Below are 71,287 nucleotides of genomic sequence, written 5' to 3'. Positions count from 1 at the left end.
ATCCATTCCTGGTCCCATCTCAGATGATCCATGGCAGGAGGGATGTTAGCTCCTGATTTATTATTATTGGCTGTGTGTAACATGATGCAACTGCTACACAATAGAAAATGTGGCTGACTGAATGATTCCTAGTTGAATATCCATTCAGTTTTGTCCTCTTCTCCTCATTCATCTCTGGTACACAGGCCATAATTTCCTTTAGCATATTTCAATTCCAGACTAGCAACTGATTTGCTAAAAGGTGTTAATCTTTGGGATTTTAATGACCTTTCTGGGCTCACTAATATGTAATAAAAACTCAATATCCAGATTATATCAGTTTATTGGAATTTGTTAGAGAATACACGTGTTATTTTCTCCTTGTCCGGAGGAGTGTGTAGCATTTCCAAAATTAACAAGGATCCTCCACCCGAGGGTTGAGACTCCACAATGTCTGATGGCAACTTGTTCCTTTGTTCAAACCACCCTAGGAGTAAAGCAACTTTTTCTTGTGTTTAAACAAAGCTTCCTGTGTTCGTTTGCCCATTGCTCCATGTGCATTCACTGGATAACACTGAGTTCTGACTTTGTCTTCTTTCCTCTCCCCATCAGGTATTTATCCACTAAGCTCAGTATTCCTGCAGTTATGCAATTTCCTAAGCTCTTCACCATTCATTTAAAAATAGGACTTCAGCTTTCTCAGCCTGAGGGCCATTTAACAGTTTTGCTCTAAAGGCACAGGAACCAGGAGGAATGTGGCATTTGGATTAGAAATGATATCCAGCCCTGTGCTCTCTGCTGCAGAACACTCTGACAGCTCTCCTCTGTGTGGGGATATGCACACCTATGGCACCCCGTTGTTATCACACCAGAATATTAAGCAAATAGCTTTTGTTCTACTTGAACATGTGTGCCAAATCCTCAGCATGAGGGAATGTCACCTGGTGCATTTTCTTTTGTAGCTCATGCTGAGGCAATAGTCTCACCCCTCCTTTTTGTCTTCCCCATGTTTTCTGCCCCATTATAACTCAGTTAGGGACAGAGCAAATGTTGCCTTCCCTGGCTGGTTAGTGCAGTGGCAACTCTTTAAAAAAAAAAGTAAAAAAATATTAGTCCTAATTAAGGAGTTGTCCTCATGATTTGTGGTTTTGTATACTGGAAAGCAGGCCAAGGCTGTCTGATTTCATTTCTGTAAAAGAATGTAACTCCAGTTCCTTGCCAGTTTATACCATTCCCCATGCCGGGCAGTAGATAATTTCTCATGGTCCCAAAGCTTTCAACAATACTCTATTATGTTTCATGACTCATAAATGGGCTGGTGCCCATAGAAAGCCATGTGTCTCGGTGCAGGCAGTACAGCTCCCCGCAGTATGTTTGAACTGATTTCATAGCCTCCAGACCTAGCATGGTTTATTATTTTTATGACTTGCTCACTGTTCTCATTGTTGCTAAGACCATATTGCATCAGTAGCAGGAATAAAACTCAAGGCCCTGATGGGTTTTTATGCAAAATGAAAAGCACAGTAAGCGGAGCTTCAAATGGATGCAGAAGAAAACAAGACCAAACAACAGGCTGAACTAAAGTTGAGATCTAACAGCTCCTTGAGATAAGCAGCTCATATAAACTGCAGACAGCTGATAGATAAGATGATATTATCTGGACTGACAGAGCTGTGGTGATTATTCTTCGCTTACCTATGCGCTCAGGGCTCTGCTGATGAATGTTGCCCACCTTCTCTCCGTTAAATCAGAATAAACTCGAGGATTAGAGAGATATGATAAATAGTATTGAGTCTGCTCCTGCAACAGAGCTGAATCAAAGCAGCCAACTGTGACTTGCATAATTACTTGCTGCTTTCAGCCTGCTGAGCACTGTGCAAACATACGTGAAGCCGCAGTCCAGACCTCTACACCTGAGTAAAGGTTGGGAGGTCACGGTGGTGTGTTTATGGCCTGATCCTGCTTTTATTAATGTCCATGGAAAAACTGCTGGTTGGCTTCTGTCCTCAGGATTTTTTAATCCTATTGTGATTTCCTGGGGTTTTAATTCAATTGGCTTGATCTCAGCAGCCTTGTGATATGGGGAGGGCTGTTCCAGAGAGGCTGGTGTGGAGTGGGAGCCAAAAGGGGATCAGTTTAGGAGGGTTGAATGGAGTGGTTTTGTCTGCTGTTGTAAAGCTGTTTTGTAATACTCAGATAACTTATTGAAACTGCTGCCAGGTACTGTTGCAAGCATATGGCTGTGGAAATAGCTGCTTGAGTAATAAGAACAATAGAATTTGAAAAAATATGATTTATTTTATTACTTTTTTTTTTTAAATTTAGCTTGAGTAACAAAAGCAAACAAGCCAGTATTGCTTTATTTGTCGACTCAGATTTGCTTTCAGATTCTTATATTCCAGGCTAAGACAATGTTTAGGTTGTAATAATACAGGCTGAGGACTTATTAATTTTTTTAAAATAAAATAATCCCTTTTCTTCACATATGTGTTCTATTTCTAATGGAACTATTTATTCAGTCTTCGATACTTGAATTTTAAAAATATTTCTCTCAGATTTAGCCTCCAAAGAGCATGCATATAATATTTTAAAATGCACCTTTTTGTAGTTGCTCTGTGTTACATAATTTCCCATTTGCTATTTCGTTCTTTTTTTGATTTAGTCAGTTACAGAGTCTTTAATGTACATATTTATTTGAGAGCGCTGAACATATTTGGTCTAGTGAAAGAAAAGTATGTTCTATAAACAGATCTGGTCCTTCAGCAGAGCTTCATCTGTTTAGTAATTTTTTTGGAAGGAGTTGCAGGAGTAACATTGGAAATGGGCTTGAAACTATCACTGGGCATTTGTACAGAAAACAGGGATTCAAGTCAGGAAGCTTTAAGAAGTGAAGCATGTGTGGATCTGTTGTGATGCCTAATGATTCATTTAGAGTGCTGTGGTTAATGATTCTAATGACTATATGTGGTAATTCTGCTACCATCTTCACCTCCCCCTTCCTCACCCCTTTTCCCCCGAAACGGGCAAGAAAATAAAAATTCCAGCAGTAGACTTGGCTGGCAGCAGGTACATGTATTTACCACCCTGGGCAAGATGCAGAATTGAGGTGGGAGTCCAGGTTTCCCACAGCCTGGCCCATGCTTGTGGATCCCATGGATTTCCCACAAGCTGCAACAGGGAAAATTCCCTGCTGTGGACTGAGCTCAATGACTGCAAAGGGAGGATGCAGTGCCCAGCTGTAATTAAAACTGCCTTCCTATTAGACCGTGTAGCTGGAGCCAAAGGACCTGGATTCGTTCTCTGATGCTGAGGGAGGCAGGAGCAGTAATTAATTAGCTAGATGAGCTTTTCCATTGCGCAGAGCCTGGTCCCATGATCCAAGACAGATTTCATTGCAAGGCAAAGGGAAGATTTATTTATTAAAGCTCAAGGCAAAGGTACAGATAGATAGGTAAAAGTTTTGGAAACAACCCAAAATCCTTGTAGTGTGTAGCAGCCTGGGGAACTGTTTACCCAATTTTCATGAAGAATGCCCTCCTTCCATCCCACCTCTGACCAACTCCAGACTAGCCCCCTGCCTAGACATGCTCCTTGGGGATTTTTCTCTCAATTCAAATGCAAATGTTATGCTGATCATTCGCTCCAGAGTTTGGCAGCCAACTTACTCCAGAGCAGTTACATGAATGTTTTTTCCCCAGCAGCAGAGGCAATTTAGTTTTGCCCCCACATTTGGCCACTTGCTCTTGGCACTCTCCCACGCAATTCATTGCCCCTCAGTTGTGCTGAGGCAGCTCTTTGTGGAGACATGAAATCATCCAAAATTAAAAAAACCACCAACCTGACTGCTGCTCAGAAGTTTCTCTGACCCACTTTATCGCAGAGCTCCGCAACCAGTTGCATCAGCACATGAAAACAGGAGATGAATTGAGGTGTAGGGAAGGGAACAGGAGACTTGGTCAGGCAAGAAAATAGGAGCTTCTTAAACTTTTTTTTTTTTTTTTTTTTTGGGAAAAGAGGCTGTATCTCTTCAGGTTGTGGTTGTACAGTACCAGATCTGTGCATCCAGAGGCAGCAACTTGATGTAGGTCAGGGCTGGGAGCACAGTTGCCTTCCTGCAGAATCCGCACCAGATTAAGAAACGACTGGATGTGGCACTCAGAGCTCTGGTCTGGTTGACAAGGTGGTGATCAGTCACAGGTTGGACTCAGTCTTGGAGTACTTTTCCAACCTAAATTATTCAGTGATTCTCTGTTTTGCCATTTTATTTCAGCTTTATGCTGTAGCTGGAGGATGGAGAGTACTTGATCCAGCATGAAGTTAGAGTGGTGCAGGCAGGTGGTATTTGATCTGGCACAAAGCCTGCTGGTAGAGAGTTGATATGTTGAAATGTTTTGAACCAATTTGAACTGACAGAGCTTATACCTGTGCTGCATTTTGCCCAATGCAGCTGCGACATTTATAGTCAGGATACAAACCAGACTTAGTGTTTTGCCAAATCATGGCATGGATGTGTTGCTGCTCTTCCCTCATCACAGCTCGTGGTCTTTGCAGGAAGCTCTTGAACTCCTGAGTGGGATTTCCTTCCTGCCTTCATGGTCCCCACAAATCCTTAGCCCTGTTTGCATTTAGGGCTATTCTCTGCCTCCTGTGTCATCAAAAATGCAGTTCAGAGCATGGGGGCTTCTGTACACCCTTCATGGCTTCTCGCAGGGACTGTACAGGACCCTTAGATTTGCCATCACAACAACAAGAAGACTGGCAAACAAGATGCTTTCTTGGACACAAGCTTTTGGGACAAATCTGCCTTTTCACGCTGTCAGGATTTGGGATTCCTGAGGTCCCAGAGGAAATGGAAAAAGCAGGCTACCTTCCCAAAGGTTGAGGAAGGTGAAAGATGAGTCTATTGTTTGCATCACTGAGGTGAATTTCAGAGGCAGGAGGCAAATGGGAAATGGGAGTAATGTAGAGTTAATGCTCTTGACCAGTAATGTGTGTATTCATTTATCCAAAACACAGGCTTTTCTTCTTTGAAAATTGTTCCAGAAAGTCTGGTTGCTTCTGATGTGTCACTCTATGCTGTAGTTCCTGGCCTAGCTTCTAGCTAGCAGATGTGGACAAAAGCTGCCTCTTGGCAGGAAAGAAAAACTTGGTTTTGATGTCCATCAGGACCAGAGCCTCTCCCGTGAGGCTGCTGCTGAGGAGATGCAGAGCTGAGGGGGGGCAGACAGTAGCTGTTAGAGAGCAATTACTGTCAGGGATCAGATTTGATAATGTAATTAGTTAATGCCTAAATAAAATTAGTTAGAGCCTAGTGAAAATAAGATACTGTGTCTGAGGAGTGATATAAGCTGATGCCTTTGGATATGCATGGAAAATGGATTTCTTCCTGAAGGCCATGGAAACTGAACTGCTGGCTGAGTACAAGGTATGGAGTTATTGAATAAATGTCAAAATCTGTGAAAATACAGGCCTAGATACTGAAGTTGTGTGGGGTGCACAAGTGGGAGGATTGTTTTCAAGCACAAGGACTGTAAGTCTGAGCACATAATGAGGAGATACATGCAAAAGGTTAATTAGGTGCATTTTCCTGAGAGGTACCTGGTATATATCCATAGTCCCAGCACTTGAATAGGCAAGTCTGATGTGTGAGTTGTGAGCATTAGGCCTGGCAAAGTGTTTTTAATGATGATATTTGAACGTGCAAGTTAACACACAATTACTTTTGTTTCCCTTTTCCTCTACCTTGTTTTTATGATTAGCTAAAGGTAGCTAGAGGATGCTTTGTTCCACTGTAACTCCCTTTACCTCATTCAAACAAACTTAATGTGCTTTCCTGGACAGCAACCAAGTTTCTATTTGTGCCAGCACCCCAAGCTTGTGCTGACTTGTACCATTGTGGCAATAACTGCTAATGAGTGCAAATGTGTTCCTGGAAAACCCTGTATGCTGGAGAGCCATCTCTGACTGGAATGATGCTCCTGGCTATGAAATAGCTGAACACCTGTTCCTTGTTCAGTGCAAAAAAACCCCCCACAAAGCAAACAAAGAACCAAAAGACCTTCAGGAGCTCTGCTCTCGTTTTAATTTCTGGGTGTCCCCTATCTGCAAGGCCTGCTGTTCAAAATCAGTTTTTTACGCCAGTTGCTCAGAAATTGCCACATTCCTTTATCATCTTGGAAACAAACCCTGCTCTTCTGTTCTCACGTGCAAAGGGCTGCTGCACTCGATGGTGCAGCAGATGGAATCGAGGGTTGACCATCAAGAAACAATTCCTGCAAAACCCAGAAGGAGGTGGGAGGAGAAGTGATATTTGGAAGGCTTTTTGGCTTGCTGACATGAGGGTTTTTATGTTCTAATGCCAACCTGCAATCATGTGAGTCCTGCCTAGTCAAAGCTAAGAACTGGGCTATATTTATTGCTCAAATATATTTGTTATTTGCTTGCAGTAGGCTTTTTCTACAAAGTTTTTCATCACAGCTGTCACCAATGGTGCTGCACTGGTAGATGTATTCGTGCAGAAAAGTTGTGGATGCCCCATCACTGGAAGTGTTCAAGGCCAGGTTAGACAGGACTTGGAGCAACCTGGTCTAGTGAAAGGTGTCCCTGCCCATGGCAGGGGGTGGGATGGTCTTTAAGGTCCCTTCCAACCCAAACCACTTTGTGATTCTGTGGGAGCCTATTCAGCTTTATGGGAGCAGATCTGGGGAGGAAGAGAATCAGTATAGAGGAAAAAAAAATCCCTCAATAGCTTTATCATGATCTTAAAAAAAACAAACAAAGAACCCCCCAAGTCCTCCCCCCTAAAAACAAACAGCCTTCTCCCCCCAACCAATAACTGCAAAGTCTCCATCCAAGTGAAAAAACCCACCTAACTTTAGATGCAGGCTTTCTGTTAGTATAAACTGGTCTTACTCTGAGCAGCTGAAGAGTTGGCCGGTGAACACACAAACTCACAGTTGGTTCTTCCTTTCTGCATTTATTTTGCCATCTGTGTGGTGATTTTTTTTTTTTAAAGCAGCACGAGTCACATCACCTTCAGCTTTGAAGATTTTACTGATAACCAAAATGGACTTTCATCTCTTAGACGAAGATTAAAGGCTCTCCTGAGCACTAGAAGTGTTTGTCAGCTATGGTCCATCTCAGGGTTCCCTAACTCCTCCAGGGCTGGGAACAAACAGTTCTCGACTGTTTCCAAAATCTATCTGTACCAGGCACTTCATCACGTTGACTTGATGATACATGTGTTCACAGAAATATATAGAACCATTTTAATAGCTTCAAGCTGTTCTAGGTTGACCTACCCTGGTAGGTACTGGCAAAATCTGAGCCTATTACTTCATTAGATGTTGTTCAAGAGACCTGGATGGGTCAGAGGACTGAAAATGGAAAATAGTTGGTTTCAAATTCCCTGGTGTGAATTTGAGTACCAGGCAGTTTGAATGTTGCAGATTATGAGATGAGTTTATGGCATTTCAGTTCAATTTCTAGGGAGTTGAAGAATCATATCAAGCTGCCTTTACCTTTTTCAGCTGTGTGAGGTGGGAAATGGGATTTTCCTTCTCCTGTTCTGTCTTTGCCAGAAACAGTTGATTAGAGTGGTATTAAACAATAACAAAAAAAAGGATAAAGAAAAACAGGGAACAGCTGTTTACAGTGATTAGTAATGGGGTGGAAGGGAGGCAATGGTTCAGGATGTTTTTCCAGCCTGGAAAAGTTGCACAGTTTGTTTTGTTGCAGCTCACTCCATTATCAGAAAAATGTGCTCCCAAACGTGGCAGAGAGAGCAGAGACTGACAGTGGGGTGAGGCCGGGACTGCCTCTTTGGTCACCTTCTGCTGAGAAAAGGACCTGCTGTGGTCGTTTGGTGACAGTGGAGAGGGGGCCGGTGACCCAGGTGACACCTCTCCATGCCTTGGTTCACAGTAGTAACTCGGGGGAGTGTGGATTATGGGGCCCCTGGTTTTTAGTGAGGGGGATCTTCCACTGCTCTGCTGTCCTGCAAGGTCTGAAGTGATGCTTTCAGCCTGGACTTCCACAGTCTGGCAGACAAAATCCCTGTACAAACTTTGCAAATAGACCATACTTTCTGCATGAAACTAGCTCGATGCAGCTACCTCTGAAGGAGATTTTTGAGAGTGGCACTTGAGCACAAATAGTCAATATTTGTACATTACAGCATTAAGCTGTTCTCAGTAGAAGAAGAATTATCTAATAGTTAACACACTACAGCTTGGAAGTGGGAAGTCTAATACTTTTTGCCTGCTGTTACCTTAGTTACTCTTTCTGTACATGGAGGATAAAATGAGAACTCCCTACAACAGACCTGTGGAGCTGTTGCAAGTGTTAATAAATGTTTGCAGAGCTCTTTAAAGTTCTCTGATTAAAGAAATCATGAACATGTGAAGTGTTAAAATCTTTTTGTAGACTTGGCTGCAGTGAAAATGACTGGAATAGAAGAAGCTGGGTCCTGATTTTGAGAAACTATTGAAAGCAGAATTGTAAAGAGAATGGTTATATGTTAAACTGTAACCATGAGAGATGTATATTTAAAGAAAGGCAGATCCTGTGATATTAACATAATATTCCACTTTTTTTTCCTTTCTGCCAAGCCAAATCACCCTATTTCTTGGTAGGAATTCTGAGAAATATACTCTTATCTTCTACTGAAGATATGCTTTAATTATTACTACCCATTACAGTATATCAGAAGTACAGACGTAGATGTCTCCCATAGAAGCTATTCAAGAGACAGGGGGAAGAAAAGTTCTCAAACAGCTCATATAATCTCAGAATTAGACCCAGTACACCCTTTGCCTGCCCTGTTTGTGTCCTTTTTTTAAAATTTTATTTGAAAAATTCCAAGCTAGGAAGTGACTTACCTCACTGTGAATGTCTAGTGCCCAACGAGCCCCATCCTTGGCTCTTTGATGGTGCTGTGTTAAAAATGTTTCATAATAATAAAGCTTCCAGTGTTAATGGTAAGGCAAGAAGACTTGACATTTTTGGACTATAATTGGCTTTCATCCACCTTTGCAGTAGCCAGTGGTAACAGGGACTCCATGCCAAGCTGTAGCATCAGTTACACCCAGACAGCCTTCAGACTGTCAGGGACAGTAGACTGGATGATGTAGCTCTAATATCACCAAACTGGAAAAAACCAAAGCCAGGCAGTTGATTTTTATAATACCATGTATATTCTTTTTTTTTTTTTTTTTTTTTTTTTTTTAGGGACTAGATTTAGTAAATCCTTAACAGTCTGTTTAGAAAAACCCAAGCCAAGTCACAAACTCAGGAGGATGGGTGTGGGCAGAGATTTTAGCAGAACAGAGTGGCCTGTCTGAGTCGGCCAAGCAGACTCCTGCCATTACCTCTTAGAGTGGAGCTACCTCCGTCAGGGAAAAATGAAGAGCATTTCTGTCACCCATGACTTGGTGCAGAAATCAAAGAGAGGAAGCTCACTTAGCATTACATGCAAGAAACCCCAAAGTCTGGCATGTTCCAAGAAGCTCAACTCTACTCTGTCCTGACTGCTGGGAATGGAAGCAAACATCTTGGGTGGTTTGCATGTCATGCCAGAGCTACCAACTGAAAACAGGGCTACTCCCTGCTACGTGGGGAGGCAAATCATCAGGGGGGAAAAAAAATCTGAAATCAATGTAATTTGGAAGGTATTTTTAGCTAGAATGATGGTGATTTGAATGCTGTTGTCAAACTGGAGGGGACCTTAGGAAGACAGATCCCAAACATGTAAGGAGGGACATATGGCTAAATTCAGAGGAGCCTTGGGCAGCTCAGCCTTAACTCATTCTGGCAGAAATACATCCTGGAAAAAGGTGGTCTTACCCCTACTCCTACACTGTGATACAGGATGTCCTTTCAAATCATAACAGTGTTATAGAAGAGCATTCTAGGGCTTTCCACAGTGAAGCACTGCCTTGGGAATCTCACCTTACTGCAGCAGTCTCCTGGTAATTGTCTTGAATTGGTTCATTTCTGAAAGACAACAGCATCTAATTTCATTGATTTGAAAGCCTGAGTTTCATTCTTCTTTTCTTAAACCATTGTGAACGTTCTTAAATATATGGAGAGGGGCTTGTAAATTGTGGTTCTCATCAGCTCCTTACTGACATCAGCTAATCTGGAGGCTTAGTTGAAAAATGTGGCACAAGACTGAACTGAGTAATGAGATTCTAGATTGGTTTATTTAAACAAATGTGTTTATTTAACTAAAAAGTTTATAAGGTATATAAGCATAAATGTTGATTATATATCAAATGTCTTTAAATGCAAACACATAATCTCCAGGAAATAACCAAGATATACCATAAGGGAGGATCAGAAAGAATAAATCCAAGATTTATTGTGGGATTATCATCTGAGGAGAGTAGAGAAATTCCCCATGATATTAAAATGAAAGAAGAAAAGAATGCTGTAACACACCTTGGTGGAATACATATGCAGTGACAGACAGATAAGTCAGTGATTCCTTAGATACCTGTGAATAGTTTCCGTAATGAACAACTTTAGCCAGTAAAGCAACTTTCGAGCTTGGATGAAGGGTGAAATTTTGAAACCCCGAGTCTGTGGGGGTGTGATTCACCTGACCAAATAGAGAGATCTCCATCTGTGCTCACTGTCTAGACTGCTGTTACAGTCAGCAAAGAGAAAACAGGCATTTCTAGGGCATGATTTGCCTTTTCCTAAAATAGTTGTCTGGGATATGTCAGGCAACTGCTTGGAGCCAGAAGTCCAAAGATGACTTAGCAGTATGGAAATCTGTGAGCCAGAAAATTGTGTTCTGTGATTCAGAACTCACTTCTGAAAGCTGATTTTTTTTCAATACGTACTTTGAGAGCCATAAAACATAAGGTTTCAGAACCACAACCTGACCTGAACCACAATCCCTGGCTGAGGACTTCTCAGAGGGAAGTGATCCCTGCAGGTTTGGCTGCTTCCAGTACATGGTCTGTGATGGGACCCAAGTTGCAACTGGCCCTTCTCATACCGTTTTGAAAAACCTCCTCCTGGAGATGAATTTGCTCTTCAGTGACCTCTTTGCAGCTCATTTTTAATCATTCTTTCCCACAGAAAATGTTATCCCAGCAATAATGGACGAGTCTGTCAGAATCAGCCAGAGGAGGGCACTTTTGAGCTTTGGGAGACCTCTGGACCAGTGGGGCCGAAGGTGCTGCTTGTCCCATTAATTTTATTTGCTGGACATTTCCTTAGAATCCTCCAGCAGTTGGCTTGGTTCAGTGTCTGTCCCCTGGCATGGGTTATGGTGGGCTCCTTTTCCTTCCACACCTTCCATCCTGTGCATCTCCAGTTGTGATGTCTGTTAGGAGGTGGCAAGGAGTCAATGCTTTGTCTATGTGGGATGATGGAATGATTAAGGTTGGAAAAGACCTCCAAGATCATTAAGTCCAACCCATGACCCATCACCACCTTGTCAAGCAGACCAGAGCACTGAGTGCCATCTCCAGTCATTCCTTGAACACCTCTGGGGATGGTGACTCCTGATGTCCAACCTGAACCTCCCCTGGCACAGCTTGTGGCCATGTCCTCTAGTCCTGTCCCTTGTTCCCCAGGAGCAGAGCCTGAACCCCACCTGGCTCCACCCTCCTGCCAGGGAGTTGCAGGGAGTGAGAAGGTCCCTGCTTTTCTCCAGGCTGAGCCCCCTCAGCTCCCTCAGCTGCTCCTCACAGGACTGACTCTCTGGACCCTTTTCCAGCTCTGTTCCCTTCCCTGGACATGCTCCAGCATGTCCCTTCCCTGGACATACTCCAGCCCCTCAATGTCTCTCTTGCATTGCAGGGCCCAGAACTGGACACATGACTTGAGGTACCTCAGCAGTGCCCAGCAGAGAGGGACAATCACTGCCCTGGTCCTGCTGGCCACACTATTTTGTTACAGACCACAGTGTCATTGGCACAGTGATGGACCTGTGCTGCAGACTTTGGCTGTGGATGAACGTGCTGGTTCCTCACTCCCAGACTCTGGATACTGGGAGCTTGTCCTGAAGGAGATGATGGGCCAGCTGATGTCCTGGGACACTTCTGTGCTGGTGGGCTAAAGAGGACACAAGCTTGAGGGCTGCCACAGCACTGCCTGTTTCAGTGGTAGCACTCTGGTGTCAAGCTTATGGCCTGGGCCAGTTTTTGCTCTGTTAGATGATGTCCACGTGTGTGTGGAGGTAGCACAGGCAGTATTGCCAAGAGGGACTCTTGTGGTGAGAAGGAACATCTCTCTCTGTGGACATGGATGCTGGTCGGTCACTCAGCCCAGTGCAAGAAAGCAGATCCTGGCCTTTATAGATTAGGAATATAGGGGTTGCCTTGATATCCATCCATCTGTATGGGTTTGGAAGTGTGGAACCTGTCATACCTAGTGCCTGGCTTCCTTTGGGATGCTCTTCCCTGGAAAAGGTGGGGCCTCTAGATTGCACAGCAGCGAAGTTGGAGATGTGCTTAGCAGCCGTTCCTGCAGAGAAGTATTTTCAGGGAAAGTATTTAAAACATTAGCAGCGGGGGACGGGTGGAAATCGCAGGGAAAGTGAAATCCGTACGTATTGTACATATGTTTGCTCTAAAGAACGGGTGACCCCTGCTGAGCTTCTTGGCACCGAACGCCAGGCCAGTGAGGACATCACCAGATGGGTTCATTACCAAGGCATTTTCGTTATCACCCCTCGGGGCCAGCCCCTCATCGTCCTCCTGGTCGGAGCATGGGAAGGAACACTGTGTTCCGAGCCCACGGAGGTATGAGAACACAGGGGGAAGTGCTTGTTTCTGGGACAAAAAATGCCATGGTTACTGATCAGGCCATACAAGTTCATGTGAGAAGCTGAAGGCCAGTTTGCTGGTCCTAAATCCCCCCTCTCTCAGCCTTAAATATGTAAGAACACGCCAGTTCAAATGCACCATTAAGAACCACTAAGTGCCAGTGGTAATCTGGTTTATCTCAGATGAGGCTCCCCTGGCATGACCCTATCAGTGCATTAATTCCAGTGGAGCTCACTGGAACTTGTACAAAGACAACACGGGCAGACAGAACACAAGCAAACCAAGTAAATCTTGGTTAATCCAACATGAAGGAATTCCCTACTGAAAACAGACTAATGCCTTGAATTTGGTCTGACTTATCTTACAATGTTAGTTCTCTGAAAGCAATGAAATGGTAATTTTCGACACAGACTCCTTTAAAAGCTATATTTGCAGGAACAAAGACATCAAGTTAAACTGATAGTGCTTTAGTTCTTTCCCAGAGAATTCCTATGCTTTATGCAGGCTGTTATCTTTCCCAATAGTTGTTAGTTGTGAACAAATACATCAGTGTAAGGTTTTGCTTCCCTCGATCAGGCTTTAACAGCTGTATTGGTGCAAGGCTGGTTTCTTCAGCTAGTGTTGTTCTCACTTTTTTTCCTCCAAGTGAGCATGCAACCCTGGATTTGTGGAGTAATTGCACTAAAATTGGAGTGGAGGAAGGTCCATAAGTGGGTTCTAGATCTGGTAATGATTTTGAGCCAGGATTTAGTGAAGTGGGTGACCCCCTTCTGCCTGACACAACTTTATATGCTGTGGAGAACTTGTGTGTTAGACTTGGAAGTGTGCAGGGTGGAATTTCTATCACCTCTTTCCCTATTATCATTGTTTACACATAAAGCCACCTGTCTTCTTGGTACCTTGCCCTGGTGAAAAGAAATTTATTTCCATGTTCCCAAGAGAAGGAAACTGTTAAGAAAAAAAAAAGGAAAGCATTTTAACCTTTATGAAGAAAAAGCAAATATGTATTGCATCAGACCTGGAATGGTCAGTATGGACTGAATGTTCCTAAATCTTTATGGTAATTTGCTCCAGTAATTTCCATCATAATTAAGAAGCTGATAGCAGAGTTATTGCTCTGACTCAGGCTTGCAAGATCAGCTTCCACAGCACATGTAGCTGCAGGCTGCCCATAGCCTGCATTTAAATGTTACTAGTTTAGAAGTGGTTACTAGAAATACGTCTGCTAAATGCAAACTTTGGAGCAATACAGATATACAAAGCTGATAATAAACCCCAGCTGTGGGGAAATGAGGAAGTTTTATGCACACCTTGTCTCTGTATCCACCTTTGCCCCCAGGAATACATCAGAGTAATCTTGAGGGATTTTTTTTTTTTTTGGATGCTGTGTCCTGGCTGTTTCCCTCCTGTTGGCTCTGCCTTTCCTGTGGTGTGAATGTGAGAAAGTACATCAGCATCCAGCTTGGTGAAGGCAGATGTAGCAAAGATCATCTCTTTGTTGTGATTATTCTCTGTCCAAACCACTGTTGCTTATCTCCTGCCCATGTTGACTTCCATGAGGACTGTTGGATACTTGGTGGTTCTAAAAACCAAGTTGTGCTCCTGAGGTGCCAAAATAGGGACGCAGATTTTACATGTTTTCCCTTTGAATGTCACGGAGCTGTTATTAGACAGATGGTTGATAAAAACAGATTTCAGCACTGGAATTGTTCATGAGTTGTCCCCTCGCAAATTTGCTAGTTATTGTTTTTGCTCCAACATAAGATGACTGAGGGTTTTTTAAATTTTATTTTTTTTAAAAGTGGGAATATGGGGAAACACTGAATAATGGGGAAACTGGTTCAATTGTCAGCTCCTATCCTGACTCAAGGATTGAGTTTACTGGTAAGGAGGATGGCAATTGTCCTGTGAAACACACTGCAGTGAATATTCATGAATAGCAGGATAACAGGGAGCAATGACATGTCTGGAACTTGGATAGTGCTCAGTCAATACGTGCAGTGTTGGATCTTCTGATCTTCCTTCTCTGCAAGACACTGCTTTGATTCCTCCTCCTCGGGACAGGTGTTTGCCAGATTTGTTCTGTGATGTGCCCCGTGGGGAGCAGTGGATCTCCCTGCCTTTGTGTGACTCTTTCTTTTCCAGAGTGGTCACCAGGGAGAGTGTGAAGGAGCAGTGTTGTGGTGATGCCTCCCAAAGTAACAGGATGTGTTCCACCAATCTTGCCAGCATGGAAGGGCCTGGATTTCTGCTAAGTCATTTTATATTATCTTTGAAATTCGTTCCTCTTTTCAATCAATTCATATTGAAAAGGGACAGAAAATGACCTGAGAAAAGGTCAGTCCTCTGCCCCTAATACTCAAGGTCTACACCCAGTCGCTTTTTTTAGTAGTAGCCAGATGCCATGAACAGGCATGTACCCCTGGTTGTGAGCTGGGTCACATTTAGAAAAGAAACTTTCATACAACAGCATGGTATGTTTTGGATGTATCTGTGAGTGAAATGGCTTGGATGGGTCCTCTTCTTTGGGCAGCTACAGCAGTTTGTTCTCTTTGCCCCTGCCAGCCTGTGCTGTGAACATGGAAGCTTTAGGAATGCTTTTTGAACCCTATCCCTGATGTCAGCTGTATATTTACCCTAAAAGGTAACGAAATCTATTCCTACATCCACAGTGAACGAAGCACGTAATGGCATTTCCTGCCCTGGACACAGCAGATGTTGATGCAAATTTTACTCCTGCACTTCAGGATTTGCAGTCCCAGCACGTGCTGACTGTGGGAGTGCTCCCTGCAGCACATTCATCCCTCCTGGCACAGAGAATCTCAAATATCTTTTTTGGATGGCTGGGGAAGAGCACAGAAGTGTAATCACTTGCTCTGAGAGCAAATGCAAGATATTATAAAAAGCTTTTGCAGTATGACTCAGGAACAAGAATTACTGCATGTTGTCTAGTAGGAATTCTAAAGCTCCTATAACTGAGTTTTTTTTTTCCATTTTATGACTTACCAAAAGCTAAGGTTGACCTATTAGCTTGCATAATGACTAAGGAAACAGCCACAGAATTATGCAGCAACACAGTTTAATATTAGTCTTGCCCAAGCAAAGTTGACAATACAGTCTGAGCTGATGGTGACAATATAATACAAAGAAATAACCTGAGGATTCTTGCTTTCACAACTCTAGGTTGGATTCTGGGGACATGAAAGAACGATAAATGTCAACTTTCCTTTGGGAACAGAAATTTGGAGGTGAAAATAAAATATTTTAATAATTGAGGAAGTCTTTCATGCGAGGATATCAGATAATTCACAACAAGGCTTGTGCTACTGATAAATTTTTCAGATTTGCTTAGCTTATCTGAAAATTCAGAAGAAAGGTCTTGATTTTGAATTAAGTAGGCAGGATAAAAAAACCCCAAAACTAAATTCCAGAATTATAATCACTTCAGGTCAAATAAAAAATGTTTAACTCAGATGCTGTACTTTGTTCAAACTTTGAAATATTTCAGAAACATAGTGAAGTTAATATTAAAAAATTACCAATATGACTGATTTAGAAAACCTAAATATTTTAATTTTTTTTTATTTTTTCTTTTCTTTTTTTTTTTTTCCCTTCCTCTTTGGGATGTTTGTTTTTCGATGGAAACAATTTGCTAGAGTTAATACACATCCAGCCAGCCTGCCACTTGCTGGTTTTTTTTCCCTTCACCCGAAGGGTTTTGCCCTGTTCTATCTCCAGACAGTGGCAGAGATCCACACCCCTGTGGGCAGGTGCTGGGCAGCTCTCAGAAGAGCACTTGGCTGCCCTGGTACCAAGGGCTGGACAATCTCACTTGATTCAGACACGTAAATGAAGAGCATGGAGGGCAGTTGAGATTTAGAGGACTGACCCCAGAAATGACCAGTTTGAGCAGGGCTGTGGCCACTGCTGGGGAGCAACAGGAGATCTGGCTCCCAGGAGCTGCTGAAGGAACAAAAAGTTCCTTCTGTCCCTGGCGTGGATTGAGATATGGCCGGGTGGTGAGCTGCTGACCCAGTACAGGATGTCTGTGGGATGGGAGGGAGATCTTTTGGAAAAGAACTTTGAGAACTTCTGCAGGAAAAGGTTCTGCAAACAACTGTGTTTAATCTTGGTTTCTGCTCAGATGTGGGTGCTCGTGGTTTGCAAAGTTTGTTCAAGAAGGGGTCAGCAGTGTAACTCCATCGTGAGGGACACTGGAGATGTCTTACTCCTTTACAGAAAAAAGGTTTGGACAGGGTAAGATGTCTCTGTGCTGCCAGTGGAGTGAACTCTGAGCACTGGCTGGCCTCAGTCTGCGGTGGGTTCAATTACAATAAATTTGTGTGTTTTATGCTCCCAGTAATTACCTAATTAGGGGCACTTTGAAAGCAGATAGTGCTTCATCTTTTTGTTGAAAAGTTGTCCAAAATGTGGAAACTAAGAGAAGAGAGAAAAGAAGAAATTCTTTCGAGCCCACATCATTAATAATGTTTGGACTGAGCAAACAGACCTTGGTTCAATAGGCTCTGGGAGGATTATATCACTTCTGGGAGGATTAGAGAAGTACAACTAAGAAATTCTGGGCATACAAAGTTTTGAAGTTATTTTTTTTTACCTTATCTTGCCACAACAGTGTATAAAACGTCTGTTGAAAACGTATGAAGGTATTAGGACCCCTCTGCCTAAAATTATTGTTGCAAAAAGAAGGCTTGCAGTGTTATGGGCTGCCCCATCTGCAAGGTCCCAACCTGGAGACGCTATTTCTGTATTACTCACTGCCATGGTCTTACTTTTAATTTTAAAGCTCTTTTCCATGTGTGTGTATCTCCAAAGAGTTCATCCCTGGGGGAGGTTCCAACTGGCCCCAAACCTGGGAGTGTTAGTGGCTGAAGCATCACTCTCCTGAACTGGGTCACATGTGCCAACACTGAATGTGATTTATTAAAAAAATAACATTAAGGTAGCACTGCAGGATGAGAAATAATTACACAGTATAAAAGGAAGTGTGGGATTAGGGTTGGGTAAGAAATTATAGTAGTCATTGTTGAAAATCTTGGGGCAAGAAATGTTCTGAGAATGATCTGAAAGACAGTGAGGTTTTTCAAAGGAATCATTAAGATACGTTTAGGCTATACCTGTAAGAACTGACTGGACTATATTTATATATAAATATGGACTATATATAAATATGGACTGTATGGACAAGATGCATATTTTGTGACGTAGATGCAAATTTTCTGGCTTTGACTAGAGTGGTGGGGGAAGGAGCTCTGATCTCTGAACTGATCTACCTTGTATTTTCCCCTCTAAAGGCTGGTATGGCAGACTTGTGGTCAGACCTGTGTCAACAGGCTTCCTTGGTAAGGATTATAGTTGTAGATAAAGCCACTTCTGGCACAAAAAAAAGCAAGGGGAAAGGACCAAGGAACAGGAGAGAAGGTGGAAGCAATGAGGAGATGGGACTGGGTGGCACAAGGGTTATAGGAAACCAAGAAGAGGAATGAGGGAGGGGTTTTTAAATGTTCTCTTTTATTTAAAAAGACCCCAAACAAACAAAAAAGGCTTCTAGCTGGGATAACTGTGTCTGCAGGCTCCAGGGACCTGCAGTCTAATAGGTGACTCCAGAAGAACACATATTCCTTGCTTTACTTGGAATGGAGGGGAGACAGATGATGAGAGAGAAAAATCCATACAGTGTGATAGGAAAAAGAAAGCAACCCTCAGCATGAAGAGCTGTGCTGGGAAAAATGTGAACAGCTCGTAAGGATGTTGCTGTTATTTGTTCCAGTACTTAATATTCTAGAGAAAGAGGGCTGTTCTCTGAATTTCTTCGTATGACCTTATTGTGTATTTGGATATATTTGCTGATGACCTACAGTTTTGGATGGGTATTGGCTGGAAAATTTTTCCCTACCAAGATTGTTTTCCCATTTCATAATAGGAGGTTTAACCCTTCTAAGAAAGGACAACCGGGGCCTTATTTCTGTGATATTGCCAATAATAACAATTACTGTTTTCTTGTCCAAATACTCTTTCAACAGAAATGACATTTTGTACAGAATATGTTTCTTTCCAGAAATATTTAAATTCTTTTCTGAATGCTCTGGAAGTTTTGATACTGATTTAATGGTTGTGGTATCAGGCCCTTGAGGGGGGGAAAAGCAACATGTTCTTCTTTGGTCTTCTGTTCATCTTCTTGCTCTTGCTATCTTCATTTCAGTGAATCTTTCCTGTACAAGGATGAAATTGCTGTTCTGTCCTCAGAATGTCTGGTGGCCCTCCCTCATTTTGGCACGTGAGCATAACTACAGTTACTTTATTTGTCACATATATACAGTTAGTTGAAGCAATTTCCTCTATGCTGGTGGCAAATAGAGATGAGGATTCGTCTTTTAACAGAAATAGGTGATGAAATGGTAGATGCCAGCCCACTGTTCATATCATAAACAATTCTGCCTAATGTTTGCATTTCTGCTTGTGTATACCTGTACTGGTGAGATGAACCTGCACCACACGTCCACGTTCTCATTTTTTGGTCACGAGCATCACCTTTCCCTCATGGTATCGGAAGATGGAGTTGAAAAGATTATGTATTTGAAACAGTGAATCAGTGGGCTGTTTACTGTTTAAATTCCATAATCAGGATGGCCTGGTGGGGCTTCAGTTCTATGCTGTGGTTGAAATGACCCAACACATCCTCCCCTCTGGGCAGATATGTGAAGTGTGTGTCTGACATGTTTATATGGCACAAGGTCTGTTGCTGTCCAGTACAGAGCAGCTGAGATATTAACAATAGTTCTATAAATAAGGCCAAAAGAGATAGCAATAAATAAGTTTTCCTATTTGGTCACTAGCAGTGGTATGTCTTGCAGGCAGCCAGATGCTGGCTAAACAAACAGATCTTGGAATATTGCACTCTGGACCTGGTGTGCTATGAAGGGAGCATCTGGGATCATCCTTGGAGAGGCCCTGGCCTTTCCCAGGAATTCCTCCTCCTGTGCATCACAGCAAATTCCAAGTGCTGCAGTAAGACAGAGTCATGCCTCAGATCTTTCCAGATCCTATAGGAAACAGCTAGTACCATGGACCACATCCATATGTTGTCAGAGCTGGCTAAACCCTCTTGTAATCAAAACTGCGAACTGAATAACTGAAACCTTGCATCAGATTTGGAAAACAAACTGTTCTGTTTCATACCCAATCCCCATCCCCCAGTATGGGTTACAGGGATAACACTTCAGCTGGCAGCACTGGCCATGAGGTTTAACAGAATGCAGCTTATTCTTCCATGATTCTCAGCCCTGGAGTGCTGACAGCAAGAGACTAGAAGTGGGCCAAGGAAATTGATGCTGGATGTGAGTCAGGTACAAAGCTGAATTCAGCTTGGATTTAATATTATTGAAATACCACAGGTGGTTTCGGTTAGGATTTGGCCTCATATGGCAAGACTGAAGTCAGGTCAGCTGTTCAGTGAGATCCAACCTTGAATTCTCATGAGCATGGTGAGTTGAGTGAGATTTCAGCCACACCTGAAGCACAAAATTGTCTCTTTCCTGTTTGTGTATGATCTTGGGACCAGAAATCACAGAGGCTGGTGTGAAGTGTACACAGACATAAGAGTGGGCTTGTGTGCACACATTTTAGTTTTCTTTAGCTTAAATGGGATTTGTACCAACGAGCTGTGACATGGGGCTGACTCTAGGTCCTGTGCTTGGGGGTTAACCCTTTGCCTTGTTAATCCAAGAGTCTTTATTTTGTCAACTTCCAGTTGGTTGCAAAGGAACCTTAAGGTGTATTTTTGGAAAAGCTGTGAGAGCGTTTGAGGCTGAGTGAGAAACCGCAGCAGCTCATCAGGTTGTAAGTTGTGTCCATGAATAAATTGAGACTGAGCCACGTGGGATCCCTCCACAGCCCACCCACTGCAGATGGGTGTGGAGATGCCTTCCCTGCAGTTAGCTCTGGTTTATCCCGTGCTTTTTTGGACCCTGGAATGCTTGTGGCTGTTCTGACAGACATTGAAAAAGACCCACCAATGTAACGAGAGGGAGTTTCCAAGCTGTTCAGGATCCAGATTGCTACATGTTGGTCAGAATTGGCTTTGGTTTGGTTAGAAGTGCTCTGGGTAAGTGCCAGAGAATGGATCAAGGTGGAATTGTAACCATGATTAGGTATGAGCAGGATATGGTCATACCCCTATATTTCCGATGTTATACCACAAAGCAAGGATGACTTTTGTACTTTCTCAGACAAGGTGTATAAAAGGAGGAAAACATGTCTGTGTTGGGTTAAACTAATCAGCCAGAAGCCCAGAGAAACCTGTTGGGGTGAGATACAGACTAGAGGGGACATCACCAAACTTTGACACCATAAGGCTCCAGAGAGTGGGTCATGTCAGGCTTCTTTCTCTCTTGTTTGTCATGAAGTAATATTCCTCCTTTCTCCCCTCTTTTATCATATAGAAAGTGCACTGGCAGGCAGTTCCTCTGGTATTCTTCACTTATACTTTTAAGCTGTTAAAGAGACAGTAAGGGTTGGAAATTGATAGCCTTTTGTACAGACATCTATATTAGAGTGGCCCTACTTTTCATTTCCTAGCCCAAATTTGGAATCCTCCCTCAAATCACACAGAGATAAAATAAAATACAACCAACAAAGGTCTCCAGCGAGAAAGTTGGAAGTACCAAGTCTTACGGGTGGGTACACTGGACTATACAGGGAGGAAATGAAACATTTCCTTGTTTATTTGGACCCCAGATGAATCTGTACTGGCTGCAGGGGCCAAGGGGTAGCACCAATCACACCGTTGGTTTTCTAGGCTCAGCATTAGTGGGAACAGACCTGAGTCTAAGCTTCATCTCTCTTGTCATTTGCCAATTCAGTCACTGGTGATATGATCCAGTATGGTTATTAATTATCTGGTTTACTGGCTCATTTACATTTTTACCCAGGATTTACTAATTGTATTCTATTACTCTTGATTAGTTTGACAGTGAAAAAAGTGACAGTTTTTTTCAGGGAGAAGCTTGCTGTTTTATTAATTCCAATCAATGAGCAGGACAGAGGGCTGTTTTTTTCTTTTGAGTTTCAGCAGTGCCAGTCAGAAAAGTATAGAGATTTTCAGCTATTTGACTCTATTTCTCAAAAGAAGACTTTTCTCCTTCACACTAGGTTGATTTTAAATATTCAGCCTGCCCTTTTCCCCCTCCTCTCCATGCACAGAGGATTTGGAGGAGTCTGAATCTCAGCATCTGGTTTTTGGTATCCTTAGCCAGTAAAATGGTCAAATATGGCTTCCAAAATACACAAACTGTGCAAGAGCTGGATTTTACCAAAGGGCTGTTTTTTGCAGAGTCATTTTTTGCTTATAACTGTGTACCAGCAAAGCCTGAGGGACCTGTAAGAAGGATTTGTGGAGCCAGAGAGTTGGTTTTGCTTTTTTATTTTTTTTTTAATCCTTTTGAATTTCACCTCTATTTCTGAGGTCGAGTCACAAATAAAAATGAGTTTCTACTAAACAAAAAAAAAAAAAAAAAAAAAAAAAAAAAAAAGAAGTGCAAATCCTTATCCCCCAGCTCTGAGTTTACCCAGGTATGCAGCAATATCGTTTTATCACTGAAGCATCCATTGTATTAGAAAGCCTTGTTTACACGAGCTTAAGCCTCCGGCTGATGGATAGAGCTGTTTCAATTTCCCTCAGTCATTCCCACTATGGATTGTATATTCAAGGGAAAATCCTCTCTGCAATACTGGACATGCCACGCTCCGAGCCGACTGACGTTTATTAACTAACACAAAGTTGCGAACGATGTACCAACACAGCGAAACAAAAGAGCCCAGTGTTGAGCCTAAATCAAGGTCCTAAATCATAAGCCGTGGTGTGACAAACTGCACGATGTTTGCCAGTACTTTTAAAATGGGGCTTTCTTGCCAGGCTGAGAATTCATAGAGCCCAGCCAAAGAAAACAATGGGAGGGAGCCAGGGTTCTCCCGAGCCTTGGCATGAAATCCACAATAGTAGCTTTGGCTGAGGTCCACGGACTCGAGCACATGCTCCATAAGGTCACTTCAGAACACCATAATTACTTGGTATTTACTTGCAGACAAAAATAATAATAATAATAAAAAAAAAAACAAGTGCCACCAACACAGTTCAGGGTTCCTGTTACAACTCCAGATCTTAGTGTCTCGGAGTGCCCTGTCACTGTGCTGTGTGATGGAGTGGGGAAGTGTGATCTGAACGACTAAACAGCAGCAATGATGATAAACAGCACGGCACACTTGGGGAGGGAGAGTGGACTTTATGTCCCAGCTTGTTCTCGAACTCGTGAGCAATGTTTGTCGCTGCCCTTCAGTGGCTGTTTACTGACCTTTGGGGTTGAATTTGGGGGTCACTGCTGAGTTCACCTGAGGCAAATTGTTTGCTTTTTCAAATATCCTCTTCTCTGCATCCTCTCCTCTGCATCCTGCAGTACTGTTGGAGAAGTCAGGACCTGAGCAGATCATTAGGACTGGAAAACAGCTCCAAGTCTAAAGTTTGGCTCTGAACAACTCAGAGCTGGGCAAGGGAACTGAAAAGCCAAGCTTATTCTGAATTTCAGAGCCTGGATTGGATGGTGCAAAACACTCTCTGATGCAGTATTTTTGGTCTTGATGCTCACAGTTTGGGATATTTGCTAGTCTCTTATCCCTAGAAATGATCCCTCCAGCACAGCAAAAGGAATGGGGCTGAAGATCCTTGAGCTGTCTCTGCTCTTAAGCCTGAAGGATCCAGGACTCAACCTCAACTCACTGACACTCAGCCTTTAGTATTTACGTTTAAAAAAAGAAACCACATTTGGTTATTCAACATTCTTCTTTTACATTTTTATTGCCATTTTGCAGAACTCCTCCAAAGACCAGAGGAAACCTTTCTGGTTGACATATTTAATATTTTAGCACTTCATAGTGTCTTTAGACAAAAGCGTCCAACATGTATATGTGTTTTGGCAGCTCTCCTTGTGGCCTCTGTTCTGTCTTTTGCCTTGAAAAGCAAAAGAATGAAGGAAAAAAACCCCACACAACCTTAAACTGGGTCAGGATTTTCCCCTTTATTTTTGTTGGTACTCCATTTGGGATTTATGCATTAATAGAGGAGAAGTAGGGTAAAAACATATGCCCCAAGCATATGTCCTTGAAAAACAATGTCACATCTTAATTTTCTTGGGTTGGCGATGCGTGCATTCCACACTCCCTGTGATGTAGAACTAATGAAGATAGAAGTGCAAGAATACCTATAATCAACTCCAGCCCATACCAAGCATAGCCCACAACAAAGCAAACCCGCCTAAAATCTCATGATGTTGAAAGAAAAACTCAGGCCATGCAGCCATGGCACTCCAGTATTTCTAGCTGGTGATTTTTTTTTTTTTAGGTTCTGCATCCATGGAAAAACAAAAGCAAGCAAAAGTGCTCCTTGGCATGACTTTGTGTCAAATACTTGTAAGCAGCAATATTCGGAGAGCAGCTCAAATACGCAAAAGCACAATTGTTAGGAAAGATTAAAGGTGTGAATTGAAGATTTTCTTCTGGGATCTGAGGATCTGTTTCCCTGTGTTTTAATCCCCTTGTGCATGGCAGGAGCTTTGTGCTTATAAACTGTGTGTTGCTGATACCATGGCGATGATTAGTAATCCCGAAAAGACCTTTGGGCCAGGACACTCCATGAGCCCCGGGTGAGGGGACTCCCTCAGTGCCCTGTTTCCCCCATGCCAGCACTCTGCCTTCTGCCTGTTTCCACCTGTTTTCCTTTGGTTTAGGGCATAAATTTCTCCTGGGAGAAGAGTGTTTTTACAGAATTGTGTGCACATGGTGATTTGCACAATGAGACCCTGGTATCTGCGGGGGATTCCTGTGGTAGTGCCTATAGCAGCAGGGGTAGAAATAATAGTAATAATCATAACCTAAACCAACAGCTGGTGGGAGAAGAAGCAGAAATGTAGTGTGACTTTCCAGGTGTCACATAACAGCTCAATGTCAGAGCCCTGAAAATAAAACCCCTGTGTATCCTGTCTGCCAGCCCAGTGCTCTGGGCTGGAGAGGACAGAACTGGCTGGTGACGTCTCCTGATCTGGGTTGATTTACAGTCTGTGCAGAGTCAGGGAGAAAGAAATTAATAATACAGACAGTTCTTTGTAACAGTGGATTCCCATTTTTCATGTGTTATTTTAAATCCTAACCTTAAAATCCTGTTAACCTTCAACCCTGTTAAACCTAACCCTGTAAATCCTGTTATCTTCTACCCCACACCACTGTAGCTTAGCCAGTGTCTTAACTGCCTTGTGTTTAAGAAAGTGGTCAGTCAGTGGGGCATTACCCAGGATCTGGGAATATTTTTAGTTTTCAAGTCACTATCGTTTCCAGAGATCCCCTGGAAGTCACTTCTGTGTCTTTAGGCGTTCACATGTAAAGCAGGAATCTCAACTGACAAGTGCTAGATAAATGCACAGAAATTTGGGGGTGCCCCAAATTTCTCAGCTTGTGGGTTTTTTTAATCAGGATTTTTTAACCTTAGTGATTTGTAAATGCCATCCACTGCCAGGAATCTGCGATTTGCTCTATGTTACTTTGCCATCAAATGGTTCAGTCTTCACTAGGAAATTATTTGTCCTTGTGTGTAGTGATCCACACCCTCTTCCCAGGAAAATGCTTTGATAGAGCAATGCTGCAAGACTATCAGTCTGTCCTCTAGAGACTTTAATCCTTCAAAGTAGAAGCAAAATGCTCACCTTGCTTCAGGTGCTCTCACTGTGGTTTGTGATCTTCTGGGCTCCTGCTTCCTTTCTCCCACGTACATTTGGTGAGCTCCTGCAGAGATGGACATTTCATCTTTTTGTTGTTCCACTGTCTTGTTTTGAAGAGAATCACTCTGGGGAATGTCACAGCATTGTGTTGTTATAATTTTGCAAGTGTTAAAGGCAACATTTGATGTTGGCTTTGGCAGGGCCAGGATCATACAATTGATATTGTCCCAAACTGGAGGAGAACTTCCACAGTCTCCATTTATTTACCTACCAGTGACACTGTGACTGAACCCACATTTACCCAGGGAAAAGCATGGAAGTGGTTAATCTGAGATGGCCGTGCAGGCATCTCTCTGCCTGTCAGTTTTGCACCCCTCCAGATGTGACACCTGGTAGGGAAGCCACTGGTGGGAACTGATGGAAGGATACAGAGGAAGCAGACGAGGAACAGCATGAAATTGTCTTTTGCTTCCCTGTGAGTGTGAGGGAAGAAACCAGCAGGTGTTTTCAAGGGGTGAATGGCTTGAATTGAACAGCAGAAACCCAATTCTCATCTCTCAGGATAGTCTTCCTAAGCCTCTTGTGAACCTCAGTCCTTGGCTCTGGGCAGCAGCTCAGTCTGGTCGTTGGGTCGATTCCGATATCTGCACATCTGTAGATAATGAGCAATAACAATTACATGTTCTTTCTGAAAGACAAAGCAGCACATTGAACACTGCTGGCAGTGAGCAAAGCCCAGGAGGACCAAGCTTAGGGCTGCTGATTTGAACTGTCCCCTCTGTTAAAGGGGCATCATTGTCACAGTGGACTTGTCTGAAACCCAGTGCTTCCAGCCTTCGTGTTTCCTTTTACTTCCACCTCTCTGTGCTACTTACTCAGCCAAAGCAAGGGCTGACTAATACTGGAAGCATTTGCCTTTCCATCTCCTCCTTCCCTCTTCTGGCTTGCTTTCTTTAAAAAATCCACTCAGTAGCTTTGACATACAGACCCACACAATGGACATGGGGAAGCTGAGGCACAGGGAAAGGTGCAGAGCTGAAAGGTGGCACAGTATCAGTGTGGGAGTGAGCAGCAGAAGCAGGCAGAAAGCCAATCTCTCCTGATTCCCCATCCTGTGCTCAAGTGTTAGAGATGGCTGTAGTTTCATTTTTGTCAAAGTGAGTAAATTCTTGCATGGGTTGTCCCTGGCATATTCCATGTTCATTTCCAGTTTGTGAAGAGCCCCAGATCACCTTCTGCAGTGTGGTGGACCTCAGAGCCTGTCTTACCTTTGGCACATTTGTTACCCCTGTGCTTGCCCATCCCAGGACCTGTTTGTATTGTGCATACAAACCCACCAGTGGGGAGCAAGACTGTTCTGGTGCAGTGAGTTCATATATGGAACTGTGCCAAAGCTTAATGAGCAGTCAGAAAGGTGAAGGAACATTCAACATGCTTATTTGTCACTGCTGCTGCTCCCGGGGGCGTCCTTTAACCCTCTGAGTTCAACACTGTATTATGCAAGTTTTGTTTTTGTGCTCAGTGGAGTGTGTAATTGTCCCTTTGGTGACTTGAAGAACTCTGAATGTTCAAAGACCATTTGGGGAGCAGGGGGGTAGAGGGGAAAACCCAAGCAGATAAGTGACCTATTTAAGCGAGGTTTACATTGATTTCACTTTCTGTTTGGTTTGCAGAACTGCTTCTAGTGTGGGCATCTCTTCCTTCTGCACTAAACACAGAAGGGGATCTTAGTTCTTGGTTGTTAGTGATCCCTGTGTTACCTGGTGGAGCCTTCAAGACATTAAGCCTGATACACTTGGAGTTAGAATCCAGCTGAAATAATCAAAGAAATGAAAAAAATAATTTGATTTTTAACCTCAAGTTGGACTAAAAATTCCCAGTTCCTCATTCAGTATTCTGGAATATGAAGTGAAATATTCAGAAGACAGTTTGCTTGGGACTATCTAAAAGGATAAAATGAAAATGAAAGAAATGTTTATATATATATGTGTGTGTGTATGTCACCGTGTACCCTGTCCTGCAATCCAGCAGCAGAGAACAGACACATCTCCTCAGAGGAATGTCAATGTGGGATGTTAATTCTGCAGTTCCTGGGTAACTTTGGATGGTTCTGCAGGCGCTTGGGTGGCAGTGGTGTGAGCCATGTGGGCAAAAAAAATGCAGGGGAGAGACAGGCCAGCTCTGTGTGACTGGACACTTAGAAATGTGGGCCCTGCAAAAGTGACAGGTTTGGAGAAGACAGAGGGATGTGCTGGCTTGGAGATTTGGCCCTGGACCAGGAACATTGCTGAAGGCAGGGTGGAAGCTCCCTGTTAGAGACAAATGCAGCTGTGGTTAAGGTGGTTCTTGAGGGCAGTCTTTGTTCACGCAGTCTAAAAAGAAACATGTAAACCTACACCTGCAAGAAGCGCATTCGTGTGGGTCTGAGCCAAACCCTGTGGAAGTCGGGAGGAATCTTTCCACTGACTTCAATGGGCTCTGAGTCCAGGTCCCTGGTGATTGGCTTGAAGTGACACATAGACTATTTTTGTCTGACAATTTTTTCCTTTCTGTATTTTCCAAAAACACCAGAAAGAGAAGAACAAGTAAGAACTTCATCTGTTTTGCTAAAGTAGGACTGAAGGTTGCATTATTCCCCACATCCCAGGGCTGGCTGTGGAGATTGTGGGATGCAGCACTGCAAAATTGAGAGGTCCTTTTTTTTTTTTTTTAAATAAAATAAGTAATCTAAGTTATTTACATTCTTGTTCTACAGATTGAACCAATGGAATGGTTCAATGGGATGGAAAGATCTCTGGAAACATTAACAAATGTGGTGTTTGCTTGCTTTGTCGCATTGCTGATCGCAGCAGGCGTATGAGATATTTTCTTTCTAAATTTGTAGAAATAAGTAACAAATTCTGCAATGATCTTTGAAAAGGGATGCTTGCCAGACGGAGTCTAACAAAATGTTTGGAAGTATAGGGCTCACTGTGCCTTTCAGTTCTGTTTCCTCGACGTTGCCTTTCTCTTGACTTTTCTACTTCACCCGTGTGTGGTGCGAGCTCTCCAGCAGCCATCAGTAATATGGATCAGTGGAGGCCTTCAACTTTATGATTAAAGCATTAAACATCAAATTCTTCTCTACTGCCTCACTGCAGAAGTTTCAAAGGAGTTTGGTTGCTCTTTTGTGGATTGATGTATGGGGGGGGTTGACAGTTGAATAGCTGCAGTTGGGTTGGTATGCAAACTTTCCTGTTGCTGTGAAAGGAATGTGTAAGAAAGCACTGACTGATGCATCTCTAGAGACATCGTGCAAGAGCTTAATTTAGTCCTCTTTTTAATAGAAACTTGGATCTCAAGCCCTGCTCTTGTGTAATGACAGGCAAAAGGAAAAACTAACAGGCTTGCTTGCTTTTGAAACCTGTCAGTTGGCCTTAAAGAGGGGCTTTGCTAAAAGAACCATGTATAAGAGTGAAAAGATGGCCAAAGTGCTGATGAAAAACATTGTAAATGCAGTCAGAGCAATGTGATAGATGAGTAGCTTGGGACTGGCAGCCTTTCCAAGCAGTGTGTGAGGCTGTGTTTTCCTATGGGAATGTCTTTCCCAGAGCCGTGATGATTGGAATAACCAGTGAGAGACAGTGGCTCCCCTTGAACCTGGAGGGAGGCCTGTGACCCCTCTCTCTCTTTCCCTTCTTTTAAACCTGCTTCACTTGATGTGCATCCACCTGCATGCAGATGTGGTGCATTCATCCCTGTGTATGGATTCTGGGAGCAGGGTACAGCACTGACAACCCTCCCATGCAATGGCAGGTCCCAAACTTTCTTGCACGTCCTACTTCCAGTAAAAGACTGGCTTTTAGAGCCTGTAGCTGCTCCTTTATAATTTTTGCTAAATCATGGTCTTCCAGCACACAGTTTACACTTTCACAATGCTTTGCAACTCCATCAGCAAGAACTAGTCTCTATATTTAATGTATTTTGCCCTTTGATTAAAGCTTCTGCTGACAACATGCTTGGCTGGCGATGCACCAGCTCACAAAGTCGGGTATATGATGGCAAAAGAGCTGTGTTGTGCTCTGAAAGAGCTGTTATTACTGCTTGCATTTTCAATCACTGAGCTGGACCTCGGCTTGCAGCTTCACAGATTCCAAGCCCGTAATTACTGGCTGCTGCCTCTGCTGTGAAACACTTTATTAAGCCTTTAGAGTCATTAAAGATTTTCAGGAAATTTATGGGAGCTCAGGTCATGTTTCCTATTTGTTTATGTAGCCCAGGATCTGCCAAAAATGTGGCCTGTAGAGTTTCTGTAGCGAAGCTTGTGTTCACCCAAATCGGCTTAAGGGACTGATGGGAACTGCCTGTTCCATCTTCCCTGTCCTTGTGTGAGCTGTCGTGGGCAGTGGGATGCAGCCCTGCATCACAGAGCACACAATGATTCCAGCAAAATTAAGTGAAGTTGCTGGACTTGGAGCTGGTTTCTTGCTGGAGACAGTGGCCTCTAAAGCTGTCAGAGCCTGGGTACTGGGGCTGTGAGCTCAGGTAAAACTGCTGCTGCCACAGCAGGAGTAAGGACTGAGCTCAGTGTGAGTAAGAAACCTGGGAATTGGTCCCAAGTGTTTTAAGGGACTATTGTTTCTTCCTACCTCGGATCTAAGGGAGCCAAGGGGAGTTCAGGGCTCGCATGGCTGCTTGAACCAGACAAGGTGTGGCTTTGTATGGGATGGTGCTTGACCGAGGAGCATTAATATTCACCAGGATGGCTCAGAGCAATTCATATTCATGACACTACATCCCGAAATTTAATTCATCTGCCACTTATTTTTTTTTTTTTTGGACAAAATTTACATTCTGGGCTTTGCAAATGCCCTGTTGTATCACAAACATGTGGCATCAAACATGCCTTCCCCAGTCGTCACACAGAGGGGTCTGCTATGCTGAGCCAGCTTAGCAATGGAGCTCAGCCTCCCAAATATCTTGTACTGTGATGATGTTGTGTAGTGTTTGGGGCACATTTGCTGCCCAGTTCTAAGGTATCTGTTATTATAGACCTCAGAGCAGCTTTTCACTGAGCTGTTAGAGATCTGTATTTTTAAAGCTGGAGTTGTGAGTCCAAACTTGCAACATTCAACATTAAATAACCGTGTCTTGGTCTGTAGAACATCCATTTATTACAGGATTAAAAGCACTTGTAATGAAGAAGGCCAGTTACAATTACAGTCTTTCTATTATCATGTGTAGGACAGGCTAAAGATAACTTTACACAACCAGCTCACTTCTGACACCAGTCCAGCAAGGTCTGTATTAATGTCAAAGCAGGGATTGATGGCCGTCCCTGCAGGAAAGGCTCACCCCCCTCTTGGGGAACAGAAAAGCCCAGTCAGTGTTCCTACAAGCCAGCCACACTAGTGTGTCTGCATCCACATTGCTGTGGCTTTGGGGCCAGACTGCATTATTTATCTTGGGGTGCTCCCTGGGATTTACCCAGCTGGTCCCCTGGGATAGAGCTGTGGGTCTGCCCTCTGCTTTTAATTGCCCTCAGCAGGGTGGGTATCTGCTGCAGGCAGGTCCTCTGGCTGACGTGGAGCTGACAACCTCCCTGTGTTTCTCTCAGCTGAACAAGCAGTGGCAGCACATGTCTGGGGTCTCTCCCAGCACCTCTTGGGATCACCTGCCAGAAGGTCAGCAGCCTGAGCTCAGCTGGAAAGGGAAATGCCAGCATGCACCTCTGGATTTCGGGACTGCCCCAAGATGCTCCAGAGGCTCCAAAGGTAAGTACAAGATTGGCACTTGTCCAATGACACAGGCACATTTTCCAGTATTCTTGTGTTAATGATCATTACAACCAGCTATGGCCAGGGGCCTACAAAACTTTCCATCCTCATTTGTCTTTACAGATCAATAGGTGTGTAATGTAGGCTGGTAATGACGCTAATTATTACCCACGGATTTCAAGGACGTAAAGCCCGTGCCAGCCCAGGATTAGATGGCTCCTGACTCTCAGACCTTTAACAGGCCACTGGTTTCTCTTTCTCACCAGCGTTAATCAGCACAGCTTTGCTGACACAATGGAAGTGTCTGCAAAAGCCAAGGCGGCTGTGCCTTGGCAACGTGCCTCGGAGAGCTCCAGGCAGGGGAGGATGAGATATACCATACGCCTCCATTTCCTGATTTGCAGTATATCAAGATATAGACAGATCTTTATTTTTTGATGTGAAAGCAGAATGAAAAACTAGGTTAAATCAGTCTTGAGGGATATTAAGCCAGTTCTCAGGAAGCCTATGCAATTATTATGCCTCATCCCAGCCTTCTTGATTGGGAACATGCCTTTAAGAACATGATCAGCGCCAGGAGAGCTCCCCCGTAGCCCGGGAATTCCACCCTGTCTGCTGACGAGGAGGGAGGCTGGGCCACAGAAACTCTCCATTCAGAAGGGAAAGCTTTGCTTCCCAATTTTTTTTTGCTTTCTCTTTTTTTTTTTTTTTTTTTTGGCAAATTATAAATGTGCACGTTGGATTCTTTTGTCAACCAAATCTAATGGGACTGGCCTGAGCTGAATGGCTGGTCTGTGTGATGCTCGGACTCGGTTTCTTTTCAGGTGTTCCTTGCCTGTTTCCACCAGATGAGGATTAGCATCTGCCTGCGGGCTCAGAGCAGCTGGGAGCACTGTGTCCCCGGCTGGAGGGTGCTTGTGGGAGATGGAATGTATCATGTCAGACTGGCTGGGGTTTGGATCTGAACAGGTGCCTCTCCAGCCCTGTGTTATCACAGGGCTGTGAAAATAGTGTAGGGCCAGCAGTGAGGATTTTTTACTCTTTTAAACGGTGGGAAAATCATTCAAGGTTTGGTTTTCATCCATATTCTCTTCTGTTCCCTCCAGAGAATCAGGCTCTCAGTTCAGCTATAGGATGAACTGGTTGTGGGGATGATGAGGGGAATAATAATGTTAATCAAACCTTAGGCAGTAGGACAATTCTCAAGGCAAACATGCCTGTGATTTCTTTTGGTTCATTGTCAAACTCCTGAGCTACCTGATCCCAAGCTAGCTGGGGACAAGCTCCTGAAGTCTGAGGGTTTTTTCTGTGGAATTTAGAGACCAGGTTCCCAGACAGAGCATTTTATTGATTTGATATTCTGATAGAATCCACCCAGATCTGAAATTCCAAGTGGAGAAAAATAACTCTAGCCACTACATCTGAAAGAATGTGAAGCTTTCAATCTGGCAACTGCTGGAGTGGGGTTCCCTCCTGTCTCCCCTGTCCCTGACACAGCCCCCAGCCCCAGGAAGATGTGTGGTACACACACAGACACACAAATACAGACACACAGACACACAGAGCCTGTTCTGTTGGTAAATTTACAGTTTGCCTTTGGGAGTGACCATCCATTACAGTTCAGTGCAGCTGTTCACGTGAAGACAGCTTTAAACTCTTCCAGAAACTGCTGGCACACATCTGTGAGTGTCTCTCCCTCCACCCCTTGCTCAGTCCCTTAGAGCACTAGGGAAGTGCTGCCACCTCCTCCACCCTTGGGGGCCATGAGGGAGAAGCTGGTGGCTCTGCACACACCCACTGCTGTGGTCACTCTGCCCCTTTGCCAGTTCCTTTGCAAGTGTAACGTCACGCATGCATGTCCCCCAACCTGCCCTGCTGAACCAGGCAGGGCTCTGCTCCTCATTGTGAAACTCTCGTGCGTTTTATGAGGTTTGACTTTGAAATAACATCTTCCTCCAGCTCTGCTCTGATTTCATCCATTTTTGAATCAGTTTTTGTATAAAGTGTTGAGGTGGAATTAACTTTTACTTCACACTGCAAGCTTCCAGCTCAGAGTCTGTCTTCCTCTGGAGGTACAAGGAAGTGCAGACACCTCTGTGCCATTGCCCCCTACATTGTTGCTTACTCACCTTCCTTCTATCCCTGCATTAAGTTACAAACCTTCCTAAGCCTGTATTGATGGAGCCTGGGTGCCTAAGTCACCAGACGGTATAAACATTCCAAGAGGGGATGTGAGCATCTGTGTTCTCCAGGAATAACCTTGTGTCCACATAGTCATTCCTCCATCCCATAACTGCAGGAGGAAGGAGGAGACCTGTATGCTCAGCTGGTTGAATAATGTTCCTCTTCCCACACAGCAGTTTTGTCAAAATCAAGTTATTGACATGACAGTTCCCTTTGTTGCCCTTGCCCTGCCTGGGGGACAGGACACTCTCCCATCGGAGTGCAAGGATGCTGTCAGGGCAGGGAGTGCCAGGCTGCAGCAGAGTTAGGCAGCATGAAATTGTTTTTAATCTGTGGGCAAGCATCCCTCCTCCCCAGGCAGTACAGGATGCTTGGGAATTCAGAGTTAAGGCTCTGGGAGGGGTCTAAATTCAGGAATTGAACTGCCACATCTCCCACTTCCAAGGGCAGCCATATATGTTGGCACATGAATGGCCTGGAGGCCATTTGGGAGACAGAATTATGCACAGCCCATAGGAGGACCTCTGAGGCCACGCTCCACACTTTGGGCAACCCGAGACCAAGTGCTGTCTCTGCAGAGAACTGAGCCTGCTCTGATGGGCGGTGAGGGGGCACTGGTGTGAGGAGGTGGCAAGGGCAAGGCTACTGCAGTCCATTGAGAGCAGTCAGGATCCCAGAGTTGGAAAAAAATGGGCACCATATAGCCAAGAACTATACTTTAAAATGTAAAGCAATCCAGTCGTTTCCAGCCAGCGGCTTTTCCCCAGCTGTTCGTTTCCAATAGAGTATTATGATCAGTAATTGATACTCTCAGATGTCTCAGTGCAATCCCCAGAGAAGAATGGCCAGGGCAATATATTTTTTTTTCCCAACTCACTGGAAAATTGAGCCCCAGCTGGGGCTAATAAGTGCTTTCATTAAAATACTGATCTTAATCCAAAGCTGAGAATAATGTCCTCTCTGTGCTGCAGCTCTCCTCAGCTCTGACACGGGCTGTGCTTTTCAACAAGAAATGAAAGGAGGATAAATAGACACTTCTCACCCCAACATCATAATAGCACCAATGTTAGGTCCCAGTGAGGCCAATGATTTTTTTTTGATTGCACCAGTGAAATGTGTTCTTGTTTCTTTCATGCAACAAACTCTGTCCAGTAATGGAGATGGGATGTATGGCTGGTGTACCCCTCCATCCTTCTCCTGGATCCATCCTGCTTCCCTGCCCATGGATGGTCTCGTCAGAAAGAATTTGGAGAGCAGGAGTATTGGTCTAGGTGCTGTGTGCGTGCTGAGATGTCTGTTGGACTGCAAGGCACATGAGGAACCATTCCATGATTTCAACACAAGGATTTGTTTTGTCCTCCCACTTCTTCATTTTCTTCTGGACAACCCAGGGATATTATTAGTAATATTTACTCATCCAGAGCTTCTCAGTCAGAGAGGTCATTTGCAAAACACTTCTTGAAAGGTTGAAGGATTTCTCCCCCATTCTCACACTATTTTCACACAAAGAAAGAGGAGTGATCTCCCCTTTTTTCTAGGAATAGGGCCTGTGCATTTCTAGTTCAGTAAGCAAATGTGAAGACAATAGCCTTGATTCGTGTTTTTTTTTGATACTGTCCTCTTTCCAAGGCTGGATATCAGTTTTATTCTGATCAAGAACAGGATCAAAAGGCATATCTTTCTGAGCATTCCTGTTGTTTGGCAAGGCATCAAGTAGAACATAGGATGCCACCCCTCTCCCTCACTTCCCTCCACCCTTTTGTCCTGTTATCTGTCTGCAATACCTTTAATTGAAGGTGGTCCTGTCTTTGCTCATATTTTTTCAACTTGTGCTGTTCTGCCCCAGAGGACACAGACAGGGATGCTCTCTGAGAAGCCTCAGAGGTCACAAGGAAGAGAGAATCTTGATTTATTCTGTAAGACTGACTGGAAATCCCAGAAAAGTCTCCTGAGGCACATCAAATTTAAAACATATGAAGCTGATGGCTATTGCTGGAACAGGACAGGTATCCTGGTGCTCCTGTGAGGAACAGTCCAGGCATGTATAAAGGTGAAGTCCTGATAGTTGAGGTGCATTATGAGGAACAGCTGAACTGTTGGATGCTTCCCTGAAATAAACCCTCTTTTTTTCATCCATTCTCTCTCAGTGCTCAGCTTTATGGATGTGTTTTTTCTCGTCAGGGAAAAAGGGCATTCCAGGTAGCAGAGTTAGAAAGGGAAGTGCCCAGAAATAGAGAATTCATCAGATACCTCTGAGAACATGTGATCAGCTGCTCTCTAAGGAGTCATACAGCTCTGGGGAAGACTTTTAACTCCTTTAATGAATGGCTGCTCTGTGATTTATTCTTTTCCTACTGAATCTAGGATGTCCTCTTTGAACACCAGCACATTTTTGCACTGTCTCACTGATAAAAGTGAAAGGCCAGATTCTAATAATTTCACTGACAGCAAATTACATATTATTTCTGCCTTCACTTCATTTACATCACTCATAACTAGTGCTTGATCCTTTTTTGAAATCCTCTTACTTTGTGAAGTTTTATTCTGTCTTAAATGTAAGGCTGTGACATCTTGTGTGCTGCTTCTGGATTTCCTTCTCTGGATTTGTGGAGCTGCAAACACTTTCTGTTTTAGTACTAAAGCCTCACAAATTCAGTGAATTTTGACCTACACTGGCTGTTCTCAGGTGAGATAAAAATGTCTGTTTGACAAAGACAGTAGTAGAACTGCAGTTAAAACTGAAGCATTAGGGAAACTCCATATGGATTTATGAAACAAAGTGGAAAATACAGAGATTTCGCAGCAAATCTAAAATGTTGCACTTAGTCAATACTAAAGTTAGGAGTTGTGTTTAGACATCTCAGCTGGAAATTAATTCCTTGAATTGCACTCAGAGACAGACCACCACAGAGCCCTGGAGAGCTGCTGATCCTGTTTTCAGGACTTCCCTGTGCTCTGACCACTGCACCCAGTTCTGTTATCATAATGGCCCTCTAACTCACAGCATCCTATCCAGATGTTTATCCTACTACTTAAAACAATGCCTTCATATTTATCTTTGCCTGTAGCATCACCTTGCATTTAGTCTGTAGGGTATTTAGGGCAGGAACTGCCTTGGTTTTTTTGGGGAGCACCTGACACTTCTAAACCCACCCTACAGTGCTGCAACACCACTTTGCACTTGCCTGAGTCCTGTTTGGGAAGGTGTAAGATGTCTCCTGTTACCATTACAGGGTAACCTGCAGTGAGTACCCACAGCACAGCTCAGCTCTGCCAGCTGAAATCTGTACAGTTTCCCAACCCGCCCAAGGAGGACAAGCCACTCATTTAGATTTCACGTAACCCTTTCTAAGCCAGGAAGCCGAGAATAGCAGAGAGAGGGGTTGGCAGACTCCCCTGTGGGTTAAGAAGGAGCTGTTTGTTCTCATAATTACTTGTCTAGGAGAGGGGTCTGTTTGACAGTGCTTTCCTGCAAAGCATCATGTTTGCCCTGAAGCCAAATAAAACCTTGGTATAAACTTCTGCCCAAAGAGAAGAAAAGGCAACTCAGAGGGAGTTTCTGTGAATAAAAAGGCTGTAACCATTTCAAAGCATCTCTTGTGCATCAAGCGAGTGTGATCCCTAATATCTCAGATGCCTAAAAGGCTCTTTAATATCCAGGAATAGGCACAGACGTGGGGTGGTTTCCCTTCCCCTTCACTAAGGCTTTTTAAATCTGTGTATACCAGACCCCCCTTGCTCCACTGCCCACCCCGTGGGCTTCCTGACACCTTTTTCAAGAGATGCCAGCGCTGAAAACCTGTATTCCTTTCCCTGGGCAGAGTCAGCCAGGAGCTGCCTTTGGTGTTGCTGGAGGGATCAGGCACTCTCCACTTGGCTTTTCCCACAAATGCAATGCTGGGATGGCTGGGAGCAGTTTGGGCAGAGTGGCTGCTGCTTGGCTGGTAATTGTGGCTTTTGGGTTTTGTGTTACCCTCTGACTAATCCTGTGCAATCTTCTCAGGTTTCCAAAGCTTGGTTCAAGTCAGACTGTCCGTACTCCCACTCCCTTCAGGCTGTGATGATGACATTGGGCTTTGGTATGGGAAGGGGCATTTCACCACAGATCTGACCTTTGCCAGACCACCAGGCACAGCATCTGCAGTGCTCACGCTGCAGAAGTGAGGGTTGGGCAAGCAGCTCTTGATTTCGGAGGTTTTATTTTGTTATTTCACCAACTTGAATCACTTTACCATCATTTCCAGTAACAAATGTACCTAATTAATGGGTAGAAGTATTATTGCCCTCTGGGGTATATGGTCTGAATTGCTCAGCTGTGTCCCACAGGCTCCATCGTGCTCAAGGTTGAGGGAAATCCGCCGTGAAGTTGAAGTGAGGCAGGTCTGTGTTTTTGGAGTGGGTAGGTTGCCATACTGGTTTGGTTACAGGATTGTTTTCGGACACTAATCATAAGATTTTTGTGCCTCAGTTTCCCTTTCTGTGTATTAATTCTCCCTGCTGCAGGTGGACAGAGTGGATGCTGTTGGTGTACACGCTTAACTCTCCTAAAGTGCTTCAGGATTCACTGATGAATCATTCCCTCTGAGATAGCGTATCTTGTGTTTCATTCTGTTTTTCATAAGAGGAGGATATGATTTTTCTTAGCTTCATGTAGGACTCTAAAAAGGTGGGTTTACACCTCCCTCTACCTCTCACTAAAGACCTGTAATGTAAGCCATTCATACTCCCAGGCTAAAAGAAAGACTAGAGTTGTTCTTTAATATTACGTTGAAATCAATGGTATGGCTTCAGGTCCTTATGCCATTGAAATCCTTCAAGGACATGCTTTCTTCATCCCAATAGATGCTATGCTATATGAATAGGATCAGTCTATTCTGACGGAATTTGGCTTTTTGTCAAGATTAATATAATAAAGGAGGTTGGAAGATTTTGGAGGGAGATTTTCCGCCGTGCTGGGCACAGATGGTGGTTTGTTCCAGTGAGGACACAGCACAGGATGAAGAGGTCGGGTGAGTGGTTTATCAGCAAGTTGCTGCCCTGGTCTGTAGAAGAGCTAAAGAGATTCAACATCCCTTTTGGGGTGAAAACACCCAGAATCCTTGTCTTTCATGAGAACCGGTCCTTAAAAGACCCTCTTTGTGGCTATGGTCAGATACCCAGCAGTGATGAGCTGGGTTTCTGTGTTTGCTGGGTTTGTCACGTTGAGCTGGGAGTGCTGAGTGCCCCGACTGACTGAGCAGCCGAGCTGGCAGCAGAAACCTCCAGACAGCCCATGAACAGCAGCTTAATGCCTGTGCAGGTACAGTATGTATTTATAGCTGAATGCACGGTCTGTGTGTGCACACATGTGTTCCTGGGAAAGTTTTTGAGCGAGTGGATAATGCATCTCAATTACATCCCAGTCTGGAGCAACAGCCTTGCTAAGGAATTGAAAATCTGTAAAGAATCCACTAAAGTTAAAAACACCATTTGGTTTCCTTCGCCGGAGGGACGCTCATCAATATCTCTTTCTGTTAATATCAGAGGGTTAAGGTCTTGGCAGTGTTCTCAGCCACCAGATGCAGGCAGAGTTCAGATGCAGGCAGAATTTTTTTTTAAAGGCAATTTCATTGCTGTGGGGTTAAAGCTCCAATTTTGCCTGACGGTGCAAGTTTCTTTAAAGCAGCAAAAAAGAGATGGGTGTACAGACTACTGGCTTTTTTTTCCCTTTGTATGTGCCCTGTGAAAGAACTATCCTCTTGCTTTATCTGCATCATGATGGATTTCTTATAATTCATTCCCCACTTGGCATCACATGAAATCTTGGGTTCCCTGAAGTGAGAGACTGGTGCTTTGGTGTTTATGCTGCATCTCTGGACAGTGCCCAGCACTTCATGGTCACTGTGGTGGAGGAAGTGCAAGAAGAGTTCCGAAGTGAAGCTTAGGAACCCATGGTGCAGGAGGAGGGGTCCTTACTCAGTCCTGAGTTTTTTCCTGCGTCAGGCTTAGAAACAACCTTAGCAGTGCTGAATCCCATTTCTTTCTCTAACGTATCTCTAACAATACATCACATTCTCTTCCTCTGTCTGACAAAGGACACTCCCTCCCAGAGCCGGTAACAGAGCAGTTTTCTTCAGAGACCTGCTGTGCTGCTCCTCTCTGCCTCTTCAAAATTTAAACCACTTACCCAAGGTTACGCAGCAACTCTTTGGCTTCACACTAAGTGACTGAAATGCCCCTGACTGTGTGGGGGTTGTACTCCCATATCCTCGGCGAGGAATTTCCTCTGGTGGTTCTCAGTTCATTGCTGTGCTGCTGTCTGACACCACCAGCCCCCTCCAGCTGCCCCCAGCCCGCACAGCTGGGGACACCTGGGCAGTGCAGACCCCCTGCTCCTCGGGGGCTTTGCAGCCCAACCATGGACATCTGCTCTGAGCTGGGAGTTGGCACAAGAAGGGGGTTGGCCTTGGAAGGAATATATTTACTTTGTACAGCTTTCCTGTAAAGCAGTATTGGATGGAGAAGCCCAACAATCTATTTAGTCTAGGAACAGCAGAGCATGCCAGTGCTTCTGGAAGAGCCCCCCCACCACCACCAGTGCAGCTGGTTGCTTGGATAATACTTTCCTACAGGAGGAAAAAAAGATGTTTTATTCCTCCCTCTTGTTCATCCTTGCTCCACAGCACTAGGGCACTCTAAATTTGTGTGGCTTGGGAAAGTCTCTTGCAGGTCAGGGCGAGGAGGGAGAAAAAAACCTTTTGATTCTGAAGAAACCAACATATTTTCATGCAGGGAAAGCTCTCTTTGAGATAATTTCTGTTCTTCTCAACTGGATCTGCTGCAAAAATCTCTCAGTGTTACTGCCTTGTGCCAGTCATGGCTAAACTCGAGTGCACACTGCTGCAGGCTTTGCTTTTACAGAGGGAGGTTCAGCCAACTGGTTCTGACAGCTGAGCAAAGGTTGACTTCTTGTGATCAAGTGTGAGGATGAAAAACATATGTGTGTCCTTTAATAAGAAAAAACTGTTGTATGAGTGAACCTGATGATAGAAATGTGCCTGTGTCAGGATGCTGGAGCCAAAGCAGGTGCCTCATCAGACTGGGGAGGAGCAGACCACAGGTACTCCATGGAGTGGGAGCCTTCATCCTCTGTCATGAGCCCACAGAAAACCTCCCAGGACTTATGAAGTCCCAGTCCCATGTTATCTGCCCTATCTCAAGGAAACCACTGATCACAGAGAAAGCTGCTGGCCTGTCTTGCAGCAGAGCAAAGGGGTTGCCAAGGATGGTGTCTGAACTGGGAGGAGGGACTGTGGGGAAAGGGACTGGAGAAGATCCCTGAAAGGGGGAATGTAGAGCCAGATAGGTGCCCTGGGGAGGGTCCCTCAGGAGAGGGAGCCAGAAGGTCTGATTGAAAACTTTTGTAAAGTGCTTTTGTGATAAGCTTCCCTTATCCCATGTCTCCAAGAAGGAGAATTGTCATCATGAGAATTTCACAAGGCTGGTGTGCCCTGCAGACAGGCATGAAATCAGGGTATGGGTGTCCTGCCAGGACAGGGTGCTGGGCAGACCCTACAGGGCACCTCAAGGCCAACTGTGTTTGGACTTTCTCAGTTCAGAGAGCTCAGAGCACACATGCCCTGCTTGGAAACCTGACTCTGTGGGCTGGTGAACGTCCAAGAGAGTCTGTGACCCACTGCAGGCTCTGACTCCTCATTTAAACCCACTGGAAGCAGTCTGAGGGGTTTATCTTCCGTAGACAAGAGCAGTTGTGGGGGCAGGAGCAGCTTTGCACTAGGCAGGGCTGTGCTGCCTCTGTGAAGGTGGCACAGGGAGCAGGGGGGCACAGCTGGTGTTCCTGGGATGGGGCCAGGAGGGGCAGCTCAGGGCTGGGCTGGCCCTGTGGGGATCATGCAGTGCCTGCCCGTGCTCGGTTTGGCTCTGCACGGAGCTGACGTCTCCTGGTTTGTGTCACATTATGCATTATGTGATAATTATAAAAATGTGAAAATAGAACTCAAAGTACCAAGCAGGCAGCACGCAGCTTCTAGTGGTCCCATGTGTGTTTTCATGCTTCCCCTCAGAATATGAATGCCCCTTTAGAAAGAGCCTCATGTTTAGTATAAGGTTCTCATTACTTCATAGGGGTTCTTCCTCGTAGGGCCCTTGAAGCTGGATTAACTGGCAATGGGTGGCACAGTTCCCCTAGTACATAGTGATCCAGTTCTGCATTGGAAAGAGTGCAGGGCTGTTGCAGTTGCTTCTTATTTACTGCCAAGTGCCAAAGGGAGGTTGATGTGAGCCAGTGTAAATGCTGGGTCCGCCTTGAAATGGATGTTATGGGCTAAAATATGGTTTGCCATTTGTTTCTCCCTATTATCTACACAATGCCAGGTCCCCTCTGAGCCACCTCCTTGGGGAAATTGTTAATTTTCTCTTATTGGGTGGCATCAGTTTGTTTTTTCCTCTATTTCACTGTCAACTTCCAAAGCCAGCACAGAGTGGGAGAAGTGGCTTCGGAATCCAGCTGGGATGTGCTGTGTGGTGGGATGAGTATTTCTGTGGTCCCAACAGACAACAGGATGTGCTGGCCTGTGCCACCAAGGCAGAGAGGAAGCAGCAGCCAACTGTGGTGCCCAGACATACCCCCAGTGCTCTGTGGGGTCTCCTCCTGCCTCTTAGAATCACAGCATGGTCTGGGTTGGAAGGCACCTGAAAGATCATCCAATCCCACCCCCCTGCCATGGGCAGAGACACCTTCCACTACACCAGGTTGCTCCAAGCCCTGTCCAACCTGGCCTTGAACACTTCCATGGGTGAAACCACTTACATGTTTTCAGTATCAGGATGAGACCTCTGAGGATGCTGGAGCTTTGCTCCACAGTTTTGGGACTTACTGAAGTTTAAGCATGAGGCAGTTTTCTTTCTTCAAACTCCTTTTTGACCTGGGAGTAAAAAGAACCTAAGGGAACATGACTCTGCTCCAAGACTTGCAAAGGTTTGGGCCATCAACGTTAATTCTCTCTGATGTAAAATGGTGACTCTAAGTTTTGCAGAAGGATTGACAACCAGGAGCTCAGGGCTGCAGCAGAGAATAGTCTGGTTTGCTTGGGAAGCACAAATGGCAGATTTTAACACAGCTGAAGGACAGGTAAGCATCTGTAGATGTGCTGTCCTATCCTGGAAGGAATTTTGTGCTTGGCAAAAAGGGTTAATGCTGTAAATATATATTTGTGTATGACCCTTATGCATAAAACAAGTGAGAGTCAGTCAATTTGCTTTTTTCAGGGGACATCTCAATGGACAATCTTGGACTAGCCTGAGGAGATTATCAGAGGGAAAAAGTAAGTATACAGGAGGCAGAGAAATTCTGAGAAGTCACTCAAACAGGTAAGAAAGAGGATCAAATGAAACTCATGAGATGGCTCATTCTGACCTCACCTGATGCTTCTCTCCAGTTGTGGGAGAGATACAGCTGTAGTTTTAAGCTCTTCTTTTATTTTCCCAATTTCTATACTAACCTGTCAGCCCCTATGTCAACATCACCACTTCTAAGCCTTCTCTTTAAATTTACAATCACAGTTATAGGCTATTTCCAAGATAAGAGAAGGGGGGTGGAGCATCCTTTAGAAGCAACAAGCTAATAGCACATATTGGTGCTCATACTGTGGGTTGTTTAATGAGGAACATGGCCTGATTATCTGGTTTCTTGAGGAGTATTCACCTGTACGACAGCTAGGAGAGTTTTAATTTAGTACCTCTTCTGTTATGTCAAAAAATACAGATTTTGGTTGTGAGGACTTACTTAAACTCATGTTTTCTTCTGGATAAAATCAGGGGAGTCCTTAGGGAGTTGAAAGGGAGCTACGGATCTGTAAGAGAAGGGGGCTGATGTTTCTAGATCTTGAAAGCAGTAGCCCTTTCTGGGTGGGAATGGCTGGTACTGAGAATAGGACTGTGCACTGCTGGGCTCCTTTAAGGTGAGAAGGGATTCCTTGTATTGGAAAGGGAGAAGGGGAAGCTGGAGGGAGGCGTGTCTGGTTACTGCTAACAGAGTCCCCTAGTCAGACTATCTCATTACAGAGAAAACATCCCTGGCTGTGCTGGGTGTTGTGTTACAGACAAGGGGGACCTCTCCTTTCTGAGCTGGGTTCAGTTTCTGTTGGCATTAAATCCTGTTTGTCCTGGATAAACCCTTGTCATGAGTTGTCCTGGCACTGAGCAGAGCCTCAGGACACAGTTGTTGGGAGCTGAAAGGGCTCCCAAGCCTGTTCAGTGCCCACCTGCAAGCTGGTCTGGAGCCCACCCGGAGCTGTGTCTCTCTGCCAGCACATCGTGTTGTCATGGAGCAAGGAAGCACTTGGCTTTACCCTGCTTTTGGATGGGAGGGGCACTCACACTGTGGCTGTTGGATAGCCCAGAAAGGGACAACCACAGGGCAGAGTCCAGCTCCCAGGTTGTTCCAGTCATTTCAGTCATCCAGTGTGTTTCTGAGAGGTGGCCTGGCGAGGAGGAGTCTCCGGGAGGGCATGAGAAAGCTTGGCCAGCTGTGCCCTATTCTCATGCCCATCCCATTGCTCTCAGCTCCATAATTCTGGACAGAAACCTGGCTGTTGCATTAATGAGATTCAAGGCTTACATTGCAAGTGTTAAGAATGAAGAAGGAGCAACTAATTACATCTCAAATGCCAGGCTGTGATAAACACCCCGTCAAGGACAGGGACTGTGCAGAGCCAAGCAACTGAGGGGAGGAGGAGCAGGAGATCCACAGGGATCACAAGCCCTAGTGTGGGATTGTGACCACTCAGAGCTGCTCAGCTGCAAACATCTCTGCCTCCTGAAAAACAAGTGCTAACCTGTTTCTTTCTAAGACTGACCCCAAAAAAATCCCTTAAGTTTTTATCCAAGAACAGCAGAAACCAGGAGAGGAGGAGGGCAGATATTCACAGCTGCTGCTGTTCAGGCTCTTGTGCCTTTGGGATCTCTCCTGCTTTTCACTTCTCTCATCAGCAGCTCTCACACTCTGTGGATGCTTTCCTTCATGTGGAGAATGCTGCATCCATCCTAGGTCCTGAATCTCATCCTGAAGGCAAACAACTTTTTCACGGGCAAAGCTATGTAAAGAGGCTTTTGGTGGGAGGGGTGGTCTTTGAGTGTCATAATTCAGTTTCTTCTAAAAACTGGAAAAAATTTGCCTTTTATTCTGGATCTCACTTCGTGTCTGTTTCTGTTCAGCACAGGCTCCATGTGCCTTTGCAGTATCAAGAGGAGGATTCCAGGTACAGATCAGCTCAGTAAATATACTCTCTGATTTTTTTTTAGAATTCCTAAAATACAGGCAATATGTCATTGTCAGGAGACAGCGATTCTCTTTAGGTCTGTGGGCTGACTGATTACCTGAAAGGTTTTTTTTGGAAGAAATTATTTGAGGGAAGGAGAAGCAGCATTATAAAGGATTATAAAGCAGGTATGATCTTCCTACCCACTGATGTAGGAAGCTGATATGTCATATGTGTGAAAACAAATGAGAACTTAACAAGAGGAGGGTATAATGACTCAAGAGAAGTTTTGGTTGTTACACAACCAGAAGTCCCAGGACCTCAAAAATATTTTAAAGCATCATATTTTCCCCTATTCTTTCATAAAATAAGCAAGGCCTCCTTTTTAGCATTTAATCCAGAGGTAATCCGGTGCTGCTTTGCAGTTTGAAACTGCAGCTTGTCTGTTATCTGGTCTGAAATAGTTTTCTGTTGCACAATTTTCAAGCAAATTGAGGGAAGGGAAATAAAATGCTGAGATTGTTTTATTTTAAAGAAATATTATTCCCTGGTAGTGTGCACAGTCTTTGCACTTTCTGGTTTGTTGGCACCCTTGAGACATACGAGGTCCAAGAAATATAGTATTATGGCTTTGTGATGGGTAAAAGGTTGCACTGTCTTTTCCTAATGGAACAGACAGCCCTGAGATCCCTGTCCAAACCTCCTAAAACGAGTTAAAGAACAAAAAATAGTACTGATGAAATGTACTTCTGCACTTGCACACCATCCCTTTAAGGGGATGTAGCAACACAGAGAAGGGATGTGGTGCTTTCTTTTTTTTTTTCAGAATGATAACTTTTGTTTAAAAAAATCCAATCCTGTGAGGTGTGGAGGTGGTAGATCCACAATAAGGACCTGTGGGCAATGAAGCTGCTGAAAGCAATCATTCAGGGCGGTGCCAGACCTGATAGTGAGCAGGGACTGAGGCATGTCCACAATTGCTTGAGTGAAACCCTTCAGCCAGGTGCAAGGACTGAGGAGGTCTCACTTCCAGAGACAGCTGAGTGTGGTTCCTGGGGCTGTCATTGGGTGTGGACCCATGAACAGCAGGGCAGGCAGCAGATCTCCAAGGCATTGCTGGAGGTGATGACTCCAAGCACAAGGAATGATATGGTAGTACAAGATACTTGCTTTGTGATGCTGTAAGTCATGTTTAGCCTCTTGGAAAATTTCCCAGCCCACCAGGAATGATTTCTGACTAACAGGCACCTCTTAATCTGTCTTAATCCCCTCTATAATTTTACACTTATTTAGCTTCATCCAGATAAAAACCTTCAGTTGCTTAAGTAATGATTGAGGCTTTGCATCTCTGCTGGGAAATAAATATTATAATCTCCTTTTCTAAACAAGCAAACTCTCCCTTGATGAGACAAATAACTTCTCAGGTGAGGGAGTACCACTTCTGACAACAGATGCACTGCTGGTGGCCTGAACCAACCATAAAATCCCCAGTGAGGAGAGACACTAGCCCTTCCCCACCAAGCTCATGCCCATGGGCTGATTGCAGTGCAGGGAGCACGTCTGGGCCAACTGTGGAAGGGGACAAACAATCCCTGATCCCCGATGGCATAAATGTGAGCATTTCTTGTGCATTCTTGGTGGTGTGTTGGGAAACGCTTGTAAAAACAGAATACTCCAGAGATGCCACTGAGTGTGGGCTCTAATATCTGCAAAATCTGGCATTGTCAGCAAGCTATAAAACATCCCTGCTAGTTTGCCAGCAGCTGCTCCCAATTTAAAAATACTCAAAGGTACGCAAACCTTGGGGTCGATTGCACAGCACCTTGTGCTGCCCCATGCTTGAGCTGTGCTGCTCTGCACAAAGAGAAAGACTCTGCTCAGGAACCTTTCCAAGTGTGTCTCTTTTCAATCATCAGATAATCACAGTGCAACCACTTCCCCTTGGCACTGGGAAAGAACACCACGTATTACCCATCTGATGTTCTGCAGTGCTCCTGAAATCAGGGATGTGCCGTGCTTTTGCGGGACCAGACTGTGTCATCCGGAGCTGGGCTGAGCTTGCAAGGACTTGCAGAGAAGCTGGGACCATTTTTCACCCACTGTGGAAAATACCGAGAAAAGTTGCAAGAGAAGTCCCTCGTATTGTGTTTCCTGAACACCACAGAGCTGCAGTTTTGGAAGGGGAGGAGTGAAGCCAGCTGTGCCTGCGGGCGCTCACTAGGAATAGCTGAGTGGAGCACAGGAGCTGTTGCAGATACTCATAGGAAGATTTACTATTCCCAAATCCCAGCTAGTTAGAGCTGCCCTCTGGGGAGGCATCACTGCTGCACATTTCTATATTGTTTGCCTTGATTACCCAGTAGAACAAACAGCACTGAATAGGCAAGGGAAAGGTTTGGAGGTTGCCACACTGGCAATGCCTGAACCACGTTCTCCCTCCTTGCTTTATCACCTGAATCCTTAGGGAAAAAGCTGCTTGTGTACAGCTGCAGGAAGAATTCAGCCTCACTGAACAAAAGCTTTCTGATGTGGTGTCTTCCTTTCTGCAGCACAGAGAGGTTGGCAGACAAAACAGTAGTAAACTGATGGCTATGACTGACAAACTCGTGCCCTGTGTGAGTGCAGTCTCTGACCATTCCCCTCCACCCCAGGCAAAGGTGTCAGGATTGACCTGAGTTGCACCAAGGGTGGTTCAGGTTGGACATCAGGAAGAATTTCTTCATGGAAAGGGTTGCCAAGCCCCGGAATGGGCTGGTGGAGTCCCCATCCCTGGAGGTGTTCAAGAAACAACTGGATGTGGTACTCAGTGCTCTGGTCTGGTTGACAAGGTGGTGATGGGTCACAGGTTGGACTTAATGATCTTGGAGGTCTTTTCCAACCTAAACGATTCTGTTATTCTGTGAAAGATTTTCAGGCTGGTGGAAGAGAGTGGAGCTCAGAGTCACTGCAGGTGGCACATCTCTGCTGGGTCATCGTTGGGTCTCACTGTCCTTGGAAGGGTCACCCTGATGGTTGGCAGCTCAAGGGGTCTGTTGGATCCTTCACCAGAAAAGATGTTCTGGGGTCTCAACTGCATTCACAGAATCATTAATGTTGTGAAAGACCTCTGAGCTCATCGAGTCCAACCATTAACTATTGTCCCCCTTCCCTCAGAAGCGCACAGAGCTTGGTTCTTGCTGGTGATCAACAGCATGTGGCACCAGCACTGGCACAAGCTGGGCTGGGAACAGGAGCTGCATACTGGATTTTTTGGTTTGCAGGTTTCCTTCATGTCCCCTGTGTCACTTCAGACAAGAATCTGCTTTGGCAAGCGCTGTACCTCTTTGACTGAGAAAGATGGCCTCTCACTTACTGGAGGAATGCTTTACTGGCTTTTTTAACAACAGGAAAAATGGCTTTTAGACCCCAAAAAGGTAATTTTTTACAAATTTTTTCCCCCTCCACAAACATTCCTTTTTAAAGAAGTTCACCGATTTCAAGGAAAAATAGAAATACAACTGGAAAATACTTGTTTCTTTAGGAATTTTCCTGCAGAATAACAAAAGTTGTTTTGCTGGAGTACTTTTTTGTTTTAGCAACTTCAGACAATAAGGCAAATCATGGGATTTGAGTTGAGAGGTCAGTTTTCTTCGTGTTTTAGTTTTAAAATATTAGACCTAATTTTGTTTGTCATCTCTGTTAGTGATGCAGAAGAGATGGGCAAGCAGAACAATAACTGAATTTCCAGTCAGTACTGAACTGGGAGAGGCACTGCAAAGGGTGATGAGGAGACAGATGTGGTGGGATAAGACAAAATAAAACTGAATAAGAAAGAAATGTAAAATGAATATTAAAAATGGATATACTGTAAAAAAAAGAAAATAAAGAATAAATAGGTAAAGAATCAACTTGAAAACTCATGGCTCTGGCACTCAGGACTACTTAGAAAGCATGAAGAGGACTTGGAATGACAGTGTGAACTTGTTCTACAGCTTTTTGGCTGAAGACACAGGCATGAAATCTTGTACAAAAGAAAACTAGCTGCGGGCTACACTTGTGGATGACACGAAAGATGTGGCTGTGCTGCTCTGTGTGTGAACCTCAGCTATGAATGAGGCTTCTTTCTGAGCCACTGCATTCAGTCTGTGCAGCAGTGTATTGGTCACAGTCTGGACACAGCCCTTGGCTGAAAAATTTGAAAGGAAAGTAGTTAAAGCGGAAGGAGCTGCTTCATATGAACGTCTGGAAGACTGAAATCTAATACTGACCTAATCTCTCCCATCCCCGTCACAGTGTCTGGGCTGGCTCTGGCTGCCGTGCTGGACAGCCATCCAGAGCTATGGACGTGATGGGAAAGAAGAGTTTTGGGTTCACTTGGATGTGCTGCAGGACACAGCAAGGGCAGGAAAGGACCTTGGGAGCACCAGGAGATGTGGCTGAGCAGGGAAACAGGAGCAGCCAATGCCAGTGGTGAAACTCAACAACAGTGTCCCCACTGGGAAGACCAAAGCTGGTCTGAGGCGTAGAGTGGGGCTCTTCAGAGGGACAGGGCAAAGAACTGGCCTGACCAAGGTATAAAACTCATTATTGGGTAGAGCTGGTGCTGCTTTTAGGATGTATCTTTTGCTGAGGCAAATGCCAAGTGTGATGCATCTGTTAGACCTCACAGAGGACTCTGGCTGGGCTAATAATATGTTTAAAAGCCAATGCCAAAATTTCAGGTCTTGGAGAAGGGTAAGAAAACATATGTGGGACATTTTGCAAAATTTTATAGCTTGCAGAAATGCTTTCAAAACAAGCAAACTTACTCTGGATGTGAGTTCTGGTTCTCACTGAGTCTCCCCGAGGTTTTGGCTCTTCTTTCTTGATGGGAACTTCAGTGATTCACCCTAGACCTGGGCCTTAGTGCTAGAGCCTGGCTTTCCCCCTTTGCTCTTTGCAAACCAAAGCTGTTTGGGAAGTGTAAAAGAGTAGTGCAAGCACTAGGAACTATTGTCATCCATTGAAGGGCCAAATCAGTGCTGACAAGTCCAGTTAGATTGGGGGGGTTGCAGAGCTTGCAAAAAATTTGAGATTGGAGCCACCTTGATCCCAGGGCTATTCTGGCACTGGTGTAGTTTCAGGAGTACTCTGGGGCTGCTGCTTGTTCTCCCAGTTGCCAGGAGACTCAAAGGAATGATCTGGCAGCACAGAAATGCCGAGGGGCAGGTACACCAAGCACAACCTCAGCCACTGTAACATGGGTCAGTAAACTTTTCCCTTATTATTTTGATGAAGTAATTTAGGGGATTTTTTTCCTTCAAAAAAACATCTTTGAGATACTATATATTTTCAGGATTCACCTTTTTTTTTTTTTTATTTTTACTTTTTTTTAAAAAAATGCTTTATCTGTGAGTATATAAAGCAGCAACTCAGGACGTGGCCCGCGGTCAGGCATAGAGATGTGTCCCATTAATGAGCTGAGCACTTTGCCTTTTCAGGGATATAAAATTTCCAGGAGATATCTGGCTTATGAGTCAAGGCTGAGCATCATCTGCAGATCATCAAACCTGTCAGCCCAGTGCTGCTTTGTGCAGGAGGAACTGGTGACTGTGTTAACAGACGGGTGAGAGATGGTTGTCCCTGCTTAGAGGGGTGGCCTTTGGGAGGGCAGTGACTTCTTGGGCAGATGACCTGGTCAAATATGCACAGAAGGAACGACCTCAGTCATGTTTCACTCCCACGTCGATGAACTGCGTCACAGCTGTTACGCAGACACAACAGATTTCCATGTGAGGACCTGAGGTACACCAGTGAGGCACGTGCTGGAACGACTGTGTGAGCTGGAAGGGCTCCCTGAGTGGGCACACCAGTGCACCTACAGCAGTGGCAAAGCCCCAGCTGGTCAATCAGTTACTGGTGTTAACAAAGTAGGTTCAGGATTCTGAGTGTGCGTCATGGACCTCAAATGAACCTTCACCGTGGGTTGTCTAAAGACATCCACTACCTTCCAGGTACCCTCTCTAATGCAGAACTTGGTCTAACATCAGGATCTGGGAATCAAATGGTTGGCAGTGCTTTGGGATGCTCTCCACTCTAAGAAAATATAGCAGACCTGATGTAACAACCCAGACAGGGCTACAATTACAGAAATTCTCCTCTGGCTTGGAGAGAAACTCCTTCTCTTTGCAGCTCTCTCAGCATGGAGGTTACGAGATAAAGCATCGTAGACGTGCCCCCAGGCATGCAGGGTTGGAGTTAACAGAGGAGCTAAATTTCAGGGGTGTTCTGTTAGTCTCTGCTCTATTCAGAAGGGGCTGTCTGTTTAATCACTGACTTTCAGTGATTTATAGAGGGTTGGTTAAATGTCCGTTAAAGTCAATGGGAGCCTTTTGATGTCAGGACACTTCAGCTGGGCCCACAGTCTGCCCTTTTTTTGTAGCATCTGGGTATGTGGCAAGCGAAAAGCATGAATGATAAAGCGGGCAGTGAAAGTAAGGGAGGGCTGAAAGGGAAAAGCCTTCCCTTGAACAAAAGCCTGGCTCAAAGGTACAGTGTTTCTCAGAGCTCTGAAATGCACAAACTGTTGCTTTCTTTTGCGGCTTTTCAATGTTCTGTTTTGTTTTCTAACGGACAGTCTGTTCTCGGCTGTTGTTACTTTTAAGTACTGCAGCCCCCATTGGTTGGGGGTGTTGTAGAAATTATTTCATTAGCATTTATTTAGATGTCTGCCTTAGGAAGCAGCTCTGATTGAGGTGGTCATTGTCTGGACTTTCCAAATGACTCCATGGCTGTACTTATCTCCATTATGCCATTCAGTTTCAAGCAACTGTGAAGGTTTTGGATGTGTGCTGGACCAGGATTTAATCTTCAGAACATTTTTCAAACCTTAATTTTCAAAAAGTGACTTTGGGGGAAAGGTTGCTGCTGGTTTTCCTGCTCAAAAAGTTGAGGTAACGGATGTAGAGAGTTTACAAGTGGTACCCCAGGTGAAGCACAGCATCCCAACTGGAGCTGGAATCAGAGCAGAGGAGATCTCGAGTTCATCCTCAGTGTTGTGTCTGTGCTTTTTTTTCATATGCTTCTGGCCTAATGAAGCAGTTTCTAGATGCCATGTGGACAAATGAGCCAGATCAAACATCTGGCTGACGCTCACATCTGTTAATGGCCAAAAAATTACTCTTCCATCAGCAACATGTGAATGTTTGGTACATCTGCATATACAGCCCAGCAACAGCCACTTCGAGACGTGTCCCAAAGTGGACTCTGGGAAGGCAGACCAAGCATCTGTGAAATCTATGTCATTTAGGGGCAAAAGCCCATTCAAGGGTACCATTTTGCAGAATCCAGGCCTGTTTTGGCATCTGCAAAAACTCTGAGAGGGTTTTCCACCTCTGAGCTGCTAAAGCCTGTAAAAAACTAATCTATTTTCTATGCTGCTCTTTAAATAATAGTAGTAATAATCCCATATCCAGATACCTTTCTTTATTTTCAAGACCATTTGGTCATTAAAAATCATCCCCTGCTTGAAAATAGTAGATGGTAAGAAAATAAACTTGAAAGGCATTTTCCTACATAAAAGGTTTGTGGCCTCTCCTAGTGCTAGTGGAGCTCTCCACTTTGCCTTTTGTAGTCAGTTAGAAAACACAAGGATAACAGATAGTGGAGGGGGGATCAACTCCCAACTACTGTGAATTTTGGTAACAGGAATAATCTCCCTGTTTCACGTGTAGTTCTTCACAGGATGCTGAAGGGAATGCTGAGGTGACAGTCACTTCTCCCAGAGGTGTCTGGATTTTCATGAGGGATGAATTGAATCCCAGAAATGCAGTTTGATTCTGCAAAATGCTGCATGCCTTTGGCCAGCCTGGATTTCTGTGGATAACAGGGTTGTCAGCTTTTTAGCACCTTGCAAGTCAGGAGCCCATTTGGGGTGTTGGCTGTAAAAGATGCTATGGCAAAAGAAAAATACGTTTCTTACAAGGCTACTGGCACAGGATTATTACCTAGAGAGGAAAAGAGGAGAAAGCAAGTCGATAAGGAGCACCTTACATTAGACACATGTAGCACAGACTGTTTCACAGGGGATGGGACAGCTGAAAATTCTTATTCTTTTCCTGTTGGTGGATCAGATTCCTTCTGTAGAAAGAGGGCAGGGTGCCCCGGGGAAATATCTGCGTAGCCCGAGGCCCCCTCTGACATCAGGTCAAACATTCCGGGTCACATAACTGAAGGCTGCAGCATGAAACTTAATATTACAATGGATCAAGTGCTTCTGGCACATGGAGCTGACGTGCTCCTGCCCAGGCAGACTCAGCAGACGGATGGGGAGAACGGGGAGTTCAGCCATGGCTGAGCACAGGGCTGGAGTGGGAACGATGGAGCCAACGGGTGAATAAACCTGAGCCGGGCTCAGGTCAGCACTGGTGCATCACCCACTGCCAGTGCAAGGACTGTGGTGGTGGGAGATGAAACTTGGCTGGGGTGGAAGTGGGACAGGGAAATAATGTTGTGATTTAGGGAACAGTTTTCTCTGCCCTGGATGGAGCAAGAAAAAAAGCTCGAAAAAAAAAAAAAAAAGACCCTTGATATGCCCGAAAGGAGGAAGCGCCACCTTCATCTTGCCCAATGGCAAAGTCTAAAATCAAAGCCTATTAAATGTTTAGACACAGAAAGTGAAAAGAATAAATATTGCACATATTTAAATGTGACTGACAGGCATTGCAGTGAAGAAACTGATCCTGCACCAAGAATGCGAAGTGATCTGTCCCCTTTTCCAGAAAAATAAAGCCCAATGAGTTGCCTCTGAACCCCATTTTCAAAGCTCAAATCACTTTAAATCAATTTCTGCTGCAGATGTCCAAATAAGCTCCAGTTTCTACCAACTCTTTTCAGTAAAAATAGCTTATCCTCTGACATCTGGGAAAGGTGAAGGTGTTACCAAGTATTGAGCTGTCATAATCGCTGTCATCATTTAATTTCTGATTGTTTAAATTCCCATTAGTTAGACTTTGTTCTTCTTTTATGCTTATTACCATCTTCTGCTAGAAATGGGAGAGCGTGGCTGATGGGGAGGACTCCCATTTTCTGCAGAAGTGGCATGTAATGTTTTACAAATGCATTCCCTGCCTGCAGCCCAAAGCGCATTGCAGGCTGAACTCTTTAACATCTTGAAAGCTGAAAGCAATGTGGAAAAGTACAATTGAACAGCAAAACCCAAAGCAATTTTTACTGCAGAATTGCTAGTTCACCTAATAAAATGCTCAGGATTCCTAGAACTTTTAAGACCTCCTGAAACTTTATTGCCATTTAGGTTTGCCTCTGATTTTTTGTATAAAAGAAATCCAGATCTTTAGGATGATATGATGTCAGCAGTGTTAATATGTGTTATCTTGCAGAGTGAGGCTGCTGGTGGAAAGTGCTGGATGTGAGCAGAGTGAATCTTAGAATCATAGAATCACAGAATATCCTGAACTGGAAGGGACCCACAAGGATCACTGAAGTCCAGCTCCTGGCCCTGCCCAGGACAACCCCACCATGTGCCTTTTGTGGCTCAGACAAGGTGCTGCTGCCACATGGGCAGTTTAAATCTTCTCATTTTCTCTCTCCTCCTCATCATCATATTCCTCAGACCTTTTTCTGAAGAACCTTGTTTAAGGGTATCTGTGCCCTTTCAAACTTTCTTCCCTCCACTGAATCTTATAAAAGGCTCTCCATTTATTTCTGATTAAAGTTCTATAGGTTTTGACCAATTCTTTGCTATGTATCAACTGCTTTCCAGTGAGAGCAATTTAATTACTATTATGCGCCAGTATCTTGTAAACTTGTTTCTTTTGGAACCCTTTTCCAGTTCCCAAGAACATTATTTCCATGCCTTTATTTCTCTTGGATGGGCTCTCACATTGCAACTGCCCTGGGTTAATGCTTGCAGAAGTCTGAGCTGCTGGTGTGGCTGGGATTATTATCCACTGATCACTTTCCAGTAACTCCCAGTGACTCGGTGTCCTGCAGGTTGGTATTTGAGCTCTGCCTTCGCTTCAGTTCACTTTCATTAGTATCCCTTTGATTTCACTCTTTGCAGTCAAGTCAAAAGCTCTCACAGAGGTAAAGGGATGTCATACATATTACATCTACAGAAATTACAAATTATTCATCACAGCTAAATTCAAAGGCAGCTCTGTCATCTCTCCTACTGCTTCTCAGAGCTGCTCCCTTCAAAATCCTGAAGCCTCCAGAGTAAAACAGTTCTGGCTGGGAGAGGTTTTTCTTTCAGGCATAACAGAAGGAACGGAGCTTGAGAGGGACAGACCAGGATGTTTTAATCTGTTCTGGAAAGATCAATGGTCAAGGCAGCAAATCATCTCACAAACGCTTCTAAAGGTGAGATGGCTGAAAATCAAAGCAAAACCCAGATTTGTCCTTAGACCTGGAGTAATCCTGGTCAGGAAATCCTTCAGGGACACATTTCTTAATTATGAGCTTGGAAGATTTCCCTGGCTTTGGGATAGTGAGCACTTCTCTCAAGTGGGATCGGACAAAGTGCACAGAGTCCTAATACTTAATTAAAAACATACCCAAATTCACATTTCCCTGAATTTCTTACGTCTGCAGCACTGGCCAAGAAATCAATTGCCTCTTTACACAGGTGCTTTCAGGAACTTCATATGGGCTTCAATGGGACTTTATATGGGCTCCCTGTGGTGGTGCAGACTTCCTAGCACTTGTCCCTAAGGATACCGTGACATGAGATGGCTCTTCCACCTGTGGCAGCACTTCATTCACATGCTTCTTTGGTTTTCATGCCCAAATTCCCACTATAACTTTCTTCAGGCAGCTCTGCTGGGCAGTGAGGCTTTGGGAGGGATGTGTGATCCCCTTGGGGTCTGCATGCCCAGTGCTCCCCATGAAACCTTGATGTCAAACCCTGCCTTGGTACAAAAATTATACAAAATGGCTTAACTAACAGGGACCTGGGTTAAGCTTACCCACCAAACTTCCACTTTTTCTTCTGTTTTCTGTGGAGGAGACCAGCTTCCCAAAACACTCAAAATTTGATTTGAGCGTCGGTGAGTCTTGTAACCAGATAAATGTTTTATTTCCTACCCAAAAAACACTGCAGCTTGAGGATGAGCTGGGCTTTGGGGTGACCAGCTCTGATTCAGCCCCTTGTTTTCCTCAGCAGCCCCACGGTGAAAGTGGTGCCAAAAGGCAAAATAGCGGCGTCTTGGGGACAGACTTTGGTTTTGCTGGGGAAAACCGTGATTTTATGTTCCTCAGGAAAAAAAACAAAACAAACCAGCCAAAGACAAACTCCCATGTCTTGTATCCTGCATCAGGTTGTCTTTTTGATAAACCTCCTTTCCTCCTGTTCCCCTGCCCCTCGCAGAGCCCAGCGCTGCCGATCCCAGCCCCGGAGCCGCACCCGCGGCCCCGCACGTCGGCAGTGGCGGCCGCGGGGTGGGGGGCGAGGGGGGCTCGATATCGGCTGACCGGGCGTGCTGTTTCCACAGCAACCCCTCCCGTGCCCTCCGGACCCCTGCGGTCTCCCAACGACAGCCAGGGGCTGGGAAGGCTGCTGTAAATCTGCTCGAGATGGAGCGGCCGCCCGGTGCCCCCCCCCTTCCCCCGTACCCTCCGGTACCCCGGAGAATCTGCACTGAGCTTAGTCGTGGGTAAAAAGGGGAAAGAAATCTGTCCCCATAATAAGCACTGAGGGTGGCTGCTTGAGAACCCCAACCCCTTATACCCTCGTGACATCCCTGGAGGAAGCAGGTGGGATATTTTGGGGAGCAGTGTCAGCCTCGGGGACCTGCCAGTTCTGCATGTTTGAGCCAGTGGGGAGCTGGAACTGTCAGGAATCACCTGTGGGGCCAGCAGCTGCCAAACCCCACTTTTCCATGCCATTTGGGGAAAGATGGACTTTTGCATCAGATTATGGCTACGTCCAGGCTCCCCGGTAGGAAGTGGAGATTCAAGCAGGGTCACAGCTGGTTGTCCCTCTTTGCAGGTGAAACTGCTTAGCTCCTTCCCTGGGAGGGAGGTGGGGTGGGGAGGGAAGACAAAGGCTCAAATGTGCCCTGGGTGCAGGTGAGATCAACTGCTCCACTGAGCCCCTACAGCTGGGGCTGAGTCAGTTGGGAACACAGAGAGTGCCAGAGCCTGGGGTGAGCGGAGCAGACAGCTCTCCAGAGCAAGGTAAGGGTGAACTGGACTTTATTTACATTTCCTTGAAAGGTTTTATGTTGGTAGGGTGCTTCTTGCAAGGTCTTGCGTTTGTAGCATTGTTTTTTGCTGGTTGGAGAAGCCAGTGAGTGAAGGTGTGGAGCTCAGGCTGGTGTTGGTGATCTCTGAGGTTGGTTGTCTCGGTCAAAAGAGTCCTGGTTTTGCTCTGGTGGTAGAAGTTGGACATAACTACTTAGAGGACTAAGTCTTAGCAGGAGGAGCTAGAGAGAAGAGTGATTTAATGCCTTGGTGTCTCACAGGGAGTGCTGTGGGGGAAGAGTTACGGCTGGATTTTCTTTTTTTTGCTGCGGTTGTGCTGCCCCCTTGTAGAAAATGTGAAATTTATGAGTGTTCTCTGAAACGGGATTATTTTATCTCCCTTTGCAGAGTTGCAATGAAATATGAAACTCATGGTAATGGTTTTCTATTTCTGTTACAAATCCCTTCCAAAATGGATGCATTTTACTGTATGAAGTTGCTTGGACTTCCCAAGGGCCTCAGCTCTGCAAAGCAAACTGCAGCCATCTGTCCTTATGTGAATTCTTTGTAGGGCCAAGACCTGAACTGGTTTGGGGATTTTATTTTACCTATTTGCTTAGAAAAAGGGATCTGTTATAAAGATATTAGTGTGAAAGGCACTAATTCTTTTGAGAGTTAGCGAGATGAAATCAGTGAAATAGGAGGTCCTCACGCTCCTTTAGCCTGGACAGGTGGGTTGGACTTGCTGCATTTTGCTGTGGTGCCTTTCCTTGGGCTTGTCCCAGTGCTGGAGGGAGTTTTTGGTGGAGCAGCTCCCAGTCTGATGGCTGAGGTAGCACATTTCTCTGTGCCGTGGCTTCGATGGTGTCTAGACAAAGAGCTGGTTACTGCCCAGTCATGTTCCTGAGGCTGACTCGGCACTGCTGTGGGCTCAGCACCTGAATCACAAAAATGCAGGAACTGAAGCAATGGCTCTGATACAATCTCATGGCACAACCAGCTGGAGCTGCAGGCATTGCTGTTACTGTTTTAGCCTCAACCTTGTTCACCCCAGACCAGATCAATGAGTTACAGATTTGGGTTGGTCAGGATTTATAGTTTCACATCTTAAATCTGATTTTTTCCCTGATCACTTGGGCTGTTCACTTTTTTCCCCTGATCCTAATTGATATTTGCTTCCTATTACTTGGAAACCTCTCGAAAATGACAGTATCTACTGTGTGATTTGCACTAGACAAGTAAAGAGTTTGTGGAAACACTTCGGGAAAGCTGTTTCCACACCTTGCTGAGTTGATTCACTCAGGAGTCAGCAAAGGCTTTGGAATTCTGTATCTGCTTGGGATTTGCACCGAGGCATGGGGACGGAGAAATGCAGTAATGGTTTATCTCCCTCTTACGGCCGAATTGCGAACAGCCACGCTGTGAAAAGGAGGGAAGGGAATAGGGAGTCCCTGTGCTTTTAAGTGCTGGTGGTTGTGCATAGGAGAGGCCCTGATTGCTCCTGAGCTGTTGAGCTGAGCTCTCTTTTAGAAAGCTGGTAAAGTATATTTTTCACTACAGTATAAACCACAAAATGTCTGTGAAAGAGTTAAACTGCTCCAGTCCCTTGCGAGTTTGAACCAGGAACTGGCTAAATTTATAATCACAGAATCATCAAATGGCTTGGGTTGGAAGGGACCTTGGAGATCACATAGAAATGGCAGTTTTGTTTCTGTTTCTTTTGGTGAAATCTGCTTGAGTCAGTGCCTGACTTGCCAAGGAACTTTTTACTGGTCAGTAAAACAGCTGATGAGGGCAGAGAAGGGCTTGGCTCAAGCCTTTACACCGAGTTACTCTTTCCATGTCACTCAGCAGCACAATGGTGAGATGTCTCCTGAACTGATTATGTTAAATTAATGCTGTGGTATTGAACCTGAACCAAACGACCCAGTCGAAAACCTTCTCTGCAGTTGCAAAAGGGCTTCAGGAATGCACGTGCCCAAAATCCACCCTCAGGTGAAACTGGTCTTGTTGAGATGATCAGGAGCTGTAGTGGCTGCCTTGCTCTGTTGGTAACCTGTTCCAGGTTGCTATCTGCATCTCTGGAGTTATCACAGAGCAGTTACACAGCCAGTGTCTCAGGAATCATCAATTTATTTTATGTAAGAATTGCATGAAAAAATAAAAAAAAATCAGAAAATTCCTATTAGTAATTTACCGAATCAGTTTTACTTCAAGATTGTTAGAAACACATTATTCATCATTTTAACTCCTGCTCAGTACTTGTAATTAAAGTTATCTTGGACTAAAATGCGTATGTTTGTAAAAATAACCTGAATTGCTTTGTGTGTTTGGTGATATGCATTACATTTACATTCTTCAGGAATAATGGGAGAAAGGCAGCAGATTTCTGCTCTCAGTTTTTCTAACATGACAGCATTTGGGACACTGTCAAAGTAACAGACACCAGAACTGTTGTAAGGCTGCAGTCCAGGGTTTGATAGGAAAGAAGGGAACATAGATGGTGTGAAAGTAAGGAAAGTTCTGCAGTGCTGCAAGTGCTGCTTAAACTGAGATGTCTGCACAATGTGAGAACTGCTTCTTGAATTCAAGTGTCTTAGGCCCCTCTGCCTCAGCAAACTCCTCAGACTGTCTTTAACACATCCAGCACAGCAAAAACTGAATCATACACTAACTTTAGTCCAACATTCTGCTACAGGAACAGTTTCACTTCTGCAGTGGGTACAAACTTGTTCTTTTGTTCTGGTGTTGAGATTTCTATACTATCACTGAGTTATTGAGGCTGGAATCCTGATTGTATCAGTCACCAGGGACAGATGCTTATCATCAAAGGGCTCTTCCTCTACCATCTCCTCATCATTAAGTTTTGTCACTGTCCCATTGTGTCAGGTATACTTCCAAAGCTTGTTACTTCCAAGGCTGTGATCCAAAGCAAGGACTTCAGACCTCAAACATTAAAGCCTATGATCCCAAATGTGGATTGGCTGCCTGAACTCATTAGGTGCTTCAGTTCTGCTCTGAAGGTTCCCATAGTCACTGCAGCTGTGCACAGGCTGAGCCCCACCAAAGGCACAGCAGTGTCAGTGCTCAGTTTAACACAGCACCACAGTCAAGAGAGAACAATGGAGAAATCTTTCAAAAACCACAATGGTTCAGTCTGTTCTCCTTAACTCATCTGCTAAAGCACTCGTCAGGTAGGAAATGCAGGTTCAGATTCCCCCCTTGCTGCAGTAAATCCAGTTCTACTTGCTACTTTTAGAAACTGAACTGGTGTCCTTGCTCCCTGGCTACTGCTGTTGTAGTACAGAATTTGCCTAAGCACAGTCAGAATCCTTTTCATTTGCTCTTTCTAGAGTCCTGAAGCATTTTTCCCCTCAAATAAATGGCTCAGTTTCAAAGAAGTGGTCGAGACACCCTACCAAGGAGGTAAGAGATCTTTTTCTGCCAAGAGCTGCCCTTAAGGCTCTAAGGAAAAACATCTACTACTGATTTGGAGAGCAGTCTTTAACCACCAAACCAACATTCAGGAGAGAGTCCTTTACTCATTCAGTCTTCATGATATTTTAGATTTTTTTAAAGACATCTTATATGGAAAGGAATACTAATAACCATCTTATTTCATGATATGAAACAGGCCCACATTGTTAAACCTGGATTAACCCATGAGCTGTGTAAGGTCACACTTTCACCAGGTTTCCAGCAGTCGGGTCTCTGGGATTTCTTTAAGTAGTTTTTCCTTAAGAAAAAAAAAAATCTAAAAAAGCCAGGGCTCAGAGATGCTTTTTGAAATATTTTATTGCAAAAAGGTGTGGACATTTGCTGGCAGAATAGTTGATCACATTCTCTATTTGACTGTCATCCAGAGGACACTGCATGCATTCAAGCTGAAAGCATAGGACAGTTTCCACCAGGCACCTGAGAAATTTCACAGGAAAGAGAAGTCTTTAAGCTGATCATCTGCTCTGCTGCCCTTTGCTTCCCAGAGCTCCTTAGGAAATAAGAGTTAAATCAGCTATAGTCATAGCCAACTGTAAACGTGTTCCTGTGATGCAACAGAGGTTATCTAGATAATTGATCCTGAAGCTTTATTTCCAGTTTTAAACAGGAAATGTACTTCCTAAAGCAGGCAGTTACACCTGACTTGGCATCTACTACTCAGTGCTGTGTTATGCAGCCAAGGTGCAAGATGCTTCCTCTCATCTGGCTTGTATCCAAGGACATCTGACAGCTCTTACTTGAATATCCCACCCCAAAACCTCTTTCCTTTCTTCATGCTATTAGTATCATCTCAAACCCCTCCAGACAACAGCCAACTCCCTTTTCCTTCCCACTCCCATGACTAATGAATACATGCTGCTCTCTGCAGTTCACAGCAAAAATATCTTCACACTCTGGCTGTGCCTCTGCACACAGAACTCCAGGTGCACCCGAATTTCACCATTTCAATGCCTTCCCACAGGTCTGATAAAGGTTATTCATCTTTGGCAGACAGCAGTCCTGCACCAAAGGGAACAGCAATCCGTTGCCAATCTAACAGGGCATGTTGCAACTGCAGCTGCTCAGTATCAGAACTCCCTGCAAGAAAAAAAAGAGAGTTTAGAGGACGTACAGGTACAAGTCATTGCATCTGGACAGACTAGAATACATTAACAGCTGCACTTTGCTGAGGGTTATAATGGACTTTTAAACTACCTGAACCACATAAATGTGAAGATCTCAGGCCTTAAAGCTGCAAGTCAAAGGTAAAAACCTCAGGATGACAGTACAGGCACTTAAAACTTACACTGTTGAGCCAAACCCCATGCTAGTTGCTCTAGTAATTCCAGGCATTGGAATAGCTATTGTAGGTTACTTGTTCCTTCTTAATAAATCAGCTGTAGATGAGAAAGAATATTTTTGCTTTCAGAAAGCCTGGCAGATGGAACAATTGACAATTAACTTCCTTTCATGCAGTATGGCTTTAGGTTCCCTAGCAAAGCTGCAGATTGGAATTTCCCATCAAGATAGTGGTTCCTCAGTAGTGTGCACATGGGCCTCAATATTAAAACCAACGTTTAGATCCCGGGCCTTAGCAAAGATGGGCACATAGTCATTTGTGCTAAGACAGAGTAGCAATTATGGTCCCTGGAGTTATTTTAATCACAAAAGCCAGAATGAACTTGTTTGCAACAAAGGCACCCTCAGTCCTTTCAGCTGGAAAGAGACAGGTTGCTCTGTTTAAACCAGTTAATTTGGAATGAACTTATTCACCCCAGAGATGTTACCCTTACCCGACTGGGGATTATTTCGGTCACTAACAATTCAACACTCCAGTGTATGTTCCAAAGAAGAGATATCTAAACCTTTCAATGCTAAAGCACAATAACTTGTCACCACTCTACTTTTGGCTGTGTTTCAGTAAAGGATATATATTTTTAATCCATTTGATATAGTTCTGAAGGCTAACGAGCCAATTTCAAGTCAGTCGCTGCTGGATATGCTTTTTTTTTTCTTTTGGATGTGCTTTACTGGAATAAAAGGCCTTTTGGCCTGCTCTAAAATCAGCACTGGCAGAGTCTACAGTGTTCCTTGATAGCTGTTTTACATCACACCTATGTCTTCAGTCCCAGTGTATTTTTAGCAGACACTTCAGTGGGAGCAGCTCAGATGACTGTGACATTGACAACACGCTGCTGATCAAAGTGTCCTCCCTGCCAAGCCAGGGAGAACCAATGTCTCCTCTATCTTGCATTATAGAGAGATGAGGTACATGAAAAATGTAAGCAGTAAGTGCAGAGATACAAGACCTTTAGGAGGCATCCTGAGATGGAGCAGGAGGATCCTTGTTCTCAGGCTCTGGAGGAGGAGCTGGCACACTTTCCTCTTTCTTTTGTGCAGCCAAAAATTCATGAATCGCCCTCTCTATCTGGGGCCTGAAGATGTGGTTTAGTTTTGGATCCACCACCTGAGAAATAATTCTGTCCACTCCAGCTTCCAGCATTCCTGACCTTGAACAAAGACAAAGAAGTCATTCAGCTCCTCCGAAAAACTTCTCCCCGATCTCCTCCAGTAATTCTCCAGAGCCCTCCTGTCAACTGCAATTAGCATTAACATGGTGAGAACTGCAGCCTACTCAGTAGATCCTTAACAGGGAGTTGTTTCAATCACCTATTTCCCCTCACCCCCTCTCACTGCTCCCTACAGAATTAACAACTCACATCTGGTCTCCCAGGTACTTAAATGACACGTTGGACAAGAGCCACTTTTAATAGGGCTCATGTGGGAATGAGGTCAACATGAAAGCAAATAAACACATTTTGGCACAAACAAGAGAAACAAGCTATTCTGAGGAGGAGGGCAGGTGAGAGCACAGTCTTTTCTTTGGCTGACCAGAGGGAGAAGAGCCCTGCCCCCTAATAACAGGACTGTCACTCGCTCCTTGTAACTGTTAGTCTAGACAGATGGGTATTAATTATAAAAACAAGACATTGAGCACACAGCAAAGTTTCTGGACTGAACACTAGTAATTGAAGTGACTTATTACTTCAGGGGCTGCGTCAGACTCTTGGATTGTGGGCCACAGGCTGTCTAGAAGGCTTAAGTCATGTCTGCAAGGGAGCAGGGGACAGGAAATGGAGATGTTGCCTGGCACTGGGAAAAGGAGCCACAGGACTATTAAGGCCATGAAAGCTGGTGAGTGAGAGGGGGCAGGGTCAGGGCACATCGTGTCACCTCCAGGTGACAGCACAGCTGTACCTGCATGAAACATATCTGGACTCCCTCAGAGCTCAGTCTTGCAACTCCAGGAGTGACAGGGACCCTTCAAACTCCCCAATACTGGGTATACTCTTCACACTAATGGCCTGCTTAAGAGCACTTTACACTCACCAAAGGCTCTCTGATGTAACATTCTTCAACTATCCACTTAATTCTTGTGGTACAGTAACATGAAATAAGAGCGAGCATTGAGACAAAAGTATCTCAAGGACTCTGAGTAATGACAGGAAATTCTGTACTTCTATTGGAGAACATCCCTTCTCTAGTTACAGATTAAACAGACTAATGTGATATACTTGTGATTTACAGGTTCTAGGAGGTGCTCTTGAAACAGTTTGTTCTGTGTCCCAGACATTCTGTTAGTTTTCCTTAGAAGCAAAAGTGCCATGATCGAGTTCTCAACTGCCTCTCTCCCCATGCCTTTTACCATAAAGGTTTTCTCCTTCTAATAAGCCAAAGCTCATATTTCAGACTGCCAGGAGGCAGCAGCAAGAGATACTAAACCTAATTCTTTCAGCAGCAGTTTAATCTGGCTTTCTCTGATTTCATGCTGGAAATCAATCATAGAATCCCAGAATGGTTTGTGTTGGAAGGGACCTTAAAGATCATCCAGTTCCACACCTTCTACTATCCCAGGTTGCTCCAAGCCCCACCCAACCTGGCCCTGAACACTTCCAGGGATGGGGCAGCCACAGCTTCTCTGGGCAACCTGTGCCAGGGCCTCACCGCCCTCACAGGGAAGAATTTCTTCCTAATATCCAATCTAAATGTACTCTCTGTCAGTTTGAAGACGTTCCCCCTTGTCCTGTCACTCCAAACCCTTGTACAAAGTCTCTCTCCATCTTTCTTGCAGGCTCCCTTCAGGTACTGGAAGGCCACCATTAGGTCACCCCAGAGCCTTCTCTTTTCCAGGCTGAACAATCCTAATTCCTCCTATGAGGAAAGGCTGATCATCTTGGTGGCCCTCAATGTAGTATCTCAAAATAGCTGAACAAAAGCTTTTCTCTGCTGCAAGAGATGAGGTGATTGTTGCCTGACAGTGGTTGGAGTCTACACACACAAGCTTTGGCATCTTCAGGATTCTTTCTTTAAAGCCTCTTCCCTTTTCTGAAGATAAAGATCAAGGCCATTCAGCTCAGTACATCAGGCACAGCATTGGCTATTTGCAGCAATAGTTTGGCAGGACAGCAAATACAAACACTTCACCAGTCAAAAATACCAATTTCAGATAAAGTAATAATGTGCATTTTGAGATTGCAACACCTATTATAATGAAACTCAGGAGAGCACGGCAGAAAGTCTTGTGAAAAGCTTAATTCTGCAAACTCTTACTTGGCTTAGGGGATGTGTTACTTATCCAGCAGCTTCAGTGCCATTTTACAGACTGTGCTCACTTACTGAATCACACTCTGCCTGAGCCCGTTCCGTAGCTGGTTTTTGTTCATGGCTGGGTTCCATTCCTGTTTGTCCAGGTGGGTCGATACAAAGTTGTCGACTTTCTGCCTCAAATTTTGATAGGCTGGCTAAAAAAAAAAATCAAAATAAATCCAGTTGAACAGCTAAAATACCTCAAAGCAGTGTCCTGCCAGGGCCCTTCACAATTCATCTGCTGTCACATACAGACTGCTCTGTTGTCTATATTCTCCCTCCTTTCACTCTCCGAACAAAGAGAATCTTGTTTTGCCTGAGAACACAACTGGCACAGAACACTCAGGGTGTTGTTACAATAATTCAAATATCTGGACAGATTGGTTTTTAAATTGTTGTCTGCTCATGGTATTACTTAGTGAAATGAAAACTGTGCAGACAGGAGTTGTTTAAGTAAAGTTCTTGTTGTCTGCAAACCCTCCGTCCCAGAATTCCTCGGAAACTGGCTGAGCAATTTCACTAACAAAGAACTTGAATTATTTGCCTCTGTGGCACTAACAGAGAAGTTAGGAACATATAAGAATAAGGAGATAATTATTTGAGTTTTATCTGAGGGAACTTAATTGCACTTAACAGGAATTTAACTAACAAACCCATATAAATACACAGGACCATCCACATCCTGGATGCAAGGAAAGGACAAAAGGGTGATATTTATATTTCAGGGTCTGACGTGCCTATGGGAGGATGGGCTGGTGACAGAGGTGTGGTGTCTGTCCTGGGTAGCACTGACAAAGCTGCTCTGTGCAGGTGACCTGACAGCTCCAGGAGTGGTTTGTTGCTGGGCCTGGATGACGCCTGCAGCTCCCAGGATGGGGCTCTTGCTGAAAGAGTAAAAAGTCTGGGGAAAGCAAAATCCAACAAGTGCTGAATTTTGACAGGGCAACTGTGAACAACCCAACTTCATGCAGGCAACAAATGCTCAGGGGTTCACGTGGTGGCTGAGAAGAAATTAATGTCAGAGAGTTAGTGTCTGAGAAATAGAACAGTCTGAGTCTCAGCAGAGAAAGGTCTGATGTTTGATGATGAAAGTGTCTGGGTTTGAAAACTGGAAATACAGGAATGAGTACTGGAAATATAGGAATAGGCTAAAAAGCAGCACTGTTCTTATGGGAAACTCTTTTCCTAATAAGGCCTGGGCTGGGACATGAAAGGCTGAGCCTGTTCTCGGGCCTGTTCCTCCCCTGGGTTGTGGATATCGCTCCAAGCCGGGATCTCCTCGGGAACAGCCTCGGGTGGGGGTCACAGCGGGGCCACGAAACATCGCGGGCAGAGAGAGCAGCCCCCGAGTGCGGGACCCGCGGGGTGCGGGGGGTCCCCGGCCCGGCCGTACCTTGGTGTCCACGTCGGCCAGGCAGTCCCGGCGGAAGCCGTCGAAGAGGCCGCGGCTCTTGAGCTGCTCCACGATGATGGCGATGAGCTGCGCGGTCGCCGGGAGGCAGCGAGGCCGGGTCGGTGGTCGGCCGCGGCCCCCGCGCCACCCGCCGCCCGCCGGGCGGCCCCGCCGCGCGCCGCGCTCTCCGACATGGCCCGCGCCCCGCGCCGCCGGCGCGCCCGCGCGCGTCACCGCGCGAGGAGCGTCACGGGGAGGCGAGTCCTCCAGGGGGCGCGTTACGGATCGTGGGCGGCGAGCGGCGGTAAAAGAACTAAAATCCCGGCGTGCACCGCGGCGCGCCCCGCTGGGCCGAGGGCGGGCGCGTTTTTTGTTGTTGTGAGGCATCATGGGAATTGTAGTTCGCGCCGCGCCATGTGGGCTGCACCGGCGGCTGTGCGGGAACGGTGGGGATGGGGATGCCGGGATAACCCGGCCAGGGCGGTCACAGGGTGTTGGGCACGCAGGGCTCTGCTCCTCGTGTCCTTCCGGGGAAGGGTCAGCCAGCCAGAGGGCACGGGTGCACCTCAGCATCGCACAGATGCTCCGGATGTGCAGCTGGAGGGTCAGGGATCCCCTGTCCCAGGGGGTTATCAGCCAGGATATCGGGATATGGCAGTGGGTTTCCAGCCGGGTTGCGACTCCAGTGTGGATTCTGTGCCGTAGTGAGTGCAGCACTTGTGTAAATTCAGAAAAAAATATCAGTTTGTGTGTGCTAAGCCATCACTGTCATTTATCACTGTGATTGCACCTGTGAAATGCAACACATGAGAATAACAGGATCATGGAATATCCTGAGCTGGAAGGGACCAGCAAGGACCACAGAAGTCCTAATCACGCTGTACAGAATAATTGAGCTCATTAGGATATTCCCATCCTAACGCAGGAGGACAAGCTGTGCCTGAATGTTAAGATCCATCCTCCATGGAGATGCCCTGCACAGGTGCAGCCTCTCCTGTCTTTTTGTAGACTAGTGAATGAGCAGCATTTAACGTGCAGCGCCTTGTCCTCTCCCTGATTAAAACTAAGCAGCTCTAGGAAGCAGTGTGAGCTCTCAGAATCATGGAATCAAGGAGTGGATTGGCTTGGAAGGGACCTTGAAGACCATCTCGTTCCACTTCCCTGCAATGTTCAGGGACACCTTCCACTAACCCAGGTTGCTCTAAGCCCCACCCAACCTGGCCTTGGACACTTCCAGGGATGGGGCAACCACAGCTTCTCTGAGCAACCTGTGCCAGGGCCTCACCACCCTCACAGGGAAGTTTTGAGAAGAGGGACAAATTGGCAGCATGTACAGAGCCCACACTCCATGCTGACAGCAGCACCTCATGTGAGCACTGTGTTTTGGGGAGACACACGAGCTCCTGCTGCAGCGGAGAATTTGTCCCTCTTCGGGGCACCTGGTCACTGTCGCTGCTCCGTGATGGTTATCTCAAGTCGGGTATGGAACCCCCATGACTCACCCAGGCACTCAGAAGCATCCCTGGAATCACATTCCTGCCTGACAGCTGCCAGCAGTTCTTCCTCCCCAGCGCTTGTGACCAGCTCACACCAGCACAGAACCCGCTGGCACCGCGCTGGGGCAGGCGCTGCCTTTGCACGGGGAGATAACCCCGAGCAGGAATGCATTCATGGAATTGATGGAAGTGCCCTGCCCCAGTGGGACCCACAGAGGTGCTTGTTTGAGCCCTGTGCTGATGCTGCACACGTGACAGCATTGACAGGACACTCTGGAGACTTCTCCAACCAGCCTGGGAATGCTTTTTATAGGACAGACATCCCGCAGGACCCCGCACCTCCTAACTCAGTAGCTTTTATGGCCCTGGCTACTCCTGGAGGCAGGGGACTGCAGGGGGACCACAGAATATCCTAAGTTGGAAGGGACCCACAAGGATCATCAGTGCAGCTCCTGGCCCTGCACAGACACCCCAACAATCCCACCTTGTCCCTGAGAGCATTGTCCACTCCTTGAGCTCTGGCAGCCTTGGGGCCGTGACCACTGCCCTGGGGAGCCTGTTCAGTGCCAAATCACCCTCTGGGGGAAGAACCTTTTCCTAATATCCAACCTAACCCTGCCCTGACACAGTTCCAGCTGTTCCCTCGGGTTCTCTCACTGGTCCCAGCAGGCGGCTGCTGACTGGGCATGGGCAGGGACCGGGAGAGCGGCGCGGCGGTCCCGGCAGAGGGCACCCGGCGGCCGCGGTCCCGGTCCCCGTCCCCATCCCGATCCCCATCCCTGTCCCGGTGCCTCCCGGTTACTCCTCCGCTGTCACCCCGCGAGGCAGAGACGTAATTAATGGATTTTTAGCCTCATTAGGAAACCAGCAGCGGAAGGCAGAGGGATGGTCCCTCTCTTGGGACCCTCGCAGAAGGTGGATGTTTTCTGCGCGAATTTCCTGCTGTCCTGGGGTGACTCCTTCCCGCTGAAGGGCTGGGATACAGCGACCTCAAAGGAAAAATCCAGTCCCTCAGCAGCACAGGGCGCTCAGAGAATCCAGTCCGGGGTTCACTTGGGACGGCCGCAAGTGAAAATTCCTCCCAATTAACAAATTACTGAAGGAAACTGTGAGCATCCATGGTGCAGGAGAGTGAAACCTCTTGTACCCAGGATGTCTCCCAGCTTGTCTGGAATTGCCTTGTTGCTGGTGCTGATCCTGCTGTAGGAGCAAAGAACTGCTCAAAGTCCCTGTGTGAGGTCTCTTTCTTTATCTGTAGGTGGAGGCAGTGATGTGTTTCTTTGGATGGCACAAAGGGACACACAATTGATGTTTTAGGGCACAGAGCAAGGGGTAAACCAGGTAGTTATAAGGAATAATGAGGGTTCATTGGTTCTGCTTACAAGCTGTGGGTTGAGGTCACGCAACGTTTAATGGTTTTGAGATCTATAGCAGGGAGAAGAAGAAAAACAGAGCATTTAATCTATTTTATCAGGCTATTTTTGCCCAACATCACAGCACATAGTGAGCATATTTAACTGTGGTGTCTTAGATAAAGCAGGCTGTCCCCCAGGGAGGAGAACTGTGAACCTCTCCTTGCATCAGATCTCTAGTACAAAATTGATGAGATCTGTGAACTCCCCCTATATCCATGCCCTCAAGGAAGGCTTTAGGCACTTTGCACAGTTCAGGCCAGTAGAAGACAGGAAGGGAGAGATCTTACCTGTTAGCTACTGCTTTGAAGATGCAGTTCTCATGATGGGATAAATGCTTAGGCTGTGGGGGGAAGCAAACCTGTAAAACTTAGGGAGAAAGATTATTTCAGGTGAAATAGAAAAAAAATGGTGTAGAAAGTTATTTGGAAAAAAACAACAATCAAAGCAATGATTTTTCATCTTATTTTCCTGTGCTACAATCCCCCTGAAACCATTCCTTTAGTAGACTAGGGGAGATGGAGATACTTAATTGCAATTTCAGTTTGTAAAAGACCAGAATCACACCTTCTATCACAGGTGACCAGAGCCAGAGGTCAGTCCTTCTTTTTGTCAGTGCTTGCCACCACTGCCTGGCAGGTTTCCTCCTTTCTTAGCCCTCATTCTTCACCCCCTCCTGTCACCACAGTCACAAGATCTGTAAACCAGCACCTCTTTCCATGGAAATTCTCATATCACAGGGAAAAAGTCACCCACTGCCACAGCTGCCTACAAAGAGTTCATAGTCATTGCAACTGGCTGACAAAATTAAGTTGTACCAAAAAATGAAGTCTGTTTTCATTGGTGCTCAAGTCCTTTCTGTTCCTCAGAGCTATCCCTCAAAACTCACCATTGTGATCCTGTATGACCCAGAAGGTCTTGGAAGGGGTGTGTAGTGGGCAGGTTGGTGCCCACTATGTGGAATACCCAGCAGTGGAATCCTGCCTGTGCTTTCCTCAGGGCTGACACTCATTTGGGTCCCTGTTCCCCCAGCTTCTCATTTTCATTAAGCCTGTGAAAGTGCAATTACTGCTGTGAGGTGTGTTCTGTGTTACCCCTCTGTGGACATGGAGTTTGTTCCCTTCCTGGGTAGTGGAGACCAGAAACAGCTGCCACAGAGCCAGAAAAAGCCAACATTCCAGAATATTCCTTGAACCCTCTTTCATGCAGTGCCATTGGTTTTTGCATGTTGAGTTACAACATCCCTGGTCATGAGGCATTTCTTCACAGAAAGTGCTGTCAGGCTTTGGAATGGGCTGCCCAGGGAGATGGTGGAGTCCCCATCCCTGGAAGTGTTCAAGGAACGACTGGACGTGGCACTCAGTGCTGTGGTCTGGCTGACAAGGTGGGGATCAGTCACAGGTTGGACTTGATGGTCTCAGAGGTCTTTTCCAGCCTCAATGATTCTGGGATTCTCTGGAGTGATCTTTGTGGCTGGGAAGAGGAGAAGGTTCATTTCCCTCTCTCTCGGTTTTCCACGTTCAGCTCCCATGTCCTTGTTAAAAGATCCAGACTGTTCAGAGGAGACATAGTTGGCAGTTTTCTCTTCCTTGTCCTGGCAACCTCTGGCCACAAAATTGAAGCCATTTACTGAGTCTAGTTTCTACCAGCTTTGTCCTTGCCAGTGAATAGATAGAGAAACCTGGAAGAGATGGCTGTGGCCAGGCACTGTCTGTGCTGAAACACAGATGGAATTACCACAGGGATCACTGTGGAGGCAGAGGGTGAACCTGTGTGTTCACACACTCCCACTGCCTCTGTCAACACACACACCAGATTGTTAGCAATGAAATACTGAACTCTGGCCATTTTAACTGAAAATTTGTAGTGTTCTTGCAATAGTGCTGGTTTTCTTGGCAGACTAGGCCACAGAGCATTGAAGAGGGACTATGATTTTCAGTTGATTGTGTCTTTTTTGTTTGGTAG

General features: G+C 45.2%; 1 protein-coding gene and 1 long non-coding RNA gene across 2 annotated transcripts; one reads left to right on the top strand and one right to left on the bottom strand.

The window, feature by feature from the left end:
• The first annotated feature begins 31,270 nt into the window (after positions 1-31,270).
• Positions 31,271-48,040, top strand: LOC108639887. Its single transcript, XR_001920793.1, has 3 exons — positions 31,271-31,293; positions 42,748-42,803; positions 47,999-48,040. It is a non-coding gene; the product is annotated as an uncharacterized LOC108639887 (long non-coding RNA).
• A 12,617-nt stretch (positions 48,041-60,657) lies between these two features.
• On the bottom strand, positions 60,658-66,987 carry BOD1 (biorientation of chromosomes in cell division 1). The gene is made up of 4 exons (XM_018073681.2): positions 66,415-66,987; positions 65,052-65,176; positions 62,684-62,884; positions 60,658-61,472 (listed from the first exon to the last, which is right to left on the bottom strand). The coding sequence occupies exons 1-3, from the start codon at positions 66,985-66,987 to the stop codon at positions 62,686-62,688; spliced, it is 897 nt and encodes a 298-aa protein (XP_017929170.2). The 3' UTR covers positions 60,658-61,472; positions 62,684-62,685.
• Positions 66,988-71,287: the final 4,300 nt, after the last annotated feature.

Source organism: Manacus vitellinus, unplaced genomic scaffold, assembly GCF_001715985.3.
Source record: "Manacus vitellinus isolate BGI_N305 unplaced genomic scaffold, ASM171598v3 scaffold_25_pilon, whole genome shotgun sequence".
NCBI classification, from domain to species: domain Eukaryota; kingdom Metazoa; phylum Chordata; class Aves; order Passeriformes; family Pipridae; genus Manacus; species Manacus vitellinus.
The sequence above is the reverse complement of the archived record's forward strand: the minus strand, read 5'-3'. Positions and strand labels throughout refer to the sequence as shown.

Excerpts from the sequence above, each read along its gene's own strand:
- BOD1 (XM_018073681.2), bottom strand. The coding sequence starts at position 66,987 with ATGCTGAGGTGCACCCGTGCCCTCTGGCTGGCTGACCCTTCCCCGGAA. Across the intron at positions 65,177-66,414 it reads TGGCCGACGTGGACACCAAG|CCAGCCTATCAAAATTTGAG; the intron begins GTACGGCCGGGC and ends TTTTTTTTTTAG. Across the intron at positions 62,885-65,051 it reads CTCAGGCAGAGTGTGATTCA|GTCAGGAATGCTGGAAGCTG; the intron begins GTAAGTGAGCAC and ends TCTTTGTTCAAG.